Raw genomic sequence first — 72089 nt, 5'->3', positions numbered from 1 at the left:
TAGTCTATAACTTAGTTTCTCTCCAGGGCAAGAGTGCCGACTTCAACCTCAATGTTTTCCTGTTCATGAAGTACCAGGACTTGTAACTGTGTGAAGGCAGGACAATACTGGCTGCTTATGGGGCCGCCTTGGAGATAACAAGGCTCCTCTAGACACTAATCAATTTGACAATTTCTAACCTCGAGAGGTATTCTACAGAGTGTGTGTGATTGCGGATGGTTAAGGAAGTGCTCTGCACAACCCACAAAGGGAATATTAGTCAACACTTGGGCTCAAAGGAAGTCAAAAGCACCCAGCGGCTCTGTCTGCCCTGGACCCACCCTGCTCAGAGTCAGAGAACTGTTTCTGAGGCCAGAAACCCATTCTGAGCAAGCACAGTCCTTGGGAAGGAGGCTCAGCAAAGGGGGAGCAGGCGGAGAATGGCACTGCTTGTGGTCCTAGGAAGCATCTGTTCTACAATGTTGCTTAGAAAGCACGCAGAGGCCACACACAGAGCGCTACAGAGCCCAACGGGGCCTCATGCCCACTCCACCCGTGTCTGCGGATGTTCCCGGCGTCCTCAGTGGACCTGGGGAACTTGCATTGCCGGCTTGCTCTGATTAGGGTTTATGCTTTCTTCCGAGTCTGAGCTGCAGAAATGAGACCAAGGACTGGCCAAACTCAGAGGAAGATGATGAGTTTGGACAATGCCAAGACCTCAGCCAGAAAAGATGGGTCAGACCTAGATTTGCTGTGCCTGGCTCCCCCATTGTGTTAGGACAGTGGTCGGCAAACTGCGGCTCGGCAAACTGCGGCTCGAGAGCCACATGCGGCTCTTTGGCCCCTTGAGGGTGGCTCTTCCACAAAATACCGACTTCTGTGCATGGGCTACGAAGTTTCAATCGCACTGTATGTGCCTGCCCCGCACGTGGTATTTTGTGGAAGAGGCCACACTCAAGGGGCCAAAGAGCCCCCATGTGGCTCTCGAGCCGCAGTTTGCCAACCACGGTGTTAGGAGAATCCCCAGGATTGGAGAGAACCGTTTCCACAACGAACTGATCCACCTGGTTTGACGGAAGTACTAGTACATTCTCTCAATTACACCTCTGCTTCTCCCCTTGATAAGAGCAGTCTGTGCTCCTTGCTAACACTGCCCGCGTGGCACCTGGAGTAATTAAGGGGAGAGGGCCACAGCAAAGCCAATGTCATTTTCTTATGTTTCCACACAGCATCCTAGAAAGATTTGAATCAGAATTTATCTGAGTTTCAATAAAATATGACCATCCTAAACTGAAGGCTAAATAGTCTTTTCTTCTACAAAAAATGACATTTAGGGGACTCGGTGTGCCCAAAAACAGAGACTTGAAGGAAAGAAAAATGTCTGGTTCACTGATTAGCTGCCCAATAATTAGATTTGTCACTCGGGAGCATCGTCAATTCAGTTCCATTTACTCAAGCCCAAGAGCCAAAATTGTCACGAGAAGTAAGATGCATTTGGGAAGATGCATTCCAGAGAAAATTCACAAAGGAAACAGGTATAAGCTTTTCCTTAAGGGTCCTTGTAACTGGATCATACTATTGAGCAAGGAAGTTCTACTTACAGAGCAAATAAAAACTTCCCATTTTGCTGGTGAAAAAATGCTTCATGGTTGTTCATCCATGCAACTAAAATATAATAATGGCTGTGCCAGTCCTGGCTGCTTCCCTCAGATTTAGTCCTCCCCTTCCCCTCTGTGCTTTCTTTTCTATCTGAAAGGTCTGCAGACTGTTTCCCAGGCTCCTGTGTTACCTGGCTTCCAGCAGGGCTCAGCCAATCGGAGGCACCCCAGGGAGCTGGGGGAAGGAGGGTATGAGTTGGGAGTGGAAAAAAAGGAGAAGCCAGAGTATTTCCCCCCATTCTCTCCACCTCAAGTGGCTTCTTTGGCAGACGCTGCATCTCCTCTGCGTCTCTCTCTCTGTTTGTTTGTTTTTTTTTAATTGAGATATAATTGACAAATAAAATTAGTTTCAGGTGTACAACATAATGATTTGGTATTCACACATATTGCAAAATGATCACCACAAATCTAGTTAACATCCATCACCATTCACAGATACTTATAATTTTTTTCTTGTGATGAAAAGTTTTAAGATCAACTCTGTTAGCAACTTCCAAATATTCAAGACAATATTACTTATTAACTATCGTCACCACGCTGTATATTACATCCCCAGGTCTTACTTATTTTACTAGAGGCCCAGTGCATGACATTCGTGCACTGGCGAGGTGGGGTAGGCTCAGCCAGGCCTGCGCCCTCTTGCAGTCCGGGACCCCTCAGGGGATGTCCACCTGCTGGACATCCTTCGAGGGGTCCTTAGGCTACTACGGAGGCGGAGGAGGCTCCTGCCACCACCGCTGTGCTTGCCAGCTGTGAGCCTGGCTTCTAGCTCAGCGGTGTTCCCCCTGTGGGAGCGCAGACCACCAGAGGGCAGCTCCTGTGTTGAGCATCTGTCCCCTGGTGGTCAGTGTGAGTCATTGCAACCAGTCGTTCAGCCATTTGGTCAATTTGCATATTAGGGTTTTATTATATAGGATAATTAGTTTGTACCTTTTGACCTACTTTGCCCATTTCACCCACCCCCACCTTTGGTAACCACCAATCAGATCTCTGTATCTATGAGGTTGGGGTTTGTGGGAGGGGTTGTTTGGGTTTTTATTTTTAGATTCCACATAAAGATGAGATCATACAGTATTTGTCTTTCTCTGTCTAACTTATTTCACTTAGCATAATGTTCTCAAGGTCCATCTATATTGTTGCAAATAGCAAGATTTCCCTCTTTTTATGGCTTAATAATATAGCATAATATATACACCACAACTTCTTTTTTAAAATATATTTATTGATTTCAGAAAGGAAGGGAGAGGGAGAGAGAGATACAAACATGAATAATGAGAGAAAATCATTGATTGGCTAACTCCTGCTCTGCCCCTACCGGGATCAAGCCCATAACCTGGACATGTGCCCTGACCGGGAATGGAACTGTGACCTCCTTGTTCATAGGTTGACGTTCAACCACTGAGCCATGCCAGCTGGGCTATAGCACAATTTCTTTATCCATTCATCCATCCATGGACACTTTGGTTGTTTCCTTATCTTGGCTATTGTAAATAATGCTGCAATGAACAGGAGGGTATCTTTTTAGTTAATGTTTTTGTTTTTGTAGGATAAATACCAAGTAGTGGAATTTCTGGATCATGTGGTAATTCTACTTTTAATTTCTTGAGGCACCTCCATACTGTTTTCCATAATGGCTACACTAATTTCCATTCCCACCAACAGTGCACAAGGGTTCCCACATCTTTTCTCCACATCTTCACCACACTTGTTATTTCTTGTCTTTTTTATAAAAGCTAATCTGACAGTGTGAGGTGATACCCTCTTCTCTCTTGCTCCTGCAGAACAGTACCCCAGTGGTTCCAGCACCTTCCAGGTGTTTCTGGCCCCTGGGCTCCAGTAACAATTTCCTCTCATTGTTCTTCTAGCCCAGAGGCGATAGTGGCTTCCTGTTATTGCTAATATCTAGGTTTAGCTTCTAATCTCTCCCACCACCTGTTTAACCATATCTCTACATTCAAGTCCCTCAGTTGTAAAAACTCACATAGCTTTATTTCTTGGTTAAACTCTGGGTATACAGTGACTAATAAATAAATAAATAAAACCAAACACACAACAACAACAAAAAACCCCTCTGTGTAACCATAAACAATGAAAACAAAAATTTCATCTCATGATAAAATGGGGGGTAGGAAGGGGGAGAATAGAGTCTTCAGATTATCCCATTATTGCTTTGTTCTTCACAATAACCACATAAACTAAGAATATCTCTAGGACCTAAGAGGAATAAGCTCCATATAGCCTTTCATGTGTCCACATCTATGTGTGCTTATATGTCTGTTTTGATTCTTCGGGGACAAAGAGGTTGTGGTGGAAAAACTGTAGAATCTGAGACTGTACCTTGCTATCAACTAGTGTGACTTTGGTAAGGCCTTTATGTCCCTTGGTCTCCGTTTTATTTACCTGAAAATGGGGGAATTGAAGCATTTTCCCTCTGCAATCTCCTCCTGTTCTAAAATTCTGTGAATCTAAGTTTATAAATAAATTTTGTGCATATATATGCCTTTAGGCATATGATTATTCTTAGAGCTATGCACAAAGTATATATACCGTCTGTTGATGAATTTGCATTTCATTGGAGAAAACTTGGCATTTCATCAGAAAAAGGTTTCTATAATCAGTGCTCAAATTATAACCCAAAGAATCTTTTTGCCGACGTGTTTTATTATAGTATCAACTTAGTCTCTCAATATGTTTTAGACCTCTGAATACAGTGTGGGTTCATTGAATTATTGTAATGAGCATTTGATTAGCATACCTAAAAAAATAAAAGTTCCTTGCTCTAGGATAGATGGCTCCAAAGATGTCTACAACAGTATCTTCTGTTCTACATGCTCTTTCGTAAGGCGACCTTGCTGCACCAGCAAAATATAGAGTCTACTTACCCTCCCTTTGACACGAGGCTGGCTCTTTGGTCTGTTTTGACTTAAGAGGATGGAATGGAAGTACTGTCAGAGAGCCTCTGATACTAGGTCTCACCAAATCTGCAGCTTCAGCCTTTCCTGCTGGGGATGCTCCTTCTAGGAACCCAGCCACCATGGAAGCTCATGCAACCACACAGAGAGGCTGGGTAGAGGAAAACTCAGCCTCCTGCCAAAAGCGCTAGGTTAGTTCTCAGCCAGCAGCTAGCACCCACTGCACAACCAGGTGAGCTATTTTAGACCCTTCGGTCATGCCAGTGCCCAGATAACATCACAGAAAGCAGAACTGTCTGATCAGCCCACAGAAAACTATTTTTTTTAAAGTGTGGTTGCTTTAAACCACTACATTTTTTGAAGGTCTGTTAAGAAGCAATTTCTCCTCATTAAACAAAAAGTTAAATGTGGAAGCAGAACTCCATGCCTAAAATGTGTCAAGCTAGTCCTGTATCCACCCGTTTCTCCATTCATTCAAATGAACACGTCTTTATTGAACATCTACTAAGCTAAATGCTGAGGATGCAAAGGAGACCAAATGCAGACATGTCCCTGCCCTGGTGGAACTCATTATCTGGATGAGGAGAAAGACATGAACAGAGAAATCTAATTACATGTTGAATTATAATAGTGGTGAGAACTGGCATAATATACTCTGGGATGAGGTGCATGGTTAAGGACCTGACCTCATCAAAGGGGTTAGAAAAAGAAGTGATGACTAAAGTTAGATCTCGAGGAAGATTAAAAATTAAGTAGGCATCGGGGAGAGCAAGAGCACTCCATAGAGAGGGCTCTCAGCATGTGCAAAGGGCCTGTGGCAGGAGAGAGGGTGATATGTTAAAGATCTGAGTTCAGAACTAAGAGATCTGGACTCAAGATGAGGCTTGGGGGCCAGGCCTTCTAAGACTGCAATCCTCATGAGGGCAGATTTTACAAGGAAAGTTCAACCTACCAATCCCACCCTGGTCAGATTTTCTCTTCAAACCCCAATGGGGAGAAAGTTGGGAGTAACCCAAGGGAGAGTAACCTGCACCATACTAACTGTATGTGCAGGGACACCCATGGGTATTTCAATGCTCAGCGCACATGGGCATTTTGCCCATGCTCTCATTCCTTGCTATATTGCTGCACACTATGCTCTACCTAAATATTTCCTTTCTATACACCCATGTCTCCATACTACTCTATAAGATCCTTTGGGTGTGGGGGCTATGTCCCATTCATCTTTTTCATTCTTCTTTCACAGTATCTAGCAAACTGCTGAGCACATAGCAAATGTTTCCTAAAAATGTAAAACATGAATAAATAATCCATTCAGCCTGTCAGAAGTAATCTCCTATGAGAAAATTCTACAGCCTCACTTGGAAAGCCATTCCAATGATAGCAATACTCTTAGAAAAGTTTTGCTGTAAAACCTCATTCCTTTCTTTTCTTTAAATCCCCACCTAAGGATATGCTTAGAAAGAGGAAGGGGGTGGAGAGAGAGAGAGAGAGAGAGAGAGAGAGAGAGAGAGATCATGTTGACTTGAGAAACATTGATCGGTTGCCTTCCATACACGCCCCAACAGGTGATCCAACCACAACCCAGGATGACATGCAACCAAATGAGCCACTCGAGCTGGGCTAAAACTTCATTCCTTTTTAATTGTAGCCAGTTCTTAAGTTTCATCTTCAATGAAGACCAAAAGCAGTCCATCACATTTCCAAAGAATGCCTTCGTGTTCAGTTTGAAGATCATTCCTGGATCACCCCGAGCACTCTCTCCTTTCACTGGCAAAATACTTAATGTTCTCACCTTTCCTCAAAGAAGCCACTTAATTGCTCCCTGGATCCATTCCAGAACACCCATCCCTCCTAAACTGTAGAAGCCAGCAATCTAGTAAACCAGGAAACAAAGGTCAAGGGTGGTGAGGGAGTTTGTGCACAGTCCTGAGTGGCGGCATGCTCTCTTTCTCACTCTGCTTCCTTTCAGGCCAGCTCACATGTGTGCATATGTAGGTGTGTGCACATGGATTTGTGCACATATACACACAAAACACTAACATTTTTACCAACTTTAAGAATAAACATTGTTTTATTAAGTGAGTCTGCCAACTGTTCTCTGTCCAGTATTACCCATCTGATTTGACACATCAGTTTTTTTTTTAGCGAAAGCTTCCTTTCCATATATTTGTAATATTTGTAAGTAATATGACAGAGAAATGAGCAGCACTGTTTTATTGATATTGCAATTATCTTCTTCATGTGCAATAGCATCATACAGACTTGGAAATATCACCAGCACTCCAATGTATCAAGAATTCAAAAATAATAAATCATTGGTCGTTCAACAAATAATGAGACTCTAGTAACATAAAGAGCTGTTGTGCTTAAAAAATTATTTTAGCATTGGGGTGAAAACTGTTCAATTTTATTTCAAATAACACACTGTTACATTTCATTTGCAATCAGTTTTCATACCTTCTCAAAGAAATAAAAATTCTCTCGGTTATTTTTATTGCAGCCATTATAGATATCTGTATTATCCCACTTAAATGAGATCAGGTGTAGAATACTTTCTGAACTGTACATGCTTGCAAAAATTATGTATTTTTTTGCAAAAATAAATAGGAAGGTTGTGTATATGATATAATCACAACTACAGTAATTCCTACATTTAAATTAGACCATTTTATTAAACTAACAAATCCCAGTTTCAGAAAGATTTATGAAATGTATTTGTTCTAAAAATCTGCATTGGTTTAAATTACTCCCAGAATTATTTACCATGCAACACTTTTCATATTTTTACGTCAACACATACCAGCACACTTAACAAGAACTTATACATGTATCATCTCACTTAATCATGTATTGGAACAAATTGAGGACAAGACATTAGAAAGACTATGACTATATTGTTTGTGCTTGGAAGAATAAAGCATTAGTGACGTGATGGTATAGATGAACTCAAACGCTTCAGTCAAACAGTTCATGGAATATGCTGATAGTATGTCTAAGAATTTTGCAACAATAAAACTACCACAAATAAGTACCTATCAAGTAAACAACAATAAGATCTCAGTAACATAACTAAATTTGTTTAAAGATGAAGAATGTCTTATCAAATATGTAAATAATCTAAGCACAGCAAAGGGAACAGACTGTATTTTAAAATGAATTCAGAATCCAAATATATTTATTTTAATAATGCTCATCTTAGTGCTCACTGAATTAAAGAGAAGTAATAGTATCTGTCTCTGCAGAAGATGAATATCTACATAATAAATATCTAATTATGCTTTATGGACCCTTTAGGAGAGGTCTGAGTCCAATTTTGAGTCTAATGCCCATCCAACATGGATAACCTGTTCAAACTGGTGAGATAATCCCTCAAGAAACACAGCAAAGCTGCCGCCAAAGGTTAAAAGCACATTACACAAAGCTCCCAGTGGCCTGGAGGGAAAAGAACTCGCCAAGGTCACTCCCGCAGTCCACAGTGGAGGCTGGAATAAAAGCAAGCGTCTTGGTGCAATGACCAAAGTCCTCGCAGGTCACCCCTAACACACACACCTTGACAAATCTGTTCCAAAAAGAGATCAAGGTGACTCCTTTTTTTTTTTTTTTTTAATGCTCTCCCTAGCACCCAGCAGATACGCAGAGGTGGTTTCATTTACAGCACATGTCAGTACCAAAATTAAGGGCCAATATCCTGCCTGGGTCAAGATAAAAGGCACCTAAACCTAAGCATTCAGGGTAACCTGCAATCTTTAGCACACACAACGCGCATGAGAGCCACGCAGAAAAAACAATCACTACGAAACAAACACACAAAACAACAACAACAACAACAAAAGACAAGAAACAAACACTAAGTGTATCACCACCCATACCCCAGGCGCTGAGTGCCGGCCTTCGCTTATCTGGATTTGAACAGACCCAGCTATCTCATTCATCTAGAGAACCAAGGAAGCAGTCTGAAAGTGAGCCCTAACTTTCTGCTCTAATTGTCTGTCTTGCGACTAGAGCTTGGAGATCTCTCCCAAGACCTAGACAAAGAAGAGGATTCAAAAAAGAAGAGACCCGTAACTCTCAGCCCAATCAAACCCGGTGCCCGGCGGCCCCACGGGCTTTGCTTACTCAATGTCCAGTTATACAACTTCGAGACTTCCCCACGCACTGAAGATGCCACGAGGAATATGCCCGTCTCCAGTGCAATGTCCCTGCGCTAAGCCGGGTCCCCGCCGACTTGCGTCCAGACGCACAAACTTACTTCCCAGGGCGGTGCCGAGACGCCCGGACCCGCAGACTTCGCGAGCAGGGGCAGGTTGAGCAGGGGCAGGGCGGGCAGGGCGCAGCGGGAGCGCCCGCGGAGCGGGAAGGAGGCGCTCGGCCCCCGGACCCCCGCGCCGCGCTCTGGCCTCCTGCCCAGCCCGCTCCCCCGCCTCCGCGCCGCGCCCGCCTCCTACCTGTCTGAGGATGAAGCTGGTCGAAGTGGTGCTGCCATCGGATCTTTTCAACCTGCTCCTCCGGGTCGTGGTGCCTCGGGCCACCTGGACTCGATACACGGGGCCAGAGAGAAGCGGGTGAGGACCGCACCGTGGAGAGCAGCGACCTCCCCCGGCTCCAGTCCGCCTCGGAACCAGCTCCCTGGGGTCCCCCAGAGCCCGCACCCAAGTCTCCTCCGCGGCCCCCAAGTCCAGCCCCCGCCCCCACCCATCCACTCTAAGCCAAGACAACTGAAATGATGCCCGAGAGGAGCAGCCCGCGAGCACCCACCACATCCATTAACAAAGACTCTCAGGGTGCGGGGTCCGAGTCCCCGGCATCTGCTGGGGAAGGCTGCGGGCTCGGAAGCGGGAGCGCAGAGACGAGTCGAGGTGAGGAGGAGGAGGAGGAGGAAAAAGAGGAGGAGGAGAAAGAGGAGGAGGAGGAGAAAGAGGAGGAGCGGGAGGAGAAAGGGACGCGGAGGAGGGTGGGGGATAGGCCGCCCCGCTCCCAGGACTGGGGGCCCGGCGCCCGGCACGAAAGGCGGGGCGCTGTGGGGCGGCCGAGGAGGGGGAGGCGGGGGAGGGGGCGGTACCTGCGAGGTGGGCGAGGGCGGCCCGTCCGCGGTCCCGTTCTTGGCGTAGGAGGACATGCTTCCCAGCCGCTGGCCAGCCCAGCCCGCGCGCGGTGGGCGGAGGACCCGCAGGCCCCCGGAGACTCGGCCGCGGGGGAGGGGAGGGCGGCAGGACGTCCCCACCGGCTTCGGGACCGCGCCGGCTCGCGGCTCCCTGCCCGCACTTCGGGGAGCGCGACACCTTAAAGGGACCGAGGCGCGTGCCCCGCGCCGCAGCGGCGTCCGGGCAGCGCCCCGCAGGCAGAGGTCCCGCCGAGGGCTTCTCGGGATCTCGCCCACCCGCGCCGACGGGGAGAAGCGCGCTCCCACCGAGCCGGCGCCTTACAGCGGAGCTTTCCAGAGGATGGAGGGAGCGGGGAGTCTGCGGTGGGGGTGGCGGGATTAAAATAGTCTGCACAGTTTAAAACGAGACAAAGGTGGCACGGTTCATGAATCAGGACTTGGGGAGGGACGCCGGTGCGGTGCCGAGAGTGGGAAGAGCCGGCCGACCGTGTGTGTGTGTGTGTGTGTGTGTGTGTGTGTGTCCGCGCGAGTGTTTGCTGCACTGGAATTTTAAAAGGGCAAGAGCAGAACCTTCTTTCTGCGACTTCACTCATCAGCCCACTGTGGGAAGGCATGGGGTTTTGTGGTTTGTTTTTTGCCCGTGTTTTTGTATTCTTTTTGCCGACTCTGGCCTCAGAACCGCGAGCCATAGTCAACCGGGCAGCCCCGGAGACCCTGCCCACCTGAGTCTGATGGGAAATGCAGCCCCACGGGGGAGCTGCTTGTCCTGAGGAGTTTTGAAGGTCACGTTACACCTGCTAAAAAAGCTGGAGTTGGCCACGTGCCTCCCATGTCTACATGGATGGCTGTTTGCAAGGGAGGAAACTCATCCATAAAACCGTGCACAATCTTTGCTGTTGTTGCAACCCTGGGTTCTCTTCTGCACGTACATACTATAGGTTAATTTGAGATCAAAGTAAGCAAATTGTGAAGAGCTGGAATTTGAAGTAACAGGAAAAATACATGCAACTTAAAAAAATAAAAAGATCCGTTTAACTATAGTTACTGCATGAGAAATTCATCTTTAAAATAGGCATAGTATCTTAAATCGCTAGATTAGACCATATCATATTGCATTCCAGGATTTTTTTTTACATCGAAACTGCCATGTTTCTTTTAAAAATGGCTTGGCATTATTGAAGTCATGATTATATCTTACTATTCACCAGACACTTACTTCCATTCCTTCCCCCCCCCCCCTTCACTTAATCCAGACTGTCATTTCTTTCCAACTGTCTAATAACTAGTCTCTGCCTCCAGGCTCCCTACTGCGTGCAAAACGCGCATGCGCGTGCACACACACACACACACACACACACACACGCACACACACACCCCTTCATTCCATCTACACACTACAGGCAAAGCCATTTTCTTACATACCTCTTTGTCCCAGTCACTCTTCTCTAAAAAGAACTTACTGTTCTCAGCAGTCCAGAAGATAGGGACCAAACTCCACTGGTCCAACATCCAAGCCCTCCACTCCCCTGCTATTCTGGTCACCACCTCATTTCTTCAACTTGATCTCTCCGTACAGACCTTTGGGCAAGCAGGCAGGTCTGCACATTATTGCTTCGGCATACCAAATACAACCCCACTTCAGCATCCCTGCCTTGGAAAGTGCGTTCCCCCAACACACACACACACACACACACACACACACACACACACACGGCTGAATCCTGCTCTTCTCCAAACCTGGCTGAGCTCATTCTTCCTCCAGGACTGACCACTCCGGTGCTGGGTAGTTTCTTGTGCCCCTGAAAAACTGGAGCAATTATTCTCTGGGCATTTATATAGGCTGCCTTGGTTTATTAGTTCTCCTTTTGTGAAACTCTCCTAGTTTCTAAAATAGGTTTTTAGCTTTTTATCTTCTATTCTTCCACCTCACATATAGTAGATATTCCATAAAGTGTATGGGTAATGGTGTGTCTGCAAAATCAGAACTCCCTGCTTTGGTTACGGTCAACTCAATCCATTTTTAGTTCTGAGCCATTTTCATAAGTGATATTTAATCAATATTTATCGAGTGAGTTATTATATGGGCACCAGAATTTGAGTTTTCTGGTTTTCCACTGCCCACAGTCTCACTGGTTTTGAGTTCTCAAAAAAGAATCTATAGCAGCAGGACAGCGAGGACCTCTCTGCACCCACCCCACAGCAAAACTGGGGAAAATTATTTCCAAAAAATTATTTAAATCTCTGGAAGTGGTCCAAAACCCTAGTCAAAAGAAGGCAAATGAAGAAACATTTAAGAAAATTCACTAAAGGTCAATAACGTGAGAGTCTGTGGTATTTGAACCAAATACCTCCCTCCCTGCTTCCAGTCAGCTCAGCGAGAGGGAAACTCCACTCCACAGTGGTGCAGCCTAGATACAGGGTTCCTCTCCCCGCAGCTCCCACTGGCAGGGTTACCTTCCTGGGAGGGAAAGGACGTCAGCATTTACCATCCTGTCCCTAGATGCCTGTTGCTGAGGCTACGTTCCCATCAAATACAGCAGAGAGGTGGGGGCTCCCTTGTTTAGCCCAGTCCTACCTACTCATGGGATGGAGGCTCTATTGTGGGCACAGAACCCCCGAGAATACTGGGGCCCTGACTGCTCCTGGAGAGGCAAGCCAGGAGACCTGGGACTACTGTCTCTCCCTATCAAGCACTGAGCTCCTAAAGTGGGGGTGTCACTCAGAGAGAGGTACATCACTGTCCCTGACCCCAGCACCAGAACTCAAAGAATGAAGTTGGATCCTTACCTCATGCCCCATACAAAAATTAACTCAAAATAGACCAGAGACCTAAATGAATGTGCTAAAAGTGTAAAACTATCAGAAGAAAACACTGGCAATGGATTCTTAGATATGACACCCAAAGTATAAGCAACAAAAGAACAAAAAAACAAATTGGACTTCATCAAAATTCTATACTTCAAAGGGCACTACCAAGAAAGTGAAAATACAACCCACAGAACGGGAGAAAATTTGCAAAGCATATATCTAATAAGGGACTCCTAACTAATTTATATATATATAATCTTACAACTCTGTAATACTAAAAAGATAACCCAATTTTAAGGTTGGGCAAAGAGTCTGAATAGACATTTCTCAAAAAAAAGATGCACAGATGGCCAATAAGCCCATGAAAAAGATGCTTGACATCATTAGCCATCAGGCAAATGCAAATCAAAACCACAATTAGATACCACTTTATACTCACTAGAGTGGCCATAATCAAAAAGTCAGGTAACAAGTGTTGATAAGGATATAGAGAACATGGAACTGAAATACACTGCTGATGGGATTGTAAAATGGTACAGCAGATATGAAAAACATTTTGGCAGTTCCTCAAAAAATTAAATACAGAGTTACTATAGGACCCAGCAGTTCTACTCCTAGGTATATATCCAAGATAAATTCCGGGAGTCAAGAACATGGGCAGATATATACAATTCTCTTGGAGGAAAGGAGATTAAAAAAATACAAACAATACAACCCTCCACATGAAGGATTAAGATACTGAATGATGTAAATTAAATTCCAAATAATATTCAAATTCTAGTTTTTCTACCTGCTCTATGCCCAGTGAAGAACACAGGCTTTCAGAGATTCAAAGTTGGAATAGAACTTGAATGAATCTATACTAGTGGTTCGCAGCCAGGATAACATGTGGGACATAAAAGTCGAGACATCCAACTGTCAGGAGGTTACATAGCATTTGCTTTTTCCTTAGTCCCCATATTCTCTTTCAATGTCTGTTGCTACTGTTACCTGCCCAAGTATCTGACTACGACCTTTCAACCTTCTAGGTGTTGCCTTTATGGAGTGTTTTTCATAACCACTTGCCCCTCCTCCAACCCACAGCAAGGGTCAGTGATGTACAGTTTCAAGCCACAATCAGAAAGAAATGTTCAGGGTGCTTCTGCCTCTGCTGCAGTCCTGGGCTCAGGTGCAGAAATGAGCATTTTGTTCTGGAAAGCAGCCATGGGGATTGTCTGATGAGCAGGAGATGCTAAGATTTTTTTTTTTCTTTTTAACAGAGCCATTGATCTCTAGCCCCCTTGTCTCTTGATACTTAAAATAATGCCATATCAAGTTGATTCTAGGACAACTTGATGTTTAAGAAGCATCATCGATTGAATAGACTTAAGGGAATAAAATGAAGCCTTACAATACATGTTGATCCATTGTAAAATACATCCTGATTTCACACAGGTTAAATGGAATGATAATGATAAGCACAAGGATAAGAAAGGGTGAAAGAAAACTCACATTTACTGAAAGCCAGGCATTGTGAGGTGCTATGCGCTCTCTGCTAAATTCATCTTTATTCTTCACTAGAGGCCCGATGCACGAAATTCGTGCAAGAGTAGGCCTTCCTTCCCCCGGCTGCCGGCACCAGCTTCCCTCTGGCACCCAGGACCCGGGCTTCCCAGCACCTGGGACCCGGGACCCAGGCTTCCCTCGCAGCCCCAGCTTCCTCTGGAAGGATGTCCAGTCAAATAGCAGATTACGCTTTTATTATTATAGATTCCACAAACATTTCCTGTGCCTAAGCTAGGGCAGTGGTCGGCAAACCGCGGCTCGAGAGCCACATGTGGCTCTTTGGCCCCTTGAGTGTGGCTCTTCCACAAAATACCACGTGCGGGCCTGCACGTACAGTGCAATTGAAACTTCATGGCCCATGCGCAGAAGTCGGTTTTCGGCCTGGGCGAGTCTATTTTGAAGAAGTGGCGTTAGAAGAAGTGGGGGGTGTCGGTCGGCAGGGCGACGGGAGACGCGGCGCAGGCGGGCCACGGGATACGCTGCACGGGGGAGGCGCACGATTCATGCACGAGTTGAGTGAGCCAGTCAGTCAGCAGTCTCATGTGCAGTGGTTAGTGCTAGTCGCCTCCGCAAATCGCGCACGGGTGACAAAAGTACCCACTCGAAGCATAAAATTACCTCTATTTTTCCAACCAGCTGCAAATCCTACAGGTATTTTTGTCATCAATTTGAGAATTGTAATTATTTTGTGTTGGAGGCTTTATTATTATTTTAGCAAAGGCCAGCTTAGGAGTGCCCTAATTAAGTTAATAACAATGTACCTACCTATATAGTTTAAGTTTAAAAAATTTGGCTCTCAAAAGAAATTTCAATTGTTGTACTGTTGATATTTGGCTCTGTTGACTAATGAGTTTGCCGACCACTGAGCTAGGGCCTGGGAATACACCAGTGAATAAAACAGTTCCAAGTTTTAAAAGATTTTACAGACCTAGTCGGGGTAGAACGCTTTCAGATACAAATAGCAAAACCCTACCAAAAGTAAGTCTAGACAAATAGAGGTAACAGATAAAGCGTTTATTTTTTCACATAAGAAGTCCAGAGGAAGATAGCCTAGAACTGGTACAGCCACTTAGAGATGTCATCTAGGAGCCAGGTACTCTGAATCTTCCTGAACCATCGTAACTTTCCCCCTGGTCACAACATGATCGCTTTAGCTCCTGACATTGCACCTGCCTTCTAAGCCAGAAGAAGAGGAGCAAAAAACCTTTTCCTTCCAAGTTTTTTCTTTCTTCCTAGGAAGCCCTCCCCAGGAACTCTGACCTATATCTCATTGACCAGAATCATGTCATGTGGCCACCCGGGTTGCAAAGGAGTCTTGGAAGGCAAATGCTATTAACTTGTTTGCTGATTTCCATATGAAGGCTGCAAATGCATATTGAATGGGCCAAACTATAGCATCTGAGACAGAGCCAGAGCCTTTTGACACAAAGACAGGTCATCCCAGTTTAACATGACAACCCCTATAACATAATCACAAGGTGCTACAGACATGCAGCATGGTCTGGGGCCAGAATCAGGGAAATTTGAGCCAACACTTGAAAGACAATTTGTTAGATGGGTAAAAGAATTTCAGACAGAGAAAAATAACAGGGCCAAACACAGGTGTGAAAAAGCAAAATTGGCACCTGAGGAATTTGGGGTTTGAGGGTTGGAATCTAGCGTGTGTGCAGGAAAGTGGAAGAATGGGCTAGCAGGGCCGCCAACGGTGAGATCGTGAAGATCCTAATATGTGATTCTAAAGAGTCTGGTCCTTATCCAGAACATAAAAGAACCCCATGCTCAGGCTGGGAGCTCTCAGCAACTCTGATTTTTGAAGAAACCAGGCTGTGTAGGCCCTGGGTCCCTAAGCTTCAACTCAAAACTACTCTCCTAGCTCAAAACAGCCTCAACCAGTTGTCACTTGGTGTTTTCCTCAGCATTGGCTTGAGTTTTGCTTTTCGCTAGTCACAAAACACAGAATTCTGTAAGCTTCCTTAAGTTCTTGCTTTCTCCACCTGACCCCTCCTCCTCACAGAATCTCAGAGAGAGCACATCTGTCTACATCAAGCTCTGGTCTCACCTGCGTGACGGGGCTAATTGCAAGGTACACATTACACAGATCCAGCCACCCTTATGCTCTTCCTACATGAGTATTCTCACATCTGAAGGCATTTTCTACCTGGGGGAGCCCTTTGGGACCCCATTCATCTCAGTGCTTTGTGGGAAAGGAAGCTGTCACCGGAGATAACTTGACAACCTTATCAAACAAATTATTTCTAGGTAATAGTCCCTCTCGTGTAGTGAGGAAAAGCACATGCTTGCGCCAGAGACAGAGCCTAGTTTAGAATCTTACTAGCTTGTGAAGATTAATCTCTTTGTCTGCCTGTCTTCCTAACAAGTGTTACGAGAATTCAATGACAATGTATATGAAAATGGTTTTCAATCAAGGCAAAGTGCAATGCCTACCATTACACAACTAGTGAGTGCATGGCGAAGCCACAAATACAGCTCAGGCGTGGAAACTCAAGTTCTTAGCATCCCCAGCATATAACAATGTTATTGAATGCATTAACGAATGCTAATAAATCTTTTAATTTTTTCATGTTTCAAAACAGAAGAGACAGGAGCAGTTTGAAACTTTTATTCCCATCTCCACTTGTAGGGCCTCTGTCTCTCTTAAGGAGGTTTCTAAAAGAAGGTCTCAGCCCTAACCGATTTGGCTCAGTGGATAGAGCATCGGCCTGCGGACTCAAGGGTCCCGGGTTCGATTCCGGTCAAGGGCATGTACCTTGGTTGCGGGCACATCCCCAGTGGGGAGTGTGCAGGAGGCAGCTGATGGATGTTTCTCTCTCATCGATGTTTCTAACTCTCTATCCTTCTCCCTTCCTCTCTGTAAAAAATCAATAAAATATATTTAAAAATAAATAATAAAAGAAGGTCTCAGCTTTAACAATTAGTTCAGCTGTAAATATATTAATTCTAGCCTTTATTGACTGAAAACGATGGTATGCTTATACCAGAGAATCTTAACAAGAGCTTATTTGACCCTGGCAGAGTGACAGAGCAATTCGACTGAATTTACCACACTGGCAACACAGTGGGCAGGACTATCTCTGTGACCGATACTGTATAAAGGAACCCTCTACATTAACTCCAATCTTCTCCCCTGCCTTCTCTCCATACATTTGGAGGCTGGAAAACAAAATATTCACTTTCCCAGCTCACTTGCCTCTTAAGTGAGTAGCCTTTTGACCCAGTTTTGGCCAATGATTCACAGGTGAAAATCCCAGGGGGTTTCCCAGGAAAGAAATATGGTAAGATTATTTTTGGCTAGCATTTTAGTCCCGTTTTTCTTTTTAGACAATGCACTTTTCACAATACTTGTCTGAAGTTACTTGGAGGGGGAAAATATGTGACAGCTAAAAACCATCTCTACATTGACACCTAACACATCCGTTCATGTGATAGATCTGTTCACCACTGGGAGCTCTATCCTAACAAGATAGCACTGACACCCCTTGAGGTGTGTGACACAGTGATCAGGTGAGGACAAGGCTGTCACCCCTTAGGACTGCCAACTATATAGCTATAGGGTTGATCTGTCATAGTTGTACAACTTAGGTCCTAGAACTGACTACCCTTAGGGTGTGTTATAGCAGTGTCAAAGAGTGGCTGGTCAAAGAACAGTCTTAGTTGGGTAACTACCTCATGCAAAACAATGAAGCTGGACTCCTACCTCACACCATGCACACGATTTAACTCAAAATGGGTCACAGACCTAACTATAAGAGCTAAAACCATAAACATCTTAGAAGAAAATAGGAGAAAATTTTCATGACCCTGGATTTGGCAATGGACTCTTAGATATACCAAAAGCATAAGCAACAAAAGAAAAAATAAACTGGATTTCATCAAAATTAAAAACTTCTGTGAATCAAAGAACATCATCAAGAAAGAGAAAAGACAACCTACAGAATGAGAGAAAATATCTCCAAATCGTTTATCTAGTAAGGGTCTAGTATACAGAATATATAAATAACTATTACAACCCAACAACAAAAAGACAACCCAATTAAAAAATAGGCAAAAGACTTAGACATTTCTCCAAACAAGTTATACAAATGGCCAATAAGCATGTGAAAAGATGCTCAACATCATTAGCCGTTAGGGAAATGCAAACTAAAACCACAATGAAGTACTTCAACATCTGCTAGAATGGCTATAATTTTTAAAAATAGGAAATAAACCTTGGTGAGGATGTAGGGACATTGGAACATTCATCATTGCTAGTGGGAATGTAGAATTGTTCAGCTGTGTTAAGTTTGGCAGTTCCTCAAAAAATTAAATAGAATTACCATGTATCTCAAAGAACTGGAAATTGGTACTCAAATACAGGTACACACACATTCATAGCAGCACTACTCACAATAGCCAAAAGGTGGAAACAGCCCAAGGACCACGGACCACCAACACATGAACAACATAGACCACAGTATATGTATGTGAATCTCATATACGGTGGTCTATGTGGAAATGAACCTCACGAACATTATGCTAAACGAAAAAAGACACAAAGTTCTAGTTTTGGAACTAGAGGTGGGGTTTGTACAACATTGTGAATGTTCTAAATGCCACTGAATCACATTCACTTTAAAATGGCCAATTATATTATACCTTGGCCAGTGTGGCTCAGTTGGTTGGAGCATCGTCCTGTGCACCAAAAGGTTACAGGTTCGATTTCTGGTCAGGGCACATAACTAGGTTGCAGGTTCAATACCTAGTGGGCACATGTACAGGAGGCAACTGATCGATGTTTCCCTCACATGGCTGTTTCTCTCCCCTTTCCTCTCTCTTTAAAATCAGTAAAACAGCCGAAACCGGTTTGGCTCAGTGGATAGAGCGTCGGCCTGCGGACTGAAAGGTCCCAGGTTCGATTCCGGTCAAGGGCATGTACCTGGGTTGCGGGCACATCCCCGGTGGGGGGTGTGCAGGAGGCAGCTGATCGATGTTTCTAACTCTCTATACCTCTCCCTTCCTCTCTGTAAAAAAATCAATAAAATATATATTTTTTAAAAATCAGTAAAACATATCCTCAGATGAGGATAAATGAATGAATAAATGAAAGAACAAATAAATAGGCTAATTATATGTATCATCTCAATTCTTAAAAAATGATAGCTGGCTCCTTTGACCAAAGTGTAATCAGTAAAGGTCACTGATTCGCTATAAAGGTACTGGGAAGCCTTTATTTTACTCTTTAGGATATTAAATGGTGTAAAATAAGAACAAAACCAAACTCCATTCTTCGGTATTATTTGTGGGGAATATTCATCCAGTTTTGTTTCTTCTGTTCCTGTTTGTCTTTGAACATCTCCCTTCCAACACCCACTACTCCAGATGGGCAGAAGAGTGGACAGTAAATGTATAAATTATTTGTTAACACCTTTGGCATAAAGAAATCAATTATTGAAATACAGATGTGGTGTTTAAAAAATCAGTAAAATGGGATTGTGGAATTAACTGGGAGTTTGGTTTCATTTATCCAGGCCATTTCATTCTAGTTTAGAAAACATAAAAACTGCTACTGGACTAGACATTTGTCTCAGAACTCTTGTGACAATTTTAGCCAATCTTACAAGTTTGGAGTGCATGGCACTCAATTTCGCTGCATACTTTTATCAATGTTTATTAGTTTCCTAGGGATGCCCTAACAAAGTACTTCAAACTGTGGCTTAAACAACATAAATTTCTTCCCTCTCAGTTCTAAAGGCTAGAAATTAGAAATGAAGGTGTCAGCAGGACCAAGTTCCCTCTAGGCCAGTGATGGCGAATCTTTTGAGCTCGGCGTGTCAGCATTTTGAAAAACCCTAACTTAACTCTGGTGCCATGTCACATATAGAAATTTTTTGATATTTGCAACCATAGTAAAACAAAGACTTATATTTTTGATATTTATTTTATATATTTAAATGCCATTTAACAAAGAAAAATCAACCAAAAAAATGAGTTCACGTGTCACCTCTGACACACGTATCATAGGTTCGCCATCACTGCTCTAGGCTCTGGGGAAGGCTCCTTGCTTCCTCCAACTTCTAGTGGCTGCAGGCAGTCCTTGATTTGTGGCAGCGAAACTCCCAATTTCTGCCTTCATCTTCACATGCCTTGCTCGCTGTGTCTCTGTGTCTTCTCTTCTTATAAGGACATCAGTCATTGGATTTAGGATCTACCTAAATCCAGGATGTCACCCCAAAACCTTTAATTATATACTACAAAGACTTTTTCCAAATAAGGTCACATTCTGACATTCTGGGTTAACATGAATTTTGGGGGGACACTATTCATCCCATTACACTATGTCAGCAACATAATTTCTCTTTTTGACACAGTAAGGCTTTTTTAAAAGTCTAATTCAAATTTAGCTTGGTAATATTAGAATTAATTCTTCTGGCGAAACTTTAAAAAATAAATTTTTAATCTTCAAAAGAAAATAAATTTTTAAAAATCAAACCCTTAGAACTGGGTCCTCCCCTTTATTGACTAAAACTGATGGAAGCAAATGAGGAAAATGTCTTTTGATAGAAACAAAGTATGACAAATAGATCGGTGCTCTATTCTTTATAATTTGTTACTTACAAAAATAACTTCAATAAATTCTCTCCTGGAAGTCAGGAGACTTGACACATACAATTTTTACTATGAAAAACTTTTTAAAATGTCCCCAAGTCATAATTTTTTTAACATTTAAAATTAATTTGTTAACAACCTGGAAGGTGAAATTTTATAACCAAACATCTTCAAAATGTACAATGAAATCTATGTGGTCAAAAATCAACTACTTGAAATTGCATATGATGACAATGTATCTTTCAATTATCATAATTGATAATTATAACCATTTCATGTTCAGGTAATTTTATAAATAAATCATCAAATTAAAAGACAATGTTGGTAGACTACATTTTCCACACTATAAGAACATATCCAGCCCTAGCCAGTTTGGCTCTGTAGATAGAATGTCAGCCCATGGACTGAAGGGCCGCAGGTTCGATTCCAGTCAAGGGCACGTCTTGGTTGAAGGCTCGATCCTCCACCAGGTTGGGCATGTGCAGGAGGCAACCAATCAATGTTTCTCTGTCTCTCCCTCTCCCTTCCACTCTCTCTAAAAATCAATGCAAAGAATATCCTCGGGTGAGGATTAACAACAACAAAAAACCATATCCCGCTTCATATATTTTAACACCCAGGGGAAAGTTTTCTAGATTAATGAAAATTGCAATTTCAGGAATTCTTTCTGATGTGCCAAGACTTCATGTGAAATAGCAGAAGTTATTTTTATTATCAAAACAGTAAGTATGAATCCAATGTAGAAATCTGATGTTAGACAGTTCCTTTGGCAGAAAACATTTAATTATAAACAGGTTTTAAAATAAATACAATCCCTAAGATCATAGAAAAGAAAAATAACAACCTGTATTTCTCAACACTAAAAAGATCTCAGTACACCAATTTAATAACATTTTCATACTATCAACAACCTGCAACACAAACTTCATTACAATATGGCAAAAATAAAATTATTTTAAGAGGGAGAAGAAACTTCTGAATGTATAAAATTTCACAGATAAGTGCCAATATACACTATTTATATACATGTTGCATGTTACATTATTCCAAAATTACTCAATTGGCTGATCTCGATTTAGTGGGTGTGCAATATTTATACTAGTTCAACTTCTGAAGAATTAAGCTTTTACAATTCCAATGACAATTATACATAAAATATTTACACAAATATTAAAATAGCTGTTTATTAAATATTGTTTGGGAGAAAAAAATATTTGCCATATATATATGCAAACATTAACTGTTATCAAGAGCAGCTTTGTAAATGTTTTTTGTGTTTTGCATTCTTTAAAGAATAGATTTGTTTCCAAAAGGTAAGGTGCCACTTTAGAATTTTTTATAAGTATATAATTTAATTCACATGGAAGGAAAAGAAACACTGGATGAAAAACAGAACAAACTGCTTGTTTTTCCCTTTAAATGTAAACCAAGTAGTATATAGACCATGTTGTTCTAGGATACTGTTTCCTTGAAAAAGGAATATACTTAGAATCAAATTTCTTTAAACAGTAAATGATAAAAATTTGTAGAGCACTATTTCATATGGATTCTTAGTAGAATGATTAAGGGCTTTCTTTAAAAAGTAATATAGAAATCTTGCTTCCATATAATTAACTTTTTAAAACTAAACTTACGTTTATCGTTTTTCCCCGTCTAAGTATTATATATCTGAAGGCATATGTATTTGCATTTTCTATTTTGTGTTATCTAAAAAATTGGTAGATGATGCAGTAGTGTGGGAATTTTTAGAAAAGAAAACAATCCCTATTGAGTCACTACCCAACTCCTACAGTGGAATCTGTTAGTACTATAAGCTCATTTAAAATGTAGATTTCAGAAAAACTGTCTTGATAGCTTCCCTATCAATCCACTGCCTGCTGTTATTCCATAGGCTCAGAAAGAAATGGCCCAATTTTTCGACAGCCTGGCACAGCAATGGTACTTGAATCACCTGTGAAGCAGCATGTATCAATAAAAACACACTTATCATCCATGGTTGGCATCCATCACATCCAACTATTAGGAATGTCTCATGGCTCAAATTCACATGTTATGGTAAAAAGGAAATGCAGCATCTCTTCACACCCACTGCATGAAGGAAACACAGGGACCACATCTTCAACCCAGAATGGCCAGTCATTTGAAAAGTTCGGTACAGTGGCAATTCTAAGTTCCAGGGACCCTTGCAGGAAAAGAAATGTTCTCCAGGGAATGGAAATGTTTTCTGGGGCACTCCTTAGCCCACTACTGGCATGACGGGGGACTAGCTAAGTGCTTTATCACACATCTGCATTTACATGGTCTTCACTTTTAATAACAGAAAACACTTGGTTCCTTCCAAATTTCTCTTGCTACTGTAGACAATGATATGCTAATTATTACTCAACATAACACTGAGAGCAAAACTGACAGTACTGCAAATACAACTGCAATTTAAGGTGCCAAAAGGAAATATGTTGGCAAGATAAATGCTTGCACAATAAGATATTTGCCTTTAAAAATAATGGTGTGTGGGAAACTGAAAAAAAATATGCAGACAAAATATATTTAAAGGTTTCGGTGCTCTCCCAATTAACATGACATTTTAGGGATAAAGGATGGTTTCTTTATAAAACGTAAACATATCATGCTGTTTAATGTCATAAGGCTACTTATTGGGTATCCAGATTTGTGTAGAGAAATTTGAAATTAAGACAAAACTAATTGGAAGCTGCCTCTGTTTAAAAGTTTGACTTCAAACAAACTGGACTGATAAAAACCCTTTTATGGACTAGTAGAGTAAGAGTTTTTGTGCTTTATTTATTCATGGTCCATCCTCAAAAAAAAATTTTTTTTCCTCTTAATATTTTCAGATTAGAGTTATATTGGTCGAATAATACACATAGAAAGGCTTTCAAGAAAACGCCTGACTTGTTTCTAAAGGAGGGGCTGCTGGTGGTAATTTGTTTGCTGCTGGGCCATGGCGTGCGCTGGAACTGCCATGGGGAAGCCTGCCAGCTGTGGCAGACTGGCCGCAGTGTTCTGGTAAGATGACAGGTCCACAGACATCCCCATCTGCTGCGTGTAAGCAGCTGTGCCAGCAGCTGATGGAAGGGCAGAGTTCTGGTTCATATAAGTAGGATTGGAAACAGGGTCTTGTCCAGGGCTACAAACAAGATTTTAAAAAGAAAACCATGTTTACTTTGCATAGTCTAGGTTATGGTCAGAAATCAATCATCCTGAGAAAATAAAAATGCCTTTTCTATCTTTTCAAGTTTATTACCTCTGCTATTCCAATTGTGATTTACTCACTCTACCTATCTAACACTGTTAACCCTTTGTACGCCATAAGACACAAGTGGCAGACCTTCCCCACATGCCATGCGCATCTATAACCACAAATCTCGCATATCAACTCTGGTCGCCCAATTTTAAAATCAGACTTGTTAGTGACATCTCTGGGTTTGTAAAGAAAATTATGGTAACTTAAATTCGTAAATATTCCGGCGCATATGGAAGAAATTCCAATATCAACATATAGGGCTGCCACTCAGACGTGCAAGAGAAACACTGCGACACTTGAGAGGTTTTTTTTTTTTGTTCGTTGAGATTTGTTTGTGTTATCATGAATTTCACGCCTAAATGGTAAACATGGTGTGCATTCTTCATTATTTTTTTACAGATTTTGTCTTTGGAGCATCAACAAAATTTAGTGTTTTGAGGCTTTTCATGTCGACAGTTTATTTTTATTTTGCGCTCGCTTTTGTTGATATTTCCGTAGAATTGAAAATTGTCATTATTTTATTATTGAATTTATTGTTGCAATATATTGCGCAAATAAAATTCAACCCCCATAAATGGCATCATATGAAGAAATGATCGAACCATGCACCTCGCAAGAAGATGACATCCTTCATTCAACTCCAGAGTCAGATGATTTAATTAAATTCAAAATATCATGGTGTGTGGGGATGGTTTCCATTTTGGACACGTGGCAGTTAACTAGTTAATGTAATTTTTGTATTTGGTAAGAAGAAAGTACTCAAAAAGTAAAAAATATAAGATAACAAGGTCCATTTAATCTGAAATAATTTAAAAATCTTTTGGGGAGCTCAAGTACACCTTTAGTCCATGTTCTTTCTCCCTTCCTCATCTCTCCATTCAGCATGGAGGAGCCCACCTGTTTTCCTCACATATTCTTTCCTCTTTCCTTTGGTAGAGCACTTTCAAAGCTGCCCAGCCTAATCTAAATCCCTACATAAAATTAATGAAGGCAGAGAGAATGGTGTACTCTACATAGGAACCTGCATCTACCTGCAACATAGTTCTGACCTATAGTTTACTTATTAACACTATTAAAAGAAAACTAAGTTGAAAAACTACACTAAATTACAGGACTTCTGTTTGTTCCTGTAACTACATACATTTATCTTAAAAGATATGTAATTTTAAATTACACCAAATACACTGCTCACAGTATAGGAGGATTAATGTTTGCACTACCTGTTTCTTCTCTATAATTCTTAGTGTTACCCAAGATAACAAAATTCTGCATTTAATCAAACACCAATATGAACAAGTTTATTTAATTTCCAGATAGCTAAAATGTATACTTATGGAATTTAAGAGTAGGGAGAGACCTCAGAGATCATCTACACATGATTATATGGAGTGCACATTCGGTGTGGCTAAGCAAAGTTAATAGAAAGCAAGATTTAAATACGATTTTCAGAATAGAAGTGTTATCATAAAAAATTAGACCACAAATTCCCCAACTCAAACACACTTCTTTAAGAGTCAAGATAACAGTTTTCTGATTTTAGGCATGCATACCGATAAATATGTCTGGGACTACTTTGCTAGTCTGATTACAGCACCATGCTAAAGTATATATATATGCTAAAGTATATCATGGGCTTGGTCCCTGTGGACAGTTAGCTTTATTTTGTTCCAGGACCCAGACTATAAGCCATGGGCAACCGTCTTAGTGTGGGTAACAAAGCTAAGAGCAGCATCATTCTGACTTCATGAAATTATGAATGGGCAGTTCTATAACTTTATCTCAACAGTAAAAGATAGCACTATTATTACAAAGAAAAGGGTCTACTTATTCTCCTTCTGAAAGTCTGTGAAAATGGAATGCACCCAATTATACAATTAACACAGCTCCCAAAACTTACCTCATATACGGAGCCTGCGCAGGCTGCGTTGTCACTGAGGAATTCACATTTGGAGGCAGAGATCTCAGTGGACCAATCTGATCTGGTCCTAGGCTGTAGCTTTGGGCAGCAGTAACTTGGTGAATGCTTTGACCCATATAATTTCCACCATGTGATTGAATTGGGTATGTCTATTAACAAAGAGAAAAATTGACTCACTGAACTCCCAAACATCTATCTAACAATATATTTAAAGACCTAAATGAAATAAAATGTTCTTGGTTTTACCAATCCATTCACCCCAGTATAGAAAGTGGAGTGCCAATCTATGGGAATTTATGATTTTCTTTTTAAATAATTGAGTTGTGTGTAGCAAAGTACAGGTTGTAAATCGTATGCAACTAAACACAAAAACCTGACATAAGAATGACAACCCTTTCCAGACATACAGAGAAGCAAAAATAATATAATTCTTTTAATATAAATGGTAGACATTTCTATTTTGTTCCATTTTCACAGCAGCAGCAAATAACTCTGAAAAGAGAAGCAATATTGAATATACTCCAGATGTCTTCTGCACCCAGAAATCCTTTCTACTTTCATTGTAATGACTCTTCCATCATTTTTAAAAGTTAAGGGCATAGCATATTTGATAAAGGCATCTTGTTTGATGTGACAGTTACCATAGTAACTATTCTTTTTCTACTTAACAATTATGTTATCTCAAGTCATCTAGGTTACGCAACCACATTCTCTTCTCTTTTTGGCCTCTCCTTCACACCATCCTTTACATACCAGTTTTCATAAATTAACATGAATTCTGTTCATCAAAGCTCATTCTGAATTCAATTGCTAACTGGCTGAAATTTGAAAAAGGCTTCAGAATACTGGAAACTGATAAATAAGTATTCAGTTCAGCTGGGAAGCATACATAAGGTGTAAAGTCCTGCGAAAAGATGCTGTTCATGTATAGCTTACTGAACCTGCATCAATAAGCCGGCATCATATCCTCATGATACATGAAATTTTACCAATTTAAGTCATGCATCTAAGAAAACATAAAACATGATCTGAGAACAAAAGTAGTTCATTAACTAAACCTTTTAATAATCACACAAGTCAAAGAAATCTTGACAGAAATGTTAAATCTTGCTTGTTGAGCAATAGGAACAGCATCAGTACCTCATGTGGAAAACTTCTGATATGTTTCACAGTGTCCTAAAATCTAAGGATCTATACTCTATACTTACAAAAAGGACTTATATATACTTTAAAGATTTATGCTTTATATTTACAAAGCATAAAAAGAACCAAAGTCCTCTCATATATTTAGTAGTCTCTTTATTTTGTTAAAAATGCACTAAAATGTATTTGTGAAATATCAGTATCTAATTTGTCCTGGTGAGCACTAATTATTTAGCCAATACTTTTTGACTATCAAAAATGAGTTTTATAATTTTATTCATGAACCATAGAAAATTTAATACCATGCTTTAAAACTTTTTTAAATTATTTTTTTAAAAATATATTTTATTGATTTTTTACAGAGAGGAAGGGAGAGAGAGAGTCAGAAACATCGATGAGAGAGAAATATCGATCAGCTGCCTCCTGCACATCTCCCCCTGGGGATATGCCTGCAACCAACGTACATGCCCTTGACCGGAATCGAACCCGGGACCCCTCAGTCCACAGGCCGACGCTCTATCCACTGAGCCAAACCGGTTTCGGCAACTATTTTTTTAATTTTAAAAATATTCTAAAAAAAGAGGCTCACCTGCATTGGAACCCCAGCTGATGAAGGTGGGTAATGTGCTGGAGGATGGAGCTTTGAATAAACTGAATACACTGGTGCTTCATTCACCAATTTGTTATAGAGTTCCAGAGCTTCTAAGACTTTTACATTCAACTCAGACAATTCTGAATGCTTCCTGATATAGAAGAAAAGCACTTTAATACTCTTCATAGTTTTTAAGCATATATTTAGCAACACAAATTATTTTTTAATGTAGCACATTTTTAAAAAATATATTTTTACTGATTTCAGAGAGGAAGGAAGAGGGAGAGAAACATCAATGATGAGAGAGAATCACTGATCAGCTGCCCCCTACGCACCACCCACTGGGGATCGAGCCCCCAGTCCGGGCATGTACCCTGACCAGGAATCAAACCGTGACCTCCTGGTTCATAGGCTGACGTTCCAACACTGAGCCACACCAGTTAGGCAAATTTAGCACATTTTCTATTCATATTTTAAATAGTTCTTTATATACAGGGTGGGGCAAAAGTAGGTTTATAGTTATGAGTATGCAAAACACAGAACTTATTCTTATATTAATTATTTTCCATACGAGAAACTGTAAACCTACTTTTGCCCCACCTTGTACAATGAAAGAATATTCAAAACGGGAAAACAGGAGGAGGAATTATTTAATTCTTATAATAACTAGCTAATGTGACTTCATAAAACTAGTCCTTTCCACACCTCATAAAATGCAATCAAATCATAATTTTGGTGCTAGGAGACTTTTGTTCCATGTGTTATAGATTTCTGTTGGAAACTCAATTACAAAGAAAAAAAAAATTCTCAATTTTGGGAAGAGTCCAGGCCTTAATTAAAAATCTTAGTAGAAGAAAGAACTCAGGCAAGGCCCAGAGTCTGCTATGAAATACAATATGACTGAAATAAAAACACAGTCACAAACAAAATCATGCATATTTCCATTTGCTTATATTCATGAAAGGATCAACTGAAAATTTTTTAAATAATTATCCCTGAAAATGAAAATGTTATATAAACTAGTCTCTACTGCTCTTATTTGTTGATTGCTTTTGAGAAAGTAAGTGAAACGAAATACCTTATTATGTAAAAACAAATCCAAATAAGAGAATATATTTTCAATTTGCCCAAGGAATTCCAGAGAAAATCCTTCTGACTTGGTACCCGTCTGTCTGTTCCACTGGGAGGAATAAAGAACTCCCTTTGCAACTGACAAGTTCATAAAAGTTACATGGTCACTTTATCAGGCATCCATCAAGCCTGTTTATTAAAAGTAGCTCTTTTTCATATATACGCAAGAGGCCTAAGAGACAAGAGGCAGAGGCCAGCAAACAGACAGACACAGGGCTCTCAAATAAATGACCTGGCCTGAGACCTATCAAGACTTGTCACCTTTCCTCTTTAAGAATGTTATACCTGAAACAAACAAAATATGCTGTTTCCTCTCTTGCATGTGTGACTGTATGAGGTAGGTCATACTTTCAGAACTATCAGTTGTAAACCACACAGGAAGCTTCAGACATTAGTGTCCATGCTAACAGAAGTATGGCTAAGAATTAACCACAGGCTCCTTTTCCAGTTTGATCATTCATTGACCATTAACACCCCTGCACCGAAACCAAAGTAGCAAATGTTTAAATAGATAGTTAATGCTTTCCTCAAAATAAGAACAATAAAATGTGATGAGACTATCACTATCATTTCATTAAGTCCAACAGGGATGTATTTTTCATTTCTGTAGAAAATACAAAGAATATATTACAAAAGCCCGACGGAACAAAGACTATAATCTCCAGTGACAAGAAAAACTTGCTGCTACTACCCTTCTCTGGTGAAGGCAGTAAGTAAAGTAGCCCCTGTTCTTGTGCGGCTTTATACAGCAGTTCAATAAACAGAATCTAAAAAGGGATGACTATGAAACACTATTATCCTTATCTTCCCTTCACTATTACTTCTCCCTCAGATAGAAAGCTCTGAGGAACAGAAGGGGCTAAAAAATAAATAAATAGATCAATACCCTGATAGCCTATCTTTCCGTGCTGCTGATATTTCTAAGGAAGAGTAAGAGTAGCTGGGATAATGAACTTAAAAACACAACAGAAATACAAGGAAGCAAAATAAGAGAAGGTATGTTCATTGGATTTAGCTTCACAAATAAAAGGGAAATTTCACTTGAAAGTTTTACAAATACTAATTCTCATCACATAACAAGACAATGCTTGGCTAAGATCCCTGTTCTCATTTTGCACTCTATACAAATTTATTCTTCATTATTTATTATCCAGCAATTCCAGCCCAAGGAAGAAAATGAAGACTGGCACCATAAGAACAAGAGTCCATGCTTCTACAGATACTCTGTTGCCATGAAAAAAAAATTTTTTTTACCAAAATAATAAGTAGCACTTTGCTACTAGTTCGTAAGAGTTTGAGAAACTGAGAAGTAATTTCAATAGATTGACCAGACTGACCACAAAGAATCTCACCTATCAATCTCTTCAAGTTTTTCATCTATCATTGGACCCATCTGTTGGCAGATACCTGTAAATATAAACATATTTTAAAATCTTTAAACTTAAACCAGTTTAAGTAAATTTAAACAATGTTTAACAACAGAGCACCACTATGCAACACCATGCATAATACAAAGAGAATGCTAGAGGAAGGACTATATAAGACCTAATTTTAATACTATTCAGCACCAATATTAATATGTGACCAAAGGCAAAGTAAAAAAAAACAGAAATTCCACTGTATTCTCTAAAAGTACTAAGTTTTACAGGCTGTGAAATTTGGAGTTATCTCAAAATCTTAAAAATACCTAGGAAACTATCATTAGCTAAGTAAAATAAACTTGAGTCAGTGTATAAAATATGTAATTATGAAGAGATGAAATATGAACATTTTTCATTTATTTAAGCCATTTCAAAATTAAACATGTGTATTTCCAAATGAAACACTGATATAATGACTAGAATATTCCATAGTCATAACTAGACTTTCTTTTATTGAAAGATTTAAGATTTATCCATTGGTAAAGATTTTTCCCTCAAAGAATTTTTTTAAAAGGCATAAAAACATTTGCTTTGTTTCAATTCCTTGAGGACTATAAAGACATCAGTATGCATCAAATGACTACATTACAAAGTTAACACAGATCATGTATAATTTTGACCTTTAAAATTATACAAGAGAATAAAGACAGGAATAAGAATTTTTAATATTTTGACTCAATTAAGTTATTAATAGGCTGTTATTTCTTATTCTGTCCTTTTTTAGACTGCCAATCTCTTCAGGCAATTTCATTAGTGGGATTACAGAAACACAAAGACTTTCTTCTGGAAGAGGATAGGCAGGTTTATAACAACAATCTCCAAGTAATATGTTTACTGTGTAACTATACTACTCTGTTTCCCGCCACAGATTTCTAATCTCTACAAGCAAACACAAGGTAGAAGAAATTTAAGATGTTATAAACCACTAAAACATTATAGGACAGTAAAGTAATCCCTCATATTCACTAAGTACCTTCTAAGTCCAAGAGGTCCTGGGAGTCTGGTTTGGAATCAGCTGGATCTATACTCTGGAGTACCTGCAGGGCTCTATCCATCTTATCCTAAAAAATAATAGGATACTTTAAAAACTCACTAGAGTTTTCATTTCAATGAACATAGAAATTACTCTTTCCAAGCATTTTCAAGGACAGTGCATTTTAAAAGTCGTGATAATTTAACTATTAAACAAAAGAAGGGCTCTACCTCATCTATATAAACAGGCTCAGGCTCTGATATCTTAATTTCTTCTTCTTCATCATCAATTACATTCAATTTGTCCACAGCTGCTATGAAAACAAAGTAAACTTTAAGTTCCTCAACATTTACTATGGTCTTTTAGTCATTTGTTTCTAAGCAGTCTGTAATTATCAATAAGAAAAAAAGGAAATCCTTTAAATAGTACAGTCATTGCATTTCATACGTTATTACATATGTTCAATTATTGATGCCACAAATATTTAGCTCTTACTATGTGCCAGGCATTGTTCTAGGCATTGGAAATACACCAATGAGTAAAACAGACAAGAATACCTGCCCTGATGGCACTTCATTCTAGTGGACCAAGCAAGCAATATTAATGGGAACGATCATAACAGGCATTTTCTGGAAAATGGGTATTACCAATAGAGTGAATAAATATAGAAGAGTAGGGTATTCATTTCTGGAAGGCTGATCAAAAACTGAATCATTTTTTCCCATTAGAAATAATGTAAAATGAATTAATCCATTCAGACCCCTAAATGATTTCCTGTTTTAACCTTTCTTATATATAGTACATGTATAATGTACTGTCTAATCTATAAACACTTTAAAAATAAAAAGGACATGAAATGTAAATGAAAATTTAAAAGTGAAATGTACAGTAAAGAAAATTTAATATTAATAAGCAGCAACAAAAGCAAAAAAAGACGAACATATTCACAGCACAATTTTCTGAGATATTAACAACATGAGTTTTAGCAGTAAACTGACTCATACTTGCTCATTCTCTTCTTTGCCGCCTGTGAGACACCTGATTAATCATACAGGTATCATGAGCATGAAAGGGTTGTCAGGTTGAGAAGCAAATTGTTTGAGATGGGAGACATTCAAGAACTGAGGTTTGACTATATTATCTACTTAGCTAATTCCAGTTAAATCTATGCGCTCTTTCTACACTCTTTCCTTGCTATAAAAAAAGTATTTCCTATATGAACAAAAATAGACTTGATCGCAACTTAACTTTAATAATTAAAGCAACACAAAACAAAACGAAAAAAACCTCATATAGAGAAGGTTGAAAAATAATTTATACATATACCCTCAAACTATTTAAATGTTAATTGAGTGTTGTTATCATATACTATCTATACATATAAAAGCCCAGCAACCATTATGGCAGAACGACCACAATGACCAGTCACTATGATGAGCACTGAACACGAGGGGGCAGACACTCAATGCAGGAGCTGCCCACTGGTGGTCAGTGTGCTCCCACAGCGGGAGCGCCGCTCAGCCAGAAGCTGGCTCACAGCTGGCAGCGGCAGTGGTGGGAGCCTCTCCCGCCTCCCTCCACAGCAGTGCTAAGGAGCGGCAAGCCAAGCAATAGGGAGCGAGCAGGCAGGCAGTAAGGAGCGAGCAAACAGGCAGTTAGGAGCGAGCAGGCAGGTGGTTAGAAGCGAGGGGTCCCAGATTATGAGAGTTGGACATTCCCCCGAGGGGTCCCAGATTACGAGAGGCCACAGGCCGGGCTGAGAGGCACCCCCCCCCCCACCCCCAGTGTATGAATTTCATGCATCAGGCCTCCAGTATTTTAATAAGCAAACTTTGGTTAAAAGAAAATTACAATAAAACTGTATAATCAAAGGATCTTTAAGTCCCCTCAATTAGCCACTTCTTTAAAATATTTGCCTAACTTTCAAATATGTCTTAAGAAGCAGAGTTTAGCATAACATAAAAATATAATGAAAACCCAGAATATTTTTTACTTTTAAAACTGCATCTCAATCTCTCCAGCCTATGCCAAGGAGAAATTGCTCTACTGCATCCCGTGAGCGTGATTCTATCAGGTTATTAAAGATGATACCTCCAATTTTCATATCTATTTACAGTCAGACCAGAAGAATGTAAAGTATAAATAGTGGTAAAGTATTTGGTATTCAAATGAATATTCATCTCCCTCAACTTTATTTTAATTAAATGCAATACTCCACCATACAAAAAAGATGTTATACAGCAGCAATTTTCAACCAGTGTGCCACAAGATGCAAAAAGTTGAAAATCGCTGTTATATACAATGAACAGAGCTTTCAATTTAAGTGCTCTAGAATTGGTAAGAATTGGCACCAACATGTCCTATAATGAATCAGTATGAGGACAGACTGGCTGACTTTAGAATCCCAGCTCTATCACCTACTACATAAGCCCTCAGCCTCAGTTTCCTTATCTGTAAAATGGGTTAACAAAATTACCCATCTCACAGACTTGTGAGGATTAAATATTGTAAGCAGAGGACTTAGCAAAATGCCTGATACATGACTGCTCAAACAGCCCTGAGCTCTTTTATTTCTGATCACCACCATCATTAGTATTATTATTATTAGCTGTTCCTTACACTCAGCTCCCTTCACCTCCCTGCCTGCATCACAAATGGAAGCTTTCTCTGCAAGGTTGACAGCAGCTGAGGGAAACCTACCATCTTGATAACAATATTATTGTCTGGAGTATCCTAGGATCAAATCAAGGTGGGGAAAAGCCTCTCCTAACCCCTGTAACCACAGCTGGCACTTGTCAACCAGCCCCTAGCCCCACTGCCCCTCCTTCAATACTGTGGTTTATGATGAATAAAACCAGTATCCTTTGTATTGAACCGACATAAACTGCCTCTTAAATCATAAATAGGTTGATTTAAATATTTAATTTGTCACAAATTATCTTAGGCATAATATGTCACTACATATGTTAACTCTCAAAAGATTTAAAACACCATGATAAAGAAATAATTCTTGGAATTGACATGGATAAGTTAACCCCTTAAAAATGGTAAGAACTAGGTTAAATTGTATTGCCTATAAATGTTTTAAAACAAGAATTAAATGCCAATTTACTTTATATTCAAACTTGAAGCATAAAATTCAAATGAAAAAAACTTGAATCAATTTAACCTTCCCTAAGATTTAACTTACCTGCCTCCGACTCCATGTTTAAATTAGTTGTTACAAAATTAGATGGGAAGAGTCCTATTCCTCTATGATTTTCTCCTTTCCACCAGTTGGCATCACTAAAAATATAGTGCAAAAATGTCATTTGTTCCTATACATTTCAATGCATTTGTGTCAAGATGAATTATGATAAAAATTAAATTTAGCCTACTTTGAAAAATACCAGTTCACATCCAATTATATTTAAAAGTAGGTCTTAAATTTAATAAAAGATATAGAAAAGCACAAATAAAACAAATCCATATTCTCATACTTACATTTAGAATTAGCAATTGTTCACATACAATTCCAGGCTTTTAAAATAATAAAAAGATTATAGATAACACTGAAGTCCCCTTTATCAACAACCCACATCTATCCTATCACACCACCACCATAAAGCTGCTATGTAGCCTTATTGTCAGTGTATTTTTTATTCATTTACAAATATCTTTAAGCCAACTCTATATAATTATAGATCTTTTCAATTATATTTTAATACTTTCAGATTTTTTTCAGATGTTTATCCTTTTTAAAGTTCTATCATACGAATATGGCATATTTGATTTATCCATTCCCTTACAGATGGACATTTAGTAATTCCAATATTACACCATTACAAAGATTGAGGCAATGATCACTCTAGATTTGGGGACACACCTGCAACACTTCTCTCTAGGCTTATGCACAAACATGGACTTGATGGGCCATCCTATATAATAAAACCCTAATATGCAAATTGACCAAACTGCGGAACAACCGGTGGCTATGACGCACACTAACCACCAGGGGGCAGATGCTCAACGCAGGACGCTTCTGTATTGAGTGTCTGCCCCCCACACCGAGAGGTAGGCAACCAGTGACGGCAATCGGGGGGTGGGGCCGGTCAGTGGGCGGCGCCAGTACGCCAGCCAAGGCGGGTGCCAGCAGGGGGCCCCTGATTGCCCCGTCCGCCAGTCACCCCACAGATTGGCCCTGATCACCAGCCAGGCCTAGGGACCTTACCCTATATATTGGGAACAGTCTCTTAGATTTAAAAATTCAAACCTGGCAAGGCTACCCTAACACTAAAAAAACAGGACGATGCAGCGATGATCTGCATGGACTCTGGCTTGCACATTCTGTGGTCAGCCCTTATAACTGTATGACAAAGCTAATTACTTAACTTCTCTCTGCTTCAGTTTTTCCACCCATTAGATGGGGAAAATGGTACTACTGCCTCAGAAGGATCATGTTATGTACTACTTTTTATAATCAGGGCAAAAAGATGTAGCTGCCCATACAACAGCAAGATGCCTTTCACCTGTATGAAAAGTATGGTCACTGGTGCATGCAGCATCCCGGATTGTAAAAGGGATGTCCGACTGCTGGTTTAGGCCCGATCCCCTAAACCGGCAGTCGAACATCCCCCGAGGGCACAGGCCAGCCTGAGGGATGACCCTCTCCCATACATGAATTTCGTGCACTGAGCCTCTAGTAGATATGATATAAGCATTTCCCATTTTATTAGATAGTGCCAAATGTTTCCTAAAGGGGTTATGGCAATTCACACTCTTTCCCTAAGTAGCATGTGAGAAAGTCATTTCCCCTCATGCACATTAACTATCCAAGCAACACGTTATCATTCAGGAGAGAAATCACATCTGCTGTGCTCATCTGCACTTCCCCAGTATCCATGTGTGCTTGCCTGCCTTTCAGAGTATACAAACTGCTCATTCAGGTCTCCTGTGCATTTTTGCCCCCACTGGGTTTTTGCATTTTTTCATGGATCTGTAGTTCTTTCTGTATTCTGGATAGCTATTGTTTGTCTGAACTTCATTATGAAAATACCTTCTCTCAAACTGTCATTTGTCTATTAACAAATGTGTATGGTTTCTTTTATTCCACTGTGTTTTTTGTTCCATGTTATCAAATTTAACAATCTTTTTATGGATTACACTTTTATTTGAAAGAAATCTTCATCCTTAAATTCCTAAATCTCTTCTATATACTTGTACTTAATAGTTTTAGTTTTCTTTTTTATCCCTCTCTTTAATTCATCTGGAATGAAATTTTATGTACTGTGTGAAGCTGAATAAAATTTTATTTGTACCATATAAAGAACCATTCAAACCAGCAAAACTTACTGAAAAATACCTTTTTTACTGATTTATGATATCCTATCTTTCAAACAGCAAGCTGCTATCTGTTCATGAACCTATTTCTGGATTCTATTCTGTTGCAATAGTCTATATTTATTTACTACACCTTATTAATATGCTTTGTTACCTGGCAGGGAAAGGACCCTCTCATCCGTTCACATTTCTATATTAATATTTAAATGTTTCAAGTTCTCTATAAAAAGTTGTTGGGATTTTAATTGGAAATGCACTGAATTTATGCATTCATATGGGAAAAATGAAATCTACAATATTAAGGTTTCTTTACTATGAACCCAGTAAATGTTGTATGAATTTATATTTCTTTAAAAGAATTTTATATAATTTTGTCCCTAAAGGCCTTATATATCTTTGTTAGGTTTATTTATTCCAAGATCATTATAATTTTTGTTACTGTTGAGAGTGGCATCTTTTTCTATTATACTTTCTAAATAGTTGTGATTATAGAAAAGCACACCATTGATTTTATATGTAAAATGTTGGCTTGTAGCCAACAACCTTGATGAACTCTTATCAGTTTTAATAGTTTGTCCACCAATTCTCTTGGACATCCTATATGGACAATCATAAAATCTGAAAATAATGATAAGTTTATCTATTCCTTTTCAAAAATTTTACTTATTGAGCAGGCATTCTTAAAGATGAAACTTAAGGATAAATTAACTTCTATGATTCTGCAACTTTATTTCATTTAAAAAGTACAACAAAGAGAATTACTAAGTCATAGTTCACATGCTGGCACCAAGATGGAACTCCTAATTTACAGTTCAAGGCCGAGGAAGGGTTAAAGGCTTCCCAGAGGATATAAAATCTGATATGGGTTTTGACGTTTCAGTACGCACTCACCAGAAGGAAAAGGAAATGAGGGCTGAGGAAATAAAAATGCCGTTCTCCATTCTGGTTAAGCAAGAAAATTAAAGACCAAAGAAATAAAATACACTGAGGTAAACAAAGTCATTTTGTCTCATTTTGGGGCTCAAAATAAACCTAAACCTAGCCTCTCTTTTAAGATACTGACTTCCTAACTAAAACAATTTACTTGCTATAGCTTATTAATATGCCTTGATACCTGGCAGGGAAAAGACCCTCTCATACCTTTTACGACAATGGCTGAAGATAAATGAAGCCTTTTATGGATATGATAATGTGAGAAAAGTGCTATTTCTGCAACAAACATACAAATAGTAAACCTGGAAACTTAGTAATCATGTGGGGGTCTTTTCTTAAAATTACCTATTTTACTTTTGAATTTGGGAACAATCTTTCTAAACTTTGGACTCCCTTGCAAACCTTCCTTGCAAGTAAAGTTCCTTTTCTTTTCTAAATGTGCTTGCTTCCTTTGACAGGGCTTTCCAGGCAGAGAGAACCAAATGTACAATGCCACAAAAGTCTAATCACAACATGGCATTTTTGGAACTGCAAGAATTCCACTTATTTGAAATGGTATATACAGAACAAACAAGGAGTGGTGAGATAAAGCTAAAAATGGAAAAAGTAAAAAGCCTTTTGGTACACTGTTAATAAGAAATTATGCCTTTTCTATCAGTTCTATGTTTCTTCAATTGAAGTCCAAGAATGCTGTATTTTCAAGAGACTTTTTCAAGTTCTATATGTGAAATTCTTTATTTTATGCTTTCATTTCCACAGCAATATAAATACAATGAATACAGTCATATTCTGAATCATCTGGAATCTAGATTCTAGATGACCTGATTTTAACCTAAGACTGCTACTTAACTTCAGTTTGCCTTTGTTTAAAATCTTGCAGTGATAACCAATCACCCAGAATGACAACATTTAACCTATACATGCTGATAAGTATGTCTATGGCAATTTTAAGACTGGAAAATTCTGTCTTCAAAACAAGGGCAATCAACTTACACATTCCATCACATTCATGTTGAATTCTCTTAGCAGTTACAAAGAAAAAAAAAAAGTTCTTTTTTGTAGTGTTAAGTCTCAACTGAAAATCGTTTTGTAAGAGTCTAAATAATTTAATGAATTTGTGCTTTAATTAGACATCAGTAAAAATAACATGTGCAGCACAATAACATAACCCTTTACTCAGTGCAAGCTTGTAGACTATAATAGGTATATAATGCCACACAAACACCAAAGAATGTCAAGAGACAGAATATTTATGAAGGACTCACACAGTTACAAAAGAAAAACTCAGAGATTCGGTTAACACAGCACAGGGTAATACAGACATTCTGGAGATAGCGATGAAGTACCTGTGCTTTACCTACCTTGTGAGCCAGCAATTTATTTTAGAAAAATTTTTATTACATAAAAGTAATGCTCAAAATTTGAATCAGAGTAAAAACTACTCCTTTTTAGATTTGTTTTTATTTATTTTATGTCTTTAATTTTATAATTATACGAGAGGCCTGGTGCACGAATTCATGCACCAGTGGGGTCCCTCGGCCTGGCCTGCGGGATCGGGCCGAAACTGGTTCTCAACATCCCCTGAGAGGTCCCAGATTGTGAGAAGGCGCAGGCCAGGCCGAGGGACCCCAACAGTGCACGATTGGGGCCGGGGAGGGACACGGGAGGTTGGCCAGCCGGGGAGGGACTGCGGGAGAACTCCAGGGCGTGTCCAGCCCGACTCGCTCAGACCCCAGCAGGAAGCTCACCTACTGGTCAGAGTGTCTTCCCCCTGGTGGTCAGTGCACGTCATAGCTACTGATCAGCCAGTCAACTGTCTGCTCCCTGGTGGTCAGTGCATGTCATAGCGAGTGATTGAGCAGCCTTAGCATATCATTAGCATATTATGCTTTGATTGGTTGAACGGCCGACTGGACGATCGGACACTTAGCATATTAGGCTTTTATTATATAGGGTAAGAGTTTCAGAAGTGTAAACCTAGGTTCTTTTGTAAATATTCTCACTAAAACAACACTCAGAAGCCTGACCTTTCGGACTGTCACCATTCAGAGCCCACACTATCTCTTCACCTTCACATCTATTTACTCTCCTTCAGGGATCATGTGCTCAATTCCAAAGGGTTATTTTTAAAAAAAGGAAAAAACTTCTGCGAACACAGTGTTATCTTGACTGCCTGAGACCTTTGTTTTCCTATTCTCAGTTATTGCAATTTTTTTCTGTCCTTTCAAAATCAAAGTTCATCTGAAATGGACTCTGGATAAGCCTTCTTTCCCAGATGCTTGCACCACATGCAAATCTGTTCTCTTCTGGACCCCAACACTGCCTCTTTTATGGCATTCACATAGAATTCCATACAATTACATGCATAGCAATTTTATTTATTTAGGTTTTTAAATGTTTTTTGTTTATGCCCGGCTGGCATGGCTCAGTGGTTGAGCATTGACCTATGAACCAGGAGGTCATTGTTCAATTCTGGCTCAGGGCACATGCCCGGGTTTCGGGTTTGGTCCCCAGTGTGGAGTGTGCAGGAGACAGCCAATCAATGATTCTCACTCATCGCTGAGAATCTCTCTCTCTCTCCTTCTCCCTTCCTTTCTGAAATCAAGAAAAATATAAAATAAAATAAAATATTTTTTATTTATTCTAGAGGGAGAGGGATAGAAACATAGAGAGAAACATTTATCAGCTGCCTCCTACAAGCCCTCTAATGTGGACTGGGCCACAACCCGGGCATGTGCCCTGACCGGGAATAGAACCTGTGACCTTTTGGTTCATGGGTCAACTCTCAACCACTGACCCACACCAGCCAGACCTGTATAGTAATTTTAACTCCCTTACTTTATTCTAGGTTTTAGAAGATAGAACTGTGTCCTCATTTTAAGAATTAGGGAGGAGCCGAGCATAGCTTTTGGTTGCTTTGACCAAAGATAATATAGCTATATGTCTTCCTAAAGTTGACTTGCCAGTAATTTTTGTATACAAAATCCCCAATGTAAATGCATTTAGATAACTGAATATTTATGTTTCCCAACTGTGATACTCACTTAATACATCTTTTATGTAAGATATAAAGTAAAATCAAATTTAACAAAACAAGAAAATCATATTATCTCGTCTAACTTTTGTAAGTTTTATTTTAGGAAAAACAATTAAGATATGAACAGGTCCTATGATATACTGAAGTAAAAAAGCTGAGTATCCAGGGTTCTAAAGTAAAGATATGATCCTGAACTTCAAAATATTCCAGAAATAATGACTGAAAACATACCTGTCATCCAAAACAATAATAATTTCACCATGTTTAAAGGTGAGTTCATTGTCCTCAACGGCTTCAAAATCATATAAAGCTCTCACTTTCCTTGCAACTTTATTATTTAACTGAACTTCTGCAGATGGATATAAGGATTTTGTTTCCGTGTGCTGCTGCTTCTGCTCTTGCAATGATAATTCAATAGCTAGTTTGAAAAATTAAAATGCAAAAGAAAGGTAGCCAGAATTAGTTCTGATTTTTCAAAATTTAAAAAGAAATATTAGATAATGTAATATTTAGTAAGAATAAAGCAAGTCAGTATTTTGTTTAATTAAACACTAAGCAGTTAACTTTCTTGAGGGGCAGAGAATCATGACATTTTCTAAAATAAGGTTTTTGCTCATTCCTGATTATAACAGTCTGTCATATACAGCAGCTATTATTTTTATAGCGAACAGATTGTGACATTATAAAATGGGTAGCTTTCCATATAGGACAAGCCGTGAACATATATTTCTGTGCTTGACTCATAACTTTGGCATTAAAGAAAAGGTGAAATGTAAGCTCTCCAAAGGTAGGACATTAAATACATATTACTGACAAAGATAATGAATTAATCTTATCACATCAATTATTTTCCTTACTTTTCAGACTCTATTAGTGTCTAGCTTTGAAAATACTAAAATACTAAAACTATACCCAGTTTTATTATAATATTTATTTCAATAAATTGTTTTGGCCAGGTTGTTTCCAGTAATACCAAATTACACGTTTGATGACTTACCTTTAGCTATGTCTTCATCTTCTTTGTTTTTGTTCGATGACGTACCATTCTTGGCAGCAGTCGAGACAGTCTGTAAATGTACAACTAAAATAAACACAACTATCCTTTCAAAGAAAACACAAGCTCTATAATTACTCACACATGCTAATTTAAAATAAAACTGATATTAACTAATGAGTTTCATTTAAAAGTGAAGTTCTTTATGATAACTTTAAGTAGTTGTTTTCAAATACTAAAATAAAAGATCAGAATTTTCATGAAAACATTATAAACTCAAAAAGGACACAACTGGCTTATACCCCACATAAGTCTTAGTAGCTGACACAGAACTTGGCATACAGAAAGCGCATGAATAATAATCTTTCCCGATTGCACTTCCTGATCTAAATAATCCAAGGTCCCTTACTCAGTGAGAGGTGCTGTATCACTACAGGCGGAGAGCTACAAGGGAAGTGGCAGCAAGAAGCCATGCAAACTACTGAGGAGGAGGAATGACAAAGACAAGGAGTACAGTTCTAGGAATGCTTGCTAAGCCCCCTTTTACTACTCATTGTGCAGCTCTTCAGGCATAGCAGAGGACTAAAGAAGGTCATGCTTAAACTTAAAGGTATGGAAGACAGATATGTCCAGGATTCTGAATCATCAACCAGTTTGTTAACACAGATTTTTTTAAGAATGACATGCAGAAAGGACAGAGCAGGAAAATGCTTGCTTTTTTTTACTTATAAGACTTCTGTCCTAAAAATGTACCTTGAATCCTTAGACCTGGTCAGCTATAAAGATTCTTTTTGTCTCTTTAGTCTATAGTCTAATATATCTATATTCCTCTTCTTAGTCTCTTTCCCTATCCCATATCATAGCATGATTAAAACAGACCTTGCCCAGATTTTACATAAAATACATACCCTCAAAATAGTATAGGGTCAACCATGGGTTTGAATGAAACTCTTACCTGAGAACCTGTTGGAGGAAAAGTAATTCCTTCTTCTTTCATAGATTTAATAGTTGCAGATATCAGACTAAACTGAGGGTCCTTTTGAAATTCTTCTGACCACTCCACCATTAAAGATTTCAATTTTTCACATACTTTAGGATGAGCCTTTAAAAAAAGGTAAAGAAAAAACAATTGTGGTTAAAATTAGTACGTGAATTATTTAACAACAAAGAGAATTATCACCAAAATTTTCTTTGCTTGAACATCAACAAAAGGCCAACAATCCCTAGCCTGGATGAGTACTTGATAAGTGCCTATTTACATTTTAAGATACAGTTATTTCTTGAGAAATTACCCTTTTTGAACATCAATTTCTAAGCCTTACTGTAATGACAACAAATCTTTTATATTCAGAGATCACTTTTCCTATGTTTTCTTAACATTAAGATTTTTATGTCAACCAAACAAAAATCTGGTGCTTCAAGAGTTTCCATTTCAAAGAAATCAGTAACACCCACCCTGTAGTGAAGACCCCCTCCATCCTGCTCTAAACTAAAAGCCCCCTTTGCTCTCCATCTCTAATGGGAATCAGTACAGAACAGTGGTTCATCTGGACTCTGGTAACAGAAACCTGAACCTGAACCTCAGCTATGCTACTTACTAGCTGGCATGACTTTGGACAAGTTACTTAACTTCTAACCCTCAGTTTCTGCATCTATGAAATAAGAATGACAAGAGAAGCTAACTCCTAAGTGTTGTCAACACGTTAAACAAGAGTATATGTAAAATGCTTATAGCAGCGGCTGCCAACTAACCATCAGTGAAGACCAGCTACTATCATTAGCATTATGCTTTGAGAAAGAAAACAGTTTTTGGTGCTACAAGTGAAAACATCAAATTTTAGAACAGTATTTCATTACAAATTTATCTAAAATTGATTTTATTTATAATACTTTATTAATGCTCATATAGTTAAAATGACATAGAGTACATACATATTTTAATAACTTAAATATCTTTTAAAAATTTACCTTATTTTTTATCACAGCACGTACTTCTGTTGCAAAATCACGGGAACATACTTCTAAATGAAATATTTTTCCACAGTTTGCTACACAAGCCTCAAGAAGCTGTAATTAAAATAAAAATCAATATAAATATGTTGAGATAGTATCTTAACTTAATAAAATAAATATACATTTAAAATTTTGATAAAATAATAACGACTTTTACTTACAGTTAATGCCTGCAGAGCAACATGAGGAACCTTATGATTTACCCTTTTCATTATGGCTTTTAGGCAATCTTTTGCTCTAAGAAAAAAATGAAGAAGGTTAAGTATTTATTCAGAATTTCAAATCAAACATTAAAAATATGAGGTATACTACTACCAAAAAACTTTAAATTTAAAAATAAAATCCTGCAAACTTTACTTCATTACAGGAATAAATCTATAAAACGACTCTACACAATCTTTTGTTCATAAACCTGTAGAAGTTAAAAAAAAAAAAAAGCTTGTTGCAAAAGTTACATATTCCAAAACCAAGAGCCAAATCATTTCAAAAAAGGTCCGTCAACACAAGAGAACTATTATCATATAAAAATATATTTTCATTTGTTTAAGACAGACTTAGCTTTCAGACAGCAAATTCTTATTTTCAAAAAAGTGAGCAAGATAAACAGTCTTTAAGGTTTCAGTGTAAACATGCATGAATGCACCCTGAAAAACTGTAATGTTAAAACATGCTTTCATCAGTCTTCTAAACTTCTAAAGTATAATCAATTCATCTTAATTGCTACATCTCCCCAAAAGTACCCTTTTTTATATTCACTTTTTTCATTATGATGTTATTTACCTATTCATTACTGAAAGATTTTTCAGCATATTACCTATTACATTTATCTACTTCATTATTAAAAGACTCCCATACATGTCTAAGTTACAAGAGAAATTCCTGAACAACTAGTCAATACATTGTTAATATGTCTCTACTGTGCCACTGGATTTGTGTATTTTAATTTATCTCTACTGGATTTATGTATTTTAATTTATCTCAGGTTTTCAGTTGAATTCTTTTCCATTTGTTCTTTAAGGATAAGGTCTATCCCATAAATCCTGCCACCATGATCACTTTATTTTTATTCCCCCCAAAATAAATAGTAAAACCCCATTTTCTTTTCTAAGTTACACCAAGAAAAGAGACACAGGTTACTAAGACCCTAGACATTTACTGAGCATGGTGGGCATCTTACCCATTAGGAGTGCTTCCAACTTTGTCACATATGTCCATAATAAGACTCCAATCTTCCGTAGTGTTGTACTCATTTGTGGCTTTTTCTATAAGATATCAGCACACACAAAAATTAGGACATATCTTATCTAACATAAAATACTAAGAAAGGCATAGAATAAGCCCTGCCTTTGCTTTTGCTAAATATAAAAGAACTATGAAAAAAACTTCAGAAGATATGGTATTTTTACTAATTTTAATTTTAAATTATATCACTCAATAAATTAAATGTTGTAAGGTGCACCAATGAAGTGTCTTCTAAATATCTATATATAAAAAGCTAAGTGACCATCCGACTGTCCGACCAGCCAGTACCTATGATGCGCACTGACCACCAGGAGGCAGATGCTCAACACAGGAGCTGCTGAGCTGTGGTGACTTGGCAGCTGCAGTTCTCGATATGTCAGAGAATCGGTTTTAGCCCAATCCCCATAGGCCAGGCTGAGGGACTTCACTTGCCAGAGGGACCCCCGCTCACTCCGCAGACACCCTTCGAGCCAAGGTGCCACCCCAAGAATTCTAATTAATTTCCTTTCAATGTGCATGAATCCGTGCACCAGGCCACTAGTAGTTAATAATAATAAATAACATTTACATGAACTTTTTAAAACAGCTTTACTGAAATATAATTCACATTCTAATAAAATTTGCCCATGTAAAGTGTGAATAAATTTATATTCACAATTTGATGTTTTTAATATAATTAGAGACTTGTGAAACTATCACCGCTATCTAATTTTAGAACATTTTCATTACCCTAAAAAGAAGTCCATACCCATTGGCAGTCACAGTATAGTCTCGCCCCATCCTCTCCACCCCAGACCACTAATCTACTTTGTATCTCCATAGGTTCCTATTCTGGATTTTTCATATAAATAAAATCATGCAGCATACGGTCTTTCCTGACTGCCTTCTTTTAGTTAGCACAATGTTTTTAAGATTCACCCATGTTGAAGAATGTATCAGTACTTCACTTCGTTTTATTGCTGAATATTATTCCATTGTATAGATAATACCTTATTTTATTTCACCACCAGTTGATGAACATTCCGGTATTTTTTTTTAACTTCTTGGTTAATATAAATAAGGCAATGCTGCTATGAATGCTTGTGTACAAATTTTTGTGTGGATGCATGCTTTTACATCTCTTTGGTATATACCTAGGAGAATTGCTGAATCTCACAGTAACTCTATTTAATTTTATTAGGATGTGGCAGTTTTTCAAAGCATCTGTACCATTTTATGTTCCCACTAGCAATATGTGAATGTTTCATATATAGTTTTAAAACACTCCAAAAATATACTATATTGCCCTCGCTGGTGTGGCTGAGTTGGTTGAGTGTCATCCCATGCATCAAAAGGTTGCCAACTTCATGCTCATCTTTTCCCTTTGCTTATGGTGGAGTTTTATTTGTGCTGAACAGATCTATCATTCTTTTCTTTTAATAGTATCTTTCACCAGTGTTTTCAACTACCTGAAGATTAAATATTTACCTATATCAGTGGTTCTCAACCTTCTGGCCCTTTAAATACAGTTCCTCATGTTGTGACCCAACCATAAAATTATTTTCGTTGCTACTTCATAACTGTCATGTTGCTACTGTTATGAATCGTAATGTAAATATCTGATATGCAGGATGGTCTTAGGTGACCCCTGTGAAAGGGTCATTCGACCGCCAAAGGGGTCACGACCCACAGGTTCAGAACCGCTGACCTATATTCTCTTGTGTATATATACTGTTTCTCTTTTATGGGTAAATCTTTAGTCTACTCAGAAATTTCATTTAGCACATGGTGTGATAGGCACGGATAGAAAATTATTCTTACACAATATCTGCAGTAGATCCAACATCTAAGAATCTATCCTTTCCTCTTTGATCTGAGAAACCAGAATCAATTATCAAATCTTGACACAATTTTGGCCATGTGAAACACAATTAAATGTGAAACCTATGCAATACCCTCCAAAACCCTTCTAATAATTTCAAAAATATCTAAACAGAATATTTTTATTTCACTAATTATTTAGAAAATTAAAAGCCCTGATTTGAATACCCTATCCAGCAGAGTATTACTCTCTACACATGTAGGGCTCATGATTACTCTTTGTGAAAAGTATAAAATCTGAAGATTTTATAATAGCCTGCCAAAAAGAATTCCATTTTTCAAGTGAACAAAATAGCAGTTAAGTTATGTACTTAGGAGCATTTTAAACTCCTGGAAAAATTTTAAATATTATAATTAAGGAAACATTCTTTTATAGCATGTCATTTTGCCCAGTGTTGGAGCCATAGCTCACATTATCCTATGTCAAATGCATAGAAAGTAAGAGAGTTAAATGAGCTCTCCCGGGGCCTACCTGCTAAATTTCCAGGGTTTCGTGGGTGTAAGCCATAACATTTCATCACCAGGTTTTGATTACTACCTATAGAGAGCTTCATCTACCCAGTGAAACATTTCAGAAAGACTCTAACAATATCAAAAGAAACAGTCCATAAATAAGGCTCCCCTTCCACAGAGCCCATTATGTTCAACATATAGCTTTAAAAAGAATTCAAGTCTACTCATAAAACTTTTAATAAAATAGGCTCTATCAGTAATAAAAAAAATTAACTATATAAAATAAGAATGCCCACAAGAGATCTTTAAAGCTCCTCCAACTATGTTTGGAAATAAGAACTCATGACTGATCTGCTTCCAACCATGACAAAATATCTGGTACCAGATTTGCTATTCTACCAAAAACAAGTATAAAAAAGGCCAAAATATATGAGGCAACTGTGTTCAGAAAATGAATAACAGTCAGGGCAGGTCTGAGATCTTTCAGAGAAAGGTAATATGAAATGAACCTCACAATGGCCCCAGATTTCTGCCTGGGAAGACTTTCCTGTCCCAACATAAGGAAAACCAGCCCTAGTAGAGCAACTCAGAGACAGAGACCAGATTTCTGAACACATGCTTCTTGTTAATCAACACCTCTCCCAGCGCAAGCGCGGAGCCCCGCGCGCGCACACACACACACACACACACACACACACACACGATGAGACTCAAGATGAAGTGTAACAGAGATCACCTACTATGGGGCTGAAAGGTAGTGCAATGCTGGAGTTTTTGGAATTTCTGCCTGTTATGAACTGAATGTCTGTGTCCCCACAAAATCCATCTGTAATTACCTGCCAGTGTAGCAGTATTTGGAGACTGGGCCTCTAGCAAAGTGATTAAGGTAAAATGAGATCATAAGAATGGGGCCCTAATCCAGCAGGATTAAGTGTCCTTAGAAGAGATACTAGAAAGCTCTCTCTCTCTCCTCACACACAGAAAGAGATCATGTGAGCACACAGTGAGATGGCGGACATCTGCATCCCAAGGGGAGAGTCCTCACTAGACACCAACCCTCTTGGGACTTTGATCTTGGACTTCCAGTCTCCAGAACTGTGAGAAAATACATTTTGGTTGTTTAAGTCACCTAATATATGGTATTAAGTTATGGCAGGCCAAACAGACTAACACTCCAGCCAACTAGAGTAGAGAGAACATTTCCGACATTCAGTTGAAACCCCCAACACACCACATTTTAGGAGTAAAGGTCCCTAGAATTTAGTTCAATATCAAAATAGGTCTGCCTCACAAAGAAAACAAAGCCTGACAAAAACCTAAAAGATCCTCCAATTATATAACTACCTTACAGAACAAAACTCAACACTTTTTAAAGGAAGACAACATAATCTAGCCACTTCCTTACAAAGAAATAACTACAATGACCAGTATAAAGTAAAAAAAATTGCCCTAACCGGTTTGGCTCAGTGGATAGAGCGTCGGCCTGTGGACTGAAGGGTCCCAGATTCGATTCAGGTCAAGGGCATGTACCTTGGTTGTGGGCATATCCCCAGTAGGAGGTGTGCAGGAGGCAGCTGATCGATGTGTCTCTCTCATCGATGTTTCTGACTCTCTATCCCTCTCTCTTCCTCTCTGTAAAAAATCAATAAAATACATTTTTAAAAAAAGTAATCAAATTTGAAGAACAGAGAAATAAAGATTAAGAAACTGAACAGAGTTTCAGTTTATTTGTTTTTTAAAACTTTCTCTAACAAAATACTGCAAATTAAATAGTTTAAAATACCACCTGTTACTAATTCATAATTCTGTAGTTCAAAATCTAAGCAGGCTTGCCTAGGTTCCATGCTCAAGGTATTCAAGGCTTGTTGTTGGGAGATTGATGTTATTTAACTAAAACATGGTAACTAAATTCATGCACATTGGAACTATGTAAAGTGAGTAAACTAAGGCAGAGTTTAAATCTTTTTTCAAATGTACATGGAACTACCAAAAACTAGAAATAATTTAGGATAATATACACAATATATTCTCTGAGTACAATATGTTTTTATCAGATCAAATGTAAAACCCAATCACATGGAAATTAATCATGTAACCAAGACTATGATAGGAAGGCTGGGTGAAAAAGGTGAAGGGATTGAGCCAAAAAAAACCCACAAAGATTATAATAGAAGCCAACATAAAATTTTATTATAATTAGGATACAACACATTAATACCTTGAGGGAAAATTATTTTTAATGTGTTAATAAGAAAACAATTATTTTTATACCTTAAAATTATCGAATAGAAAAAAACTGGCAAAAGAATTTCTTTAGAGCAGAAATAAACTAGGAAATGGAAAGCAAGTAAATGAGTAGAATTCATTTTGGTATTACATGGAAACCACAGCTGCCAGTTTCTACTAAAGATATAAAAATGTTCTTTCTTTGGACCAATTCATTATAAACTGAAAAATTATTTGAAAAATGTAAGAGCTTGCGAGTTGTCAGTTATCAAAAAAAAATCAGTAATGAACAATTTTTAATTTTATATGCTATCATTTAAAAATTATCTATATACTAGGTGTACTGGTTAATAATGTGGATTTTTTTCAATAGCTGGAGTTACACATATGTTGATATATATGCAATTTGATATGTATGCTATTTTGTTGTATTGACAACAAGCTTCAAACCTTATGTCAAATTTTCTGAAGGTGTTAACATCATAGGTATTTTTACGCTTAAAAATGTCTAATTTTGTGCCAAAAAAAAAGAGCATATGCAGGAAGTTTTAATTCATTTATTTTGAAGTGCTGCTGAAAGTTATCGTATACTTCAGGAAGCTTATGGTGAACATGCTCCATCTCAATATACTTGTGAATGCTGGTTTAAACGCTTTAAAAGTGATGATTTCTATGTGAAAGACAAAGAACGTCCAGGTCAATTTGAACCACGCTTTGGTGGTAAAACGACCAGAATGGACCAAAAGACATGGCAAAGTAATTTTGCTTCAGATAACGCACCATCACACTTCAAAACCAGTTAAAGACACGTTAAAAGATCTTGCCTGGGAAGTATTAACCCACCCACCATATTCACCAGACCTTGCTCCTTCAGATTACCACTTGTTCCAATCGATGGCACACACACTTTCTGAGCAGCACTTCAAAACGTAAGAAAAAAGTGGAAAATTGGGTCTCTGAATGGTTTGCCTCAAAACAAGAAAAGTTCTATTGGGACAGTATCCACAAATTACCTGAAAGGTGGGGGAAATGTGTAGCTAGCGATGGACATTACTTTGAATAAAGCACTTTTGGTGTTTCTCTTGAAATTATCGTGTTTTCTTTGATTACAAAATCCGCATTATTAACCGGTACACCTAGTATATATAAAAGCCAAGCGACCGAAATAACTGGAACGACTGGTCGCTATGACACGCACTGCGGCAGGGCCAGCCGGCCAAACTCCTGCAGCCCCAATTGGGGTGGGCAGGCTGGACCCCACCCATGCACAAATTCGTGCACCGGGCCTCTAGTACTAAATAATAGGGGTATTGTATATAACAAAATTTTTAAATCCTTCATCATTTCCCTTCATGCTTTCAAAAGAGACCTACTAAGTATATCTTCTGAGGTTCATTAAAAGTCAGTCAGAACTGTAGCTACTTCCCAGGACCTTCAATTTTCGACATTCCTTAACTAGAGGAGACTAAAGAAAGTCATCTTTGAATGGAACAGTAATAGCTGTCACAAATAGGTCTCAATAGTAAAATATGTTAGAGGTGTTGTGTCATAGGAACAGAGGGGTGCTTGTCCCTTAAGCATAGACAGTTACAGATCCATTAAGAAAATAACGTAAGAATAGTCTAGAAGATGGAAGCAATATTTATTACTACACAAGAAGAATTGAAGATGCCAATAGGCTAGGGTGAAGTTCAGTCCTATAAAGGAAACATATGTTTGGGCAATACCAAAATTTCTCAGGTTTCTAGGAACAATATTCTCACCAATGTTACGGACTATTTGAAATAGGAAAAAGACTGAAAGCAAATACACTTTAAAATTTTGTTAATAAATGAAAACGTAAAAAACCCCCCACCCAAAGGTAGGGGAGGGAGAAGGTTAGATTTGAATATACATGGCAACCAAAAAGGGGAACAAAATACAGAAGAAAAAGAAATGATATACTTTAAGTTTTGTTTTGCTATCTGGGTGATAGATGGATAGAACTATCAGCTGTCAAATGACCAGTGTTTGATATTCCACATGACATACTTATAAATAAAATGTACTCTTTTAACATTAAGAACATCTCTGAGGTCCTTTCATTTAAACAAACAAAGGCAGTACAAAGACACATCCATGTAAGTACACTGCTATAGTATTACTATATTGTACATTCACTTGTAGAAAATCATCCTCTCTCCCACTTACCTGACTTTCAAACAATAATCTAAGTAAGCTTACTAGTAGAATTAAAGAAGAAAAATGTGTATTTTAAGTGTCAACATGATCAGTTCATAAGAAACAAAAGTATAAATTACAATGTCTTTTCTTTTAAATCCTAAAAGAGCCTAAAATAAATTCCCTTTTATGATTTGACCAAATGATCAAAAAACAAAGGCCCAAAACAGGTAAGATTATCAAAGTGAAGAAAAACAAGACTGGGGACTTGCTCTACCACCTATAAAGGTCACTGAGATTAGACTGTGGTATTGGTGCGTGATAGCTAAAGAGAACAGTGTGAAACAGAAAGCACAGACACAGGCCTCGTGAAAGGAAATGTACTGTATGAAGGAGAGGGTTCTCCAAAATAGTGGGGAAAGGATAGACAATTCAGTAAATGGTGATTAAACAAATTGATTATTGTCTATTGTCAATTGACTATCCATTAATCCTTCCTTGGAACTTACACTAAGATTGAGTCTAGGTGCATTAAAGACCTGTGAAAATCAAAACTTTAATAAAACTTTCAGAAGAAAATATGACAAAAATCCTTATAAACTCAGGGTACAGAAAGCTTTCTTAAACAAGAAATATAAAATCAAGGGCGAAGCCTTGGCCAGAATAGCTCAGTTGGTTAGAGCATTGACCCAATACACCAAAGTTGCGGGTTCGATCTCTGATCAGGGTACATATAAGAATCAACCAGTGAATGCATAAATAAGTGGAACAACAAATCGATGTACTGGTATTTCTCTCTCTCTTGCTCCCTCCCTCTCTTCCTCTCTCTAAAATCAATCAATCAATCAATACATTCTTTTTAAAGCAGGGAAAAAAATAATATAACTAAATTAAAACTTAAATTTTCTTAACAATAAAAGACATCCGAAGCATGGGGGGAGGGGAGGATGGGGGTTAATGGGGGGTAATGAGGACACATTTGTAATTCCTTAACTAATAAACAATTTAAAGATTTAAAAAAAAAAAGACATCCGAAACAAGTACAAAGAAGCAACAAACTGGGATCTATATTTGCAATTCTCATAACCAATAAAAGGTTAGTAGAGAATTATATGGAACCCTAAAAAAAAAAAAAAATTCTACAGAATAAGTAAAAGTAATGAGAAGGCAATTTATAAAAATACAAATGGAATGACCAAGAAATATATGATGTTCAACTTCGTTAGCAGTGAAGTTAAAATAAAATGAAAACAATGCCCTATTTCACATCCATCAAACTGGCATAAATTTAAAATCTGACAATACCCAGTGTTAATGAGAATGTGGAACAATAGGGACTCATTCCACCACTCTTGGGAGTAAAATCTCCCACAAACACTTAGATGGGTAATTCTGCTATCTAATATTTTGCAACTCTGCACTATCCACACTTTTAAAAGGAATTCCTCTTCAAGATACAATCCCTGGAGAATCTCTCAGTCATGTGAATAAGAAAATCATGGATAAGAACTTTTACTGCAATGTTGTCTGTAATAACAAAAAACTGGGGGGAAAAACTTCATGTCCATTAATGGGAGACTGAATAAAAAATGTGGTATAAGCATACAGTGGAATACCACATAGCTCTTAAAATTAATGAACTAAAGCTAGGAATATCACAAAAAAATGCTGGATGACAAGCTGCAAATGAAATGCACAGAATGATACTTTTTATGAAGTTTAAAAACAGGCAAAGCAATACATGTAGTATACAGGTATGCACAGTACATACAGCTGACCCTTGAACAACATGGGTTTGAATTGCATGGCCCCACTTATATGCAAATTGTTTTCCAAAGACAATTTGAAAAAATTTTCTGATGAACCAGAGCCTAAAACAGATGACATAAACTTATGATGTTGATAATCCAATACAATACTGTAAATGTATTTTCTCCTTTGATTTTCTTTTTTAAAAATATATTTTGAGGTAGAGAGGTTGTTAGTAGTTAAGTTTTAGGGGAGTCATATGAAGATTTTTTTACTGTGCAGTGGGTTGGTTTCCCTAACCCCCATGTTGTTCAAGAGTTATTTTATAATATAACTGTATATTATAATATAACTGTATATTATAATATAACTGTATATTATAAAGCTAGAGTTTATAGCTTTTTGTAGAGTGTTTAACTCTGAGAAGGGAAGCAAAAGAATAGGATAGAACCTCACTGTGTTCAAGAATTGGCATAAGTACATAGATGTTATAAATTTGAACATATTTGTATTATTGAAGTACAATCAATATCTACTTTTATATTAGGGTTTCTTGTAAATATAAAATTCCCAAGCTAACTCATTTTCAAGTTCTAATATAACACAAGCCAAAGACACAACAATACACGCATTCAAATTTCACTTTTGAGATAAAAGTTCACACTTAAATCCACTGTCAGAATTTTATAGAGGTAGAATTTGAGGTCAGCTTTGTGGGACACAAGTAGGTGTATCTTTAAGGAAGGAGATACCAAGGTTGTTTAAAAAAAAAAGCAAAAGCCTATTAGTGAATAGTAAATGGCAGAGGCAGAACCTTGCAAGAAAGATTGCCTAGACTAAGGAGAAAAAGATAAGCAAATAGAACTGGAGTTAGGGAGCAGAACAGACAAGTCACGAGTCAGGAACCAATGCAGTGAGACTGGAAAAATTAGTACAGAATATAAGGAAATGGCATTCCTTTTAACACTAACCACTATATCGTCCTACTGTGGCTCTGTCCGCATGTTTCATTTTTCCCTTAAAATCTTTTAAGATGGCTGCACCAACCAAAAACCCTATATTCCCTTTAAGATGCTGGACTGGAGTGTGTGTATATTTTTGTTTTTGCCTCAGCACAGCTTCAAAGGAATTTTATTAAAACAAAAAATAAATCCAGATTTGAATAAATCCAACAAATATTTAAAGAGCTCTCATGCTACCATTCCTAGCATACCAATCAGGATTTGTATATTCTGACTCTGAAAAAAAACGGGAACTTCCTGGCCTTTGGCCTGCTTCCATTTGACAAGTCATATTCTATCATCAACTTATGACTCACTACAGCTCTTCCTCTGAATCTGAGAAAAGGGTTTCTTCATGACATGAATGATGTCAGAAAGACTGCTCACCCTCTGGTGAGACTCAATACGAATCAAAGAAACGTAGTTTCATCTTTAAAGGTCCTTAATTACAAAATGACCATACCATAAGGTAAGGTTACTTCTTGTAGGTAGAAATACTGTCAGAAAAGGGGGAGTGGGAGGAGAGGACAGTGTCAATACCTTTACAAACAAAAAGTCTGCCTGGAGGTCTTAGTCTTCTCTTCAGAGAAGATGACTGCTTTAAGTAAAGGGAAGTATGTAAACAAAGCATGTCATGTTATCTCTAGTACTATGATAATCACACTACATGACAACTGCCTTTCTATGTGTATATGTGTCCTCCATTAGACTGAGTTTCCTGAAGGCAGTAATCCAGTCTGTCTATTAAATTTTTGTGTCCCCAGAACTTAATACAATGTCTGACATACAGTAATCATTCAATACATGTTTATTGAATGAAAGGTGAACAAAGATATGACCAAAAAAAAAGAAAAAATGGCCGAAGCCGGTTTGGCTCAGTGGATAGAGCGTCGGCCTGCGGACTGAAGGGTCCCAGGTTCGATTCCGGTCAAGGGCATGTACCTGGGTTGCGGGCACATCCCCAGTGGGAGATGTGCAGGAGGCAGCTGATCGATGTTTCTCTCTCATCGATGTTTCTGGCTCTCTATCTCTCTCCCTTCCTCTCTGTAAAAAATCAATAAAATATATAAAAAAAAAAAAAGAAAGAAAAAATGGTAAAAATCTGACTGAATCAAAGAGAGTAAGTGAAAAAGACAATGCATTATGGCAAAGAAACATTCCTGTAGACATCTCAAGTTAAATAATGACTTGCTTGTATCGCTTACCCAGTGGTTCTCAACCTTCTGGTCCTTTAAATACAGTTCCTCATGTTGTGACCCAACCATAAAATTATTTTCGTTGCTACTTCATAACTGTAATGTTGCTACTGTTATGAATCGTAATGTAAATATCTGATATGCAGGATGGTCTTAGGCGACCCCTGTGAAAGGGTCGTTCAACCGCCAAAGGGTTCGCGACCCACAGGTTGAGAACCGCTGGAGAAGTTACAGCTGGATCTCAATTAAATTTGCTCCTTCACCTTTAAAGTCTTTTGGATACTGACAATCAAACTTGAGTTAATAAATAAGTACTTAAGGTTTGGTTAATGGCAATGCCCATGAAATAATCTATACAGAGCTGTATTTTTATGTCTGCAAAGCAGTGTCTCTTACTACATTGGTACTAAACTGTGAAAACAACTCAACCCACTTCTAGAAGTTTTCAATCAGAAAACAGTGGGCTTCCAGAAAAGATTTCCCTTGAAGAAAGAGTTCCACAGTTTTAAAATTTGAAAATCATTTGTCTTATTCTAGTTTGCCCATTCTGTTTTATTTCACTAGGACACAATGAAAGTCTTCACACCAGCAATCTATATATATATATAAAAAGCTAAGTGTCCATCCAACCGGTAGCTATGATGCACACTGACCACCAGGGGGCAGACAGTCAACGCAGGAGCTGCCATGATGCACACTGGCCATTTACAGACCTGGCGCTGACAAACCAATACTCAGCTTCCTCCAAGTGGGACACAGGTCCCGCCACCACCCCAGATTCACCCCACCAAATCGCAGCCAACGCTGCCAAGACCCCATGGCGCAAAATGCAGCCCACAGCCCAGCCCGAAACAGTTGCTGTGGCGCCAGATAATGACATCACATAGCAATGCCCGGCTTCCTCTCCCTAGTGACTAGCCTCCTGGGAATTTCTTCAGCCCAGGAATATGACTTGCTTTATAGCCAGGTGGAAACATTTTACACTTTAACCAAATGTTTGTGAAATGTTTTCAAGTGCCTCATCTCATTTGATCCTCACAGAAGTCCTGGAGTAGGTAGATAGGAGACTCGGCAGAATCCTATTTTCTTTTCATTAGCTGGAAAATGGAGATTTAGAAAGTTTAGAAATTTGACCCGACTGAAAAGAAGTAAGAAATGGTGGAACTTGAAAATGACTTCAGGTTTTCTCACTGCGCAGAATATAGTCAAACACTGCTACAGTTAAATATTTTACCCTTTGTTCTCCCTGCATGATCTACAATAATAATCTGCTTCGTGTTAATATTTATTGCTGTGTTGCTGACAATTACCTGAAAGAGAAGTTGGGGTGCCTCACTGGGCTGGAAAAAGTTTAGCTAAATCAGAATGCAGGTCTAATTAAGCAAGTTTATTCTATATCTAAAAAAGGCTAAGTTGACTCATGCATGCGCAATACATATAAAGCTCTCGCTGGCACCAATCGCACATGTCAATCTGTCATTGTCGATTATGAATTTGGTTGACACTTCTATTATAGGGAAAGGGTGAATAGCGATATTAAAATATTTCTTCTAATTAATTTCCTTTCAATGTGCACGAATGCGTGCACCGGGCCACTAGCCACTAGTAAGCAACACGAGTCTCAGTGCACTAAAGGAAGACATCATTAGCAAAGGCTGCTTCCTAAACTTATGCCAGTCACGTGTATTAAACTACCAAGAAAATAAGTTGAATTAAATTATGGAAATACAGCCCTGACTGGTTTGGCTCAGTGGATAGAGCGTCGGCCTGCGGACTGAAGGGTCCCAGGTTCGATTCCAGTCAAGGGCATGTGCCTTCGTTGCAGGCACATCCCCAGCTGGAGGTGTACAGGAGGCAGCTGATCAATGTCTCTCATCGATGTTTCTAACTCTCTATCCCTCTCCCTTCCTCTCTGTAAAAAATCAATAAAATATATTTTTAAAAAATATGGAAATACATATTTGAAGACTATCTAGGATCAAGATATAAAAACGCTTAGCTCTTTGGGAATGGAAGTGACTTATAATGTACATTGCATTTGACTTTTGAACACACTTTTGGAATCACATTAATATATCAAAACAGGGCACTTTTTAGTGTCTTCACAGTAAGAAAATTGTAACTATGAAACAGGTGGCTCAGGGCTGTAATGTGAAGTATCTGTGTGATCCTGGTAATGTTTAGCCACTCGTTTTTCATTCCACCAAGTCCTAAAACTCTATCTAGGGTTCTGTTAACTAATCTTACTTAGCCTATTTGTTTTTACTTTGATTCTAGCGCCCCAAATAAAAAAAAATAAGTTCTCTTATCCCGTCCATCTTCTCACTTCATGGTCACTGAGACGAAAGCGCTCCTATAGCCCCAGACAACAAATGTTAGTTGTTCTGGGCGGTTCTGAAACCCTGAGGTTTTCCTTTTCATACCCCAAGACAACATTTCGTAGCACTTGCGCCCGCCAGGGACAGGGAGTAACACTGCCAAAGGCGGTAAACAAATGCTGAAGCCCCGCTCTCAGGGCCGGGGTGCATTTGTGTAGCAGCGAGGGAAATAGATTCTTCCCGCTGAATGGGGCAGGTCAAGGCCTCTAGTGCTGGGCTGCCCTGGACCGCGGGGTCTCCGCATCTGCATCGCCCCCTAAAAGGGCGAGGGGTGCTAACCGGCTCTACAGGGAGCAAGGGGTCTGCACCGTCAGCTCCCCGACTGCTCCCTCGGCCCCGCCGCCAGCAAGTCCCAGGTCCTTCTTCCCCATTCCTGCGCCTGGCGAGGGGAAAGGCCTCCCCCGGAGTCCCTAGCCTCTGGCGGGCGGGAAGCCCTCCCCCGGCCGCCAGCGATCGGGCGAAGAGACCCTCCGGGCGGCGACGCCCCCTTCTCTCCCTCGGCTTTGGCTTCCCAGTCCCCGGAGTCGCCACCGCCCACTTTCTACCGCGACTAACAGCAGCCCCGGCCCGGAACCAGCACTTACCCACGTCCTGCTCGAAGGGGTTGGCGGCGAACAGAGGCATCTCGCCCACACCCGCGCCCTGGTCGCTGCGGTCTGGCTGAGACGGGCAGCTGCTCGGGGCTAGAGGACCGGCGGCCGCAGCTTCCTAGACGGCTCCGCTCCGACCGACACCTCCTACTTCCGCCGTCGCACCTGCCTGAGTCCCGCCTGATCCGCCAGCTCCGGGTCCGGGCTCCGCCCCCGGTTCCGCCCCTGGGACGAGGTCCCGGCAGCCGTGAGCATCCTCTCAGCGGCCCTGTCGCCGCTGCCCGCCAGGAGGAGGAGGCAGCCCTGGTTACAGGCCCCCGTAGGCATCAGGCGTTCTCCGTGGACACCTTTCCATCGCTAGGACCCCGGCAAGCCACGGAGCGGGGTCCTTCGAGGGCCGGAAGTTGTCGCGCTTACTACTGGGCGACGCCAGAGGCCTGTAGCTACAGTGCTAGGGGCGTCGCTGCTGTAGGGGACGCGGTTGTGCGGGGTTTTCTGCGTGAGGCTGCGGGTTCAAACCGCTAAGTACTTGGTTCCTGAGCGGCAGCCTGGTTCCTGCAGGCAGCCGTGGACCCGCGGTTGCGGTAGCGTCACAGTCCTGTTGCCCTGGAAACTGATGGAGTCTTGGCATAGAGGCGGCTTTGAGAACGGACATCGGGTTTGGTTCTTCTCTTGGAGGGCTAATGGCGCTGCACTCTCCTGGTGCCTGAACCCCACCGGAATAACCACTCTGGAAATTACGTTGACTCTGGGGACTCCTAACTTTTTACTTCCATCGTGAAAAGGCGCCCAGAAAATACTGCTGGACTCTGGGAGTCCAGAGAGGAGCGAGGCACACCCCCTGCCCTCAGGTTGCTGACAGGAGCATAGACATGACAGTATATGACAGTCCTGATATACAGTAGCCCCCCTTATCCGAGGGGGATGCAGCCCCAGGCCCTGCCCCCCTTGGGTGCCTGAAACCTTGGGTATTACCTGTTTTTTCTATACATACATACCTAGGATAAAATTTAATGTATAAGTGAAGCACAATAAGAAATTATGAACAATAACTAATGAAATTGAAGTTATACTTTAATGAAAGTTGTGTGAATGACTCTGGGTCCATTATTAAGTAAAATAAGTGTTACATGAACACACGCACCGCAATAACACAAGTTGATCTAATTAGGGGGATATGCTGGACAAAGGGACGACTCAAGCCCCAACCAGCTGGAGCAGGATGGCTGGAGGTGTCATCATGCTACGCAGAATGGCTCGCAATGTAAACCTTGGGAGTTATTTCTGAAGTTTTCCATTTAATATTTTCGGACCATGGTTGACCACGAATAATTGCAACCATAGAAAGAAAAACCGCAGGTAAGGGTGGACTACTGCATAGTTGAGGTCACAAACTCAAATTCCCTTAGGATCCAGCCAGGATCTAAGTAAATGTAAAAGTGCAAGCACCCTCTCACCCAGATACTCCCTCTCCTTAACCCTGCTTTATTTTTCCATAGCATTTATCACTTCCTAAAATATAATTTACTTATTTTCTGTTTCTCCTCTTGTGAACATAAATTCTATGGTCGGTTTTGTTCATTGCTGTATCCCCAGCATCTAAAACAGTGTCGGGCAAGCAATAGGTGCTCAATAATACTTTCCAAATGTAGCCACGACCATCTAACCAAACAGCATGTCTCTGACAATGGTAACTACTAAGAAACTTTCGCCATTTATTGAAGTGTGGGCCCTACTAGAGTTTCCAATTTTAAAATGATTTTTAAGTGCTAAGAATTACTTCAACATTTTAATAATGGATCAAGCAAAACCATCTTACAACCTCTGGTACAAAGACTTGGTACGTAGAAGAGGAAATCCTGACACCTGGCATAGATCAGGGAAGTGGTTGCATTTTGTGCTATAAAGATAGGTGCACGTAGGAATCATTTGCAGGTGAAAGGAGCTGGTTTTAAAAATAGCATTGAAACCAGGATGTCAAAATATGTTTGGAGACTTTCTGGATGGATTTGACTAGGATTAAGGCTAGTGTTGGAATGGAAAACAAGGCTAGATCGAGATAAGAGGAGACAGATTGGGAAGAGCTTTAAGAGCAAGCTCATTGTTAACAAAAGTTTAGCATACAAGGCACTCGATAATCACTTAAAGATTTTGAGCAGCAGAATAGTTTTCTAAAAAGAGTTTCGAGATATTAATCTGACATCACTGTTATGATGTAGAGTCTACATTTTAGATGAAGAAGCAGACCCAGGCAGGACCGTTTAGGAGGCTGTTGCTTCACATGGAAGCCATGGAAGACGTCATGTAGAGGAGCTTGTATCGAGATAAGAGCAAAGGGGTGAGGATTAGTCTTTGGAAAACATTCACATTTTAAAGAGACTCCTTTTGCTCTGGTGTGCAAAGAAATGCAACTTTTACATTTTTCTGTTATACAACCTCTTTTGAGCCCCTGTCTCCTTGATAACAGAAAATAATCTTGTTAAATTCAGCTCATGTGTGCACACACACACACACACACACCAATTACACTGAAATACCACTTTTATGATTTTGTTCCCTTACTCAGGAACCTATTGGATTTTGCCTGCCATGAAAAGTTCGATCTGGGATGTTATTGTTTTGGTAAATAGCTCATTTTTCCCTGCCCAGTAACCTTGTTTCCCATGGCTTGAACCATCAGTTTTTGAAGTCAGGTGAAATTTCAAATCACAGCCCTGCCACTGACTATGTGACTTTGGGAAAATATTTAATAGGAACCTCAGTTTTCTTGCCTGTAAGCATATACTTTATAAATTTGCAATGCAGATTAAATAGGATCGTGGAAGCTTTTTATATAGTAAGTGCTCAATAGTGCTTATTATAGCACGAAAGAACTTTTTTGCAGTGATGGGTGTGTTTTACATTTGCACTACTAGCCACCTGTGGCTATTGGTCACTTGAAATCGGGCTGGTGAAAATAAAGAACTGAGCCCTGGCTAGTGTGGCTCAGTTGGAGCACCCTCCCGTGCACCAGAGGGTCTCTGGTTAGATTCCTGGTCAGGGCACATATCCTGGTCGTGGGTTCGATCCTGGTCAGCACCTCTGTCCTGGGGAGTGTACAGGAGGCAATGGTTCATGTTTCTCACATTGAAGTTTTCTCCCCCTTCTCTCCCTCCCTTCCCTTCCCCTGCCCCCCACCCCCCCCCCCGTCTCCTTCTCTCTCTCAAATCAACAAAAACATATCCTTGTGTGAGGATAAAAACATTTTTATAAAAGAAAATAACTGATTTTTAAATTTTATTTCATGTTAGGTAATTTAAACTAAGCCACATGTAGCTAGTGGCTAGCATATTGCCACCGCATTAGACAACATTGTAAAAATCAGTTGGAGGGGAAATAGAAGTGCCTTTTGTTTGTATTACTTGTGCCTTACAATATTTCTCTTTCCAAACATACATGCTTTCCTCTTCCACCTATCTTCGTCTTGTACTTTTTGTTTTTCACATCTGGAAATTTAAGATTCAATGCAACACCCATATTCTCCAATAGCATTCCTCAGTTGGTCCCAATCCACATCTTCCATGTCTCGGAACCTTTTATTGAACAGATGGTCAACATTGCACTACTTGGGATGTAACATTCCTCTGAGCTGGCTGTGTGATTGTTGTAACTCCCCAAGAGCACAGCATAAGGATCTGTGTGGTTTTTAAATTCTGTGCCTCTCCCAAGCATTTAGCCCAAGCATGTCAAACTCGCGGCCGGCGGGCCACATGCCTGACATGCTTGACTTAGACTATGACTTAGAATACTGTAAACACTACATTATGGACTGAAGATTTTTGTCCCCCCAAAATTCATATGCTGAAATATAACCCTCAATGTGATGATATTTGGAGGTGGAGCCACTGGGAGGTAATTATGTCATGAGAGTGGAGTCCTCATTAATGGGATTAGTGTCCATAAGAAGAGGCCAGAGTTAGCTCACTCTCTCTCTGCCACGTGAAGGTACAGGAAGCTGGTAGCCTGTAACCCAGAAGAGGATTTCACCAGACCTGACCATGTTGGCACTTTGATCTCAGACTTCCAGCCTCCAGAACAGTGAGACACAAATTTCTGTTGTTTATGACCATCCAGTCTATGGTACTTGGTTATAGCAATAGGAACCAGGACACACTGAATAATCCCATGTTGGATTGATTACGTGTCCTTTACCTCTCTGAGTCATTCCTCTGGCCTTCCAATCCCCACCCCCATTCTCCAATGCTGGCTGAAAAGAACAAAGTGCCCAAATAACCAATTAAATACTTATTACCTTTTCTACCTTTGTGTTACTTTATCTTCCCTACTCTTGCCCAATGAATAAAAGCATTTTTTAAGTACATCACACTTTTCATGTTTCATTTAGTAAACATTGGGTGCTTACTATTTACAAAATACTAGTAGTAGGGGCATGATTTGATGATGGGGGGTGAAAGTTGTATAATAGCTGCCCTTTAATGAGTTATATTCAGATGTAGAGAGTGATTTAGGAAAATAATTAATGGAAGATTAGGAAAAAGGGAAATACCAAGTGCTAACTGAATAAAGATCAATGGTATGTACCATTTAAGATATTTTAGTTGAGGATAATTAGCCTAACACATTGGGTGTTAGAAATGCTTCTGATTGTAATGAAATCTTATCTCAAACTCTCACAAAATGAGTAGATTGAAACTAAAAGAGAAATTACGTATGGACAGTCTAGAAAAAAATCAATTTGGAAATCAGCTTATGAAAAAGATAATATGGAAAAATAAAGGATAAACAGAAGTAATAATAACATTAAGGGATTATGTTATAGAAGAAAAGAGTACAACTCCAGGAAATTGTATATGTACACACGTGTATGTGTTTTAAAGAAAATCACTGAGATGAAAGTTATCTTAAAATCCCACGTCTAAAGAGCTCTAGCTTCACAGGACTCCTAGCAGAATCAGTTGATCCTATTTAGTAACTCTGTTTACTGGAAATACAAATGAAAAGTGGTGTAATATAATTACAATAAAGTTAGCTTAATATTTACTTTATAATTTATTTAGAACTGTAGAATTACTTATTTTTCCCTTTATCACCATCGTTGCCACACTCTTCACAGTAGGTGGCGATATTGCTTCACTCCTGGACTCAATTTGCATGGCCTTAACTAGGAAACATAGAGGCAAACTTTGAAATAAATTTCAGGGACCTAATTTGGACAAAATTAAAACACTGTCCTTTCCATCTACTTTAAAAAGTCATATAAATAATGCCTCATTATAACATACCAAGTTTTACATATTCTACATTGTTTAATAAAAAGTATTTGTTGATTAATTCATTTTGCCAATGAATATCAACATAAACCAGCATGTGCTGTTTTAAAATTAATACTCACTTTTGATCATGAGAATTTAATAAATTGTCTCCTTTTAAGTTTTGATATAAATGTAGTATTTATTTATAATTAATTTCTTGTGTGCTGGTCATTCAACAGTGCTTATTATGCCTGTGATGACCAGAACTCCATAAATCTCTGCAAAGGGACAGCCAGAAGAGCAGTTTTCTGGACAGGGCACTAAGGCAAAATCTCAACACACATTTCAGATTTAAAATATTGTTTTAAGGCAATGTATAGCCATATTTACACATGCTATGGAATAGTCATTTTTAGTTCTCTTAAAATTTACCTCTTGTAGCTTTAAAGGGTACAGCCTAATTTTAGTATTCAGATTTTATTCAATATTTGTACTCAGCTATATCCTTCTCAGATCTTATCTTTTAAAATGTTTATTTTTTTCTAAAATACAGAATAATTATTTTTTAAAAAATAACTGTCTTTGCCCTAGCCAGTTTGGCTCAGTGGATAGAGCATCATTCCGCAGACTGAAGGGTCCCAGATTTGATTCAAGTCAAGGGTACGTACCTCAATTGCAGGCTCGGTTGCAGAATCTAGCCTGGGTTGGCATGTGTGTGGAAGGCAACCAATGGATGGATCCCTCTCACATCGATGTTACTCTCTCTGTGTCTCTCCCCCTCCTCCCTTCCACTCTTTCTAAAAATCAATGTGAAAAATATCCTCAGGTGAGGATTAATAAAACAAAAACAAATAAATTAAATAATTGTCTTTATCTCCTGTCCAGTTTGGGTCCCCTTTTGTGATCCGTTCCATAATCACTGCAGTCTTACTAGAAGTGAAACATTCCAAGTAGTGATGGAACGTGGTTTTATACCAGGTAGTATTATATTTCCATTTTTGGTTTCCAATAATTTCTTGAAGATACTGAGAATGGACTAATTAATTCCTTTAGGAAACCAACTTCAAAATTCTAAGATTCCTTTCTTGGGTATAATTAATACATACCGTCTAACTCAGTAGTCATACAGCTTATGTTGGTTTCCTCCAAATGTCTAATATTCTTAACATTGGTTGAAGTTTATAGATTTTTTTCTAGTTAAGAGCAATTCTCAATTTAAAAAAAACACTTTAAAGATTTATACAAAGAATAAGAAACCACATTTGTTGCAAGAATTAATCATATTTTCTGCGAGTATGTTGATATTTTAAATAAGATATTTTATAGGTCTCAGATTAAATATTGAAGATGAGATGTCCTTAAAAAGAATTGTTTTGTTTATACCAAAAAAGCTATATGTAATATCAAATAATGCCTCTAAAGTACCAAAAGCTGTGACTTTGTGTTCTTTGTATTACCTGCTCCTGGCTTGTGGATGTGTAAACAAGTGTTGGTTGAAGAAATGAATGCACCTGATCAGTCTCAGTGTTCTCAACTACGCGATTCCATCCCTAGGCAGGCTTCAGGTGCCCTATTGGAAGCCCCCATGCTATACTCAAGCCCCATGAACAGCGGTTCTCAACCTGTGGGTCGCGACCCTTTGGGGGTCAAACGACCCTTTCACAGGGGTCACCTAAGACCATCAGAAAACACATATATAATTACATATTGTTTTTGTGATTAGTCACTATGCTTTAATTATGTTCAATTTTTAACAATGAAATTGGGGGTCACCACAACATGAGGAACTGTATTAAAGGGTCGCGGCATTAGGAAGGTTGAGAACCACTGCCCATGAGGAACCTTTCTAGGCGTCTTTCTCCTGTTTTCTCTTGTTCTGCTCAGTGTCTCTGATTCCTAACCTGCGCATCATTCCCAACATCTCCTCTCTGCTGTGACCCTTCTAATTGGTGCTTCGGTTCGCAAAAAACAAATTCAATATTCTCACCAGTTTGACTTTCCACCAGGCTTGTCCTAGCTTTGCTGTCAGGCCTGTGTTTCCTATCTTCCTGGACATCAAATTCTGTTACCTTCACATTGACCCAGCCCTGGCTCACCAAGCCCCCACTTGGGAAACTCAGGAAAATGTGTAAATGCAAAAATGAACTAGAATACTGTATACAATGTAGATCATTAACGACTTCAGTAGCGGAAGTAATTGCACCAGAAATAGAAGGGAAATCTATAAAGATGATGGGCCTAATTGTCAAAAGAATAAGGGAGCCTGGCCAGCATGGTTCAGTGATTGAGTGTCAACCTATGAACCAGGAGGTCACGGTTTGATTCCGAGGTCAGGGCACATGCGTGGGTTGTGGGCTCGATCCTCAGTGTGGAACATGCAGAAAGCAGCAGATCAAGGATTCTCTCTCATCATTGATTTTTCTATCTCTTTCTCCTCCCTTCCTCTCTGAAATCAATAAAAATACATTTTAAAAAAAGGATATGGGAAGAAGTGGGAATTATCAACATAATAAAGGAGGGCACATCCACGCAATGACTATAGGGAAAGATCAGGGGCAAGAATTATCAGGAGTCTTTTTTTTTTTTTTTTTTTTTAGTTTTAGGAGGGAGGGGGACATTGTACTATTTCTATTTATTAAAGTGAATAATAAATTAACTTAAACGTGATTGGATACTAAGTGTAATGACCATAATTAGCAAGTGATACTACTGAACTGCAGGACAAGCAAATGTAGCGGTGGATCACTCTCCACAGCACGGTATTTAGGATTTTTAAAATATTTAAGATTTTTTAAATAGAGAAGACATTCAGAAGCAATGCAGAAAACATTTACTTGCTTTTCTATAAAACTAGTCCGATAACTATATAAATATATTTTATGGTTCTAGTTATATGGTACCTGAAGAAGACTATAATAACTTTCAAAACAATCCAGAAAGCCATCATCAAAGTGATAAATTATATTGGGCCTATTATCTGAAAAAAAGCCAAGTGATTAAAAAAGATAGATGTTAAGATGTGTAATCAGAGTTTATAAACTGTAGCTTACACATATATGGCATTATTTTTCAAAACACTGTCACATTATTTCATTTGCTTATAAAAAATTTTAAAAAATGAAGCATTATCATCTTCATTTAAAAATATACAGCATATAAAACTATGAAGGGAATTGATAAAGTGATAATAGACCTCTTAACTGGATATTAATGTATTATAAGTGAAGATTTTTTTTGTAGATGTAAGAGGTACATTTAAGACAATGAGCATAATGGGCATCAAATGACCATTGCTAGACAATAAACTTGAGACCTTTTTTTTTTATAATCTCAGTATGGTAAAGTCCTCAAAGTTAAATGGTTCTACAGAAGACTAAGATCAATTTGGAGATGATATGTTCAAAATGAATTCTTAGAAGAAAATAGAGGATAATATTCTTCCATAAAACATCCCCATAGTCTAAGAGTGACATTTTAGATGCTAAAAACAACTATCACATGAATCCAAATAAATTGCTGTATTTTTCTAAATACTTTGTATGGGAGTCTTAACCCACTACCAAGTTACTGTTTTAGGACTAACCTTTAGTCATAAGGTTAACATCTTCCATATTCCACTTAAAATGAAATAATCTTTGCTTCCCAATTCATTAGTGCATTAGCAGCATCCAGGCATAGCAGTTATTAGAGAAATGGGAAAATGAAACCCTAAGTGTAATTAGTGAATGATTTTATCAGTCCTACACTTAACACATGTGTTCCCTTTTCTTGCCCCCACTAGAAAATAATTTACGCTCTTTGTATTCGCAAAGGGATCTGGAGTTGTAAACAGAGACAAATGAAAAATACAGCTTTTTCTTTAGCTAGTCTCCAGATACCTGTTAAGTTGTTGTTTATTGACTCCATCTAGCCTCACTGCCATACAAATTAGGCTGTGATATTGAGTCAAGGCTAAAGAAAGGAAAATATCGTTCTTAAATACACCATCGTAATCTTGTGGTTGACATTGTTTTTAGTTATATGGCATTTATGAAGTGTTAATATTTGTTTCATAGCAATCTTTCAAATAGGACTCATTAGCTAAATCAAAGAAGGATTGCCCCTCTAAGCAGCAGCTAATTCTTAAAAACAGCACATAGCTTGCCTTTGAGCACAAGCATATCTTTGATATTCTTGTATCAAACCAACAAATCTTGTGTCCATACCCTCTTCTGCTTCCTTTTGTCAGGCTCCTGAAGTCCAGGTCACTACCCGCCTGCTCTAGGGCCAGGTATCAGATAACTAGAGATAACACCTGTAGCCCAGAGCCCACAGAAATTATTCAAACTCCCTGTTCCTAAACAGGCTTAGCTGCTTACCCTTCCGCATGCATTCCTTCCCAGGAAAACCACACCTAGGCTTTTGCCCATACGTTCCCACACTTGTTCTGCCTCCTGCCTGACGCTGGTGCTTCCTGCAGCTCTGCATGGCCTGGCGTGCCCCTCCTCCTGGGAACTGTAAGTCACCAACTGTCTTTTTAATTGCAGTTACCTCCTGATTTGTTCGCCTCATCATCCCTAAATAAAACCAAACTCCAGGGTACATTTTAAAAACAAAAGATGCAGAATGCAAAGGGTATGTAAAGAAGTTGATCTCGGAGTGCAGTCCAAGGGTCTCAGTGCCTGAGACCCTACAAGGAGTCTGAGAGATCAAAATCATCTCAGAGTGCAATGGCCCCGCGGATTTTAATGTGGCATTGGGCTGCTCATTGTAGCTGATCTTTGGGACTACCACTTATCGAATATTGGTATTGTATCATAGAAGAATACCAACAATTTTCTGGAAAGCTTTTAAATACATCTCCCTTTTCCAACTACAGAGCTGCATGAGGCCAGGTTTTCTTTATATACTTGAACTAGAAAAACATATTGAATGCAGAAACAGATATCCGAATGCAGCTGTCTTCAATTAAGCCAGTGCTTAAAGAGACTGGAAAAAGTGAGAGTAATATTCTTCTCACTGTTTGTTTAACTTAGAAAATGCATTTATTTTTCACAAAACTATTTGTTATAATAACATATAATATGCTTATTATTGTTATTTTAAAATGAATCAATCAGTAAATCTTTTCAATGTTTCTCAGTTTTAATTTAAAATATGATAAATATCAATAAATAGAGCCTACTCTTAAGAATGAAAAAGGGTCATGAGACCAAAATTTTGAGAATCACTGGTGTAAAAGAATGGCAACAGGCAAAACTGGAAAAGCAATGAAAGCCACGCTGTGAAACAACTTGGATTGCAGGCTACAGTAGGGAATTTTTTCATAGAGGTAGTGAAGTTTTGAGCAGAGAGATAACACAATGAAAGAAAATCCTTAGGAAGAGAACTCTGGTGTGTGTGCTTATGAATGTAGGAAGGTCTGGAAAAGGTGCATGTGTCTGGTTGGTGTGTTTATGTGGAAAGAGAGACAGTTTCTGAGGCAGAGAAACCAGGCAGGAAGCTCATGGAAAATCCTAGATACATACCCAGCCGGTGTGGTTGAGCATCAACCTATGAACCAGGAGGTCACGGTTTGATTCCCAGTCTGGGCACATGCTCTGGTTGCAGGCTCAATCCCCGGTAGGGGGTGTGCAGGAGGCAGTCAGTCAATGATTCTCTCTCATCATTGATATTTCTAGCTCTCTCTCCCTCTCCCTTTCTCTCTAAAAATCAATAAAAAATGTATTTATTAAACAGAAAAGTAAATCCTAGACACAGGATAATCAAGGTCTTCATAAGGAGTACAGCAAGGGAATGAAAATAATCGTTAGAATTTGCTACAATATATTGCGTGCTTACTATATGCAAGGCACTGTGCAAAACACTTGGTATGGATTATCTGATTGTCTTCTCAGCAGTTTTCCAGTAGTTAACTTTACAACTTACACTTTAAAAGATGAAAATACTGCAGTACAAAGACAACCAATGAGGGGTGGAGCTGAGGTCGAAACCATGCAGTCTGACTACAGAGCTCGAGTAGAAGACTCAGTTTAGCCTAAAGGAAGAATCTTTTCAGGCATTGGGTGAGTGGGACAGAGGCCGTCAGGGTCCTCCCTGAGCCCCTTACTGGGCAGTGGATCCCTCCCCAGCCACCATGAATATTGGCTGCTGCTGGCTCACAGCTGCACCCTTCGGGGGAGGATTGCCCTTGGCTGACAGGAGATGATTAGGAGGCCTGGGAAGCTGCTGGCGGTGGCTCTCAGCCAGTCCGTTGCATAGGGGGTGCAGGAAAGCCTCTGTGGCAAGTGTTTTACTCTTGCTCCTAGCTCGCTTGATGCCCCCAGTAGAGTCAGGCGAAGCTGAGACTATACCTCTTCTGAAATACACCTTTGTCTGGTTTATTCCCCTGCCCTCTCTGGCTACCCTCACCCCCTGTTACTGTCTCAGGAAAGCACTCTTTCAATAAACCAATTGTACATGAATCTGTGTCTTGGGCTCTGCTTCTAGGAACTTACCTGCAACACGGAGGAAATTCATTTTAAAATACCTTTTGGAATTCTATTCTTGTTGTGGGTCTCAGACATTACAGCTGTCTCTGAGATGGATCTACTAGTATAATATAGTCTCTCGTTAATTTGACTTTTTTTTTTTACATCCAAATGCTATGAGAAACCCATTAAGCATTAAGACCTAAAACACATTCTTTCCAAATCACAACTCCAATTAGATCCTGCAGTGCTAATCAAGCTTTTATGGGCACTCCACTCTCCCCTTAGAAGAATCACTGTAAGGACTGGAACCTCCATGCTTTATACCCCACCAGCACCTAGCATGGCGTTCTATACTTTGGAGAGATACACTACCTGTATGAAATAAAAAGAAAACAATCTCAGAATGTATTAATCCACTTTTCTGTCCTCTTTATGGGCAAGAGTATCTTTCTGAGACTCTAATAGAGGCATACCTCAGAGCTACTGTGGGTTTGGTTCCAGACCACCCTAACCAAGTGAGTATGGCAATAAAGGGAGTTGTAATCATTTTGCTGGGGAAAGGATCTTGCCTTTAGTTTATAAAAAACACAATACCTGTGAGGTACAATAAAGCGAGATCCGCCCGTATAGTTCTCTTTCATGCGCATGGAACTCACCTGGTGGAGCTGACAAAAAAGCAAAATGACAGGATCTCTCCATTCTCCTAATTGTGATTTTCATTCTCTAGGGCTGCAGTAAGATTAGGAATTTGCCTTTTTAGCGACGCCACAGATTTTAATGCAGGGCGCAATTAGGCCACATTTTGATAAACACTACTTTAAAAAATATTTAAACATGACATAAAGCTGCCCATTAAAACACACACACACACACACACAAGATTTGAGATCTAAAGGGCACAACCTCCTTTCACAAACATGAACATTATTTCTTACACGTAACTATCATTACAAGAAGTACAGGCCAATTTAAGAATCTTGGAACATTTTCAGACTTGCCAAGTTTTACTGTGATTACTTCCTTAGTAAACATGGGAACAATGAAAAACATAATGTTTCTGACAAGTTTAGTATTTATATGTGTTCAACATCCTATCCAGTGTATCATTAGGTGCCTTCTAACATACCATTTGTACTCTTCGGGGCCTTGGTTTTCCCTCCGCACATTAACCACAGTGATTTGTACAGCCTTCCGGCAATTCGCCCTTCCATCCTTCAAAACAAAAATGCAGTAATGAATGCTTGTGAAGTGTCTCTGAGGTAAATGACCTCTGCCTCCTAGAAAGCTCCGCTAAAGTGATGTCTGCTCTGGGAAATGGTTGCTGCAACATTATTAATTTGTTGATGACCGTGATGGCCATGAAAAAGCCAGAAGTTCTGAGCTGTCTCAGATGGGTTAGTTCTCCAGGCTGGGGGTCAGTGATTTACACTAAGCCGCTGTGAGGGACACCTGAAGAGCTTGTGACAGAATGATCCCCAGTTTAGTCATAGTCTTGCCTTTAGGAGCAACCCTAAGAAGCGTGTGAACACAGTGGCCAGCTGTGGCCTTGCGACAGGAATGGGCAGACGCACTGTTACTCTCTGATCAATGAACGTGTAATGCCAGGGCTTGCTTTACTCCCCGCAGTTGTCACTATATTTTAAGTGTCTTTTTAGCTAACATTTCTTCTTAAAACATGACTTGGTAACTTAGGATGTGGAGAAGTTACTTTCCAGCAGAGAGGAGTAAACTCATAATAGATGGAAACTCCGACCAGATAAAATATAAAAACCAACTCCCTGAGATCTCTGCAGAGTGAACAAAAGGCAGCACGTTTTGGAGAGAGGTTAAAATTTGGAAGACATGATCAGCGTGGGATGAATTTCCTGTTTGTTTTTTGTTTGGTTGGCGTTTGGTGTTGTTTTTACAGCTTGGTTCTAGGGGTAGACTGCAGATGAGGCATGTGTGAGCAGCTAAAACTCTGAAGGAGAGTCAGCCATCTTTCTGTTCGGAGCAGCCAGGGACAGAACTTGGGGTAAAAAGAACTTCCAGAGAGTGAGACAGAATCCTTGAAAAGAGAGAGCCTAAGAAGGAGAACCCCAAATTCTTATGTATAAATTCTGCCCAACGCTGACCTCTGAGCAACACATACATAAGGCAGACTGTAAGCAGCTCTCCTAAAATAAAAGATCTGACCTGAGATTTA

General features: G+C 39.2%; 2 protein-coding genes across 7 annotated transcripts in view; both read right to left on the bottom strand.

Annotated features, from left to right (window-relative positions):
- The window catches only part of CACNB4 (calcium voltage-gated channel auxiliary subunit beta 4), a 225773-nt gene extending 216040 nt beyond the window's left edge, over window positions 1-9733 (bottom strand). The window contains exons 1-2 of one of the 3 annotated variants that reach the window (XM_006091279.3): window positions 9612-9733; window positions 8998-9081 (exon numbers count right to left, since the gene is read on the bottom strand). In XM_006091279.3, the coding sequence (XP_006091341.1) occupies window positions 8998-9081; window positions 9612-9668 (141 nt within the window). In that variant the 5' untranslated portion in view covers window positions 9669-9733. Of the gene's footprint in view, window positions 1-8997; window positions 9082-9307; window positions 9552-9611 lie in introns of those variants that run through there. The other 2 variants (XM_023756121.1, XM_006091280.3) reach the window with 2 other exon arrangements.
- A 10854-nt stretch (window positions 9734-20587) lies between these two features.
- STAM2 (signal transducing adaptor molecule 2) lies at window positions 20588-58375 on the bottom strand. Of its 4 annotated transcripts, none has more exons than XM_006091277.3 (14): window positions 58195-58375; window positions 44523-44607; window positions 43507-43582; window positions 43301-43399; window positions 42288-42434; window positions 41336-41405; window positions 40570-40756; window positions 34240-34334; window positions 31280-31362; window positions 31050-31137; window positions 30008-30062; window positions 27522-27675; window positions 25769-25938; window positions 20588-23754 (listed from the first exon to the last, which is right to left on the bottom strand). In XM_006091277.3, the coding sequence occupies exons 1-14, from the start codon at window positions 58232-58234 to the stop codon at window positions 23526-23528; spliced, it is 1578 nt and encodes a 525-aa protein (XP_006091339.1). In that variant the 5' UTR covers window positions 58235-58375; the 3' UTR covers window positions 20588-23525. The 4 variants fall into 4 exon arrangements, with proteins under 4 accessions (XP_006091339.1, XP_006091340.1, XP_023611887.1 ...); XM_006091278.3 differs by having other exon boundaries at window positions 31280-31359; XM_023756119.1 differs by lacking the exon at window positions 58195-58375 and adding an exon at window positions 48355-48373.
- Window positions 58376-72089: the final 13714 nt, after the last annotated feature.

The sequence above is a fragment of the Myotis lucifugus genome, unplaced genomic scaffold, assembly GCF_000147115.1.
Source record: "Myotis lucifugus unplaced genomic scaffold, Myoluc2.0 scaffold_89, whole genome shotgun sequence".
NCBI lineage: Eukaryota > Metazoa > Chordata > Mammalia > Chiroptera > Vespertilionidae > Myotis > Myotis lucifugus.
The sequence above is the reverse complement of the archived record's forward strand: the minus strand, read 5'-3'. Positions and strand labels throughout refer to the sequence as shown.

Bases quoted from the DNA above. Each gene is read 5' to 3' on its own strand.
- STAM2 (XM_006091277.3), bottom strand. From the start codon at position 58,234: ATGCCTCTGTTCGCCGCCAACCCCTTCGAGCAGGACGTGG. The intron at 31,138-31,279 runs GTAGAGCCCTTC...ATTATTTTTTAG, and splicing joins AGCCTGTTTATATAGATGAG to GATAAGATGGATAGAGCCCT. The intron at 25,939-27,521 runs GTGAGCCTCTTT...CTTTGTTAATAG, and splicing joins CAGCTGGGGTTCCAATGCAG to ACATACCCAATTCAATCACA.